General features: G+C 38.2%; 1 protein-coding gene across 1 annotated transcript; it reads right to left on the reverse strand.

The window, feature by feature from the left end:
* Window positions 1-1,094: 1,094 nt before the first annotated feature.
* Btc (betacellulin) lies at window positions 1,095-49,369 on the reverse strand. The gene is made up of 6 exons (XM_013020088.1): window positions 49,306-49,369; window positions 24,001-24,099; window positions 10,594-10,711; window positions 5,796-5,942; window positions 4,314-4,424; window positions 1,095-2,560 (listed from the first exon to the last, which is right to left on the reverse strand). The coding sequence occupies exons 1-5, from the start codon at window positions 49,367-49,369 to the stop codon at window positions 4,316-4,318; spliced, it is 537 nt and encodes a 178-aa protein (XP_012875542.1). The 3' UTR covers window positions 1,095-2,560; window positions 4,314-4,315.
* Between the last annotated feature and the right edge of the window lie 22,720 nt (window positions 49,370-72,089).

Consider the following 72,089-nt stretch of genomic DNA (forward strand, 5'->3'; position numbering starts at 1 on the left):
TACCACATTTTCTTGATCCATTCATCTACTGAGGGGCATCTGGGTTGGTTCCATATGTTAGCTATGGTAAATAATGCTGCAATAAACATAGTTGTGCTGGTAACTTTAGTATGGTCTTGTTGCCCAAATGCTTCAATAAGAGAGCTAAAAAAATAGGATGGAAGAAAGACAGCCTCTTCAGTAAATGGTGCTGGCAAAACTGGTTAGTCACATGTAGAAAACTAAAGCTAGATCCTTATATATCACCCTGCACCAGAATCAACTCCAGATGGATCAGAGACCTTGGAGTCAAAGCAGACACCCTGAAAACATTACAGGATGGAACAGGGGAAACCTTAGGTCTCCTTGGCACAGGCCGAAATTTTCTCAATAGAGACCCAGAAACACAACAAATCAAAGAAAGGTTGGACAAATGGGATTGCATGAAATTGCAGAGCTTCTGCATGGCCAAAGGACATAGCTAGCAAGATCAGTAGAAAGCCCATGGATTGGGAGAAAATCTTCACTAGTCATACAACGGACAAGGGTCTCATATCTAAAATATATTTGGAATTCAAAAAATTAAATCCCCCAACCACAAATCCTCAAAGAAACAGCTGCCCAATAAATAAGTGGGCTAAAGACTTGAAAAGAAACTTCTTTGAAGAGGAAATAAGAATGGCCAATAGACACATGAAGAAATGCTCAACCTCTCTAGCCATAAAAGGAATGCAAATCAAAACATCATTGAGATTCCACCTCACCCCAGTTAGAATGGCTATAATCAAGAACTCTAATAACAACAGATGCTGGAGGGGATGTGGCCAGAAGGGAACCCTACTGCACTGTTGGTGAGAGTGTTCAACCACTTTGGAAAGTAGTATGGAGTTTCCTCAAAAGACTCAACATAGAGCTCCCCTATGACCCGGCAGGAGAGATATTTATTGGCCAGCCAACTTCAATTCAGGAAAGAAGAAACAAGAATAGTATTATTTCATGTTTTTAAATAATCTAATGAACATTTTTCCCAAGAACTTTCAGTATCAAGGAAGACACAGAAAGTAGAGAATAGAAGAATGAGTTAAAGGACACTTGAAAATAAGGCATACACAGCATGAATAATTTATTTATAGTCTTGTTATACAGAGATCCTTAATAAATGAACATCAAGTCTGAAAAATTTTATTTGGAAAACTGTCAGATTTTTAACTTGTCTCTTAATTGACAGGTAAGCAAAATTTTTACTATTAGACACTTCCTCCCAACCCAGTTTCACTCGATATTACATATGCTAGAAGAAGCTACAACAATCTCATTTTCTGTCTGAATTTCCTATTTCAATGTGACTATGGACTCTTCATTGTAAAGAAGAATTTACAGATATTTTGAAAAAGAAGCTTCTTGGCTGGCAGACACGATGTGCAGTCACTTCGTTTTGTAAGTGAGTCTCGTAATTCAGGTTAAAAAATTCCATATTCTGTGAAATGTTGGCTAAATGTAGATTTTCAGTTTAATGCAGTCCTTACTAAACACACTGTATAGCTGATGGAGTAGTTGATAAAATGGTTCAAGTAACAGATAGGATGATCCTGAGTTTGCGGTACCAAAATCAACCTGAGAGAACCAGATCTGCTGCTGTTGCTTTAAGATCAAATGAATGAAGGTAAGGTCATAACCACTGCTTGCCTGAGGTCTACAGTGCTGTCACTGCCTTTCACAGCCTGTTCCCGGGCCATTATTTATATTTTATTGAGCATAAATACTTACTCAGGGTGTGAAGAATGTCAAGCATTTACTTTTCTGTCTTTGTTCATTAACCAAGCACTGGGGTAAAAATCTGTTTGTGCTAGTACTGTAAGATATTACTCATATCATTGAGACTTCAAGAGGGAACAAAGAAACAATAAAAGTCAACTCCATACAACACACGATATGATCAGCAAACCTGACAGGGTCTCTGTCTTCTGTGTTTCTGCAGAAAAATGTCCTGCACCTCTCAGAATCATAGCAAAACACAGTTCTGTAGAAAACCTCAGATTTTATTACTGAGCTAAGATCCACAAACAGAAGCTAATAAGAATGAGCACCATTTTTTAATTTGGGCAAATCTTGGCCCTACCAATTCCTAACTCACCAAATCCAGGTTAGAATGCCTAAATTCTTTGGATTCTTTCCTGTGTGGGAAACAGAGATTAAAGGAAATACTATATTTCAAGTTAAACATATAGTAAGTATGTGAACATGGTAGCTTTATTATTGATTCAATCCTTAAGCTCTAAATCCCTGCCCACTTTTTAAATTTTATATGTAATCCTGGTGATACAATTTCAGAGGAAATCTGTAGCAATGTCCCTTCTTATTACTGCTACCTACACATGTACTTTTTACTAGACTATAATAAAATTATTATTAAAAATAATAACAAACAACACAAACTAATATTACAAATAAAAATACAAAAGTAAAATACATATTTAAAGTTCATTTCAACTAGCTGTTTTCCTGAGGCATGTTCTGTCCATTTTCAAATGAGTAACTCACACTTTGTAACTCCCCGCCAGTCTGGAGGTACCTTAATAGTCTGAAAGAATGAAGGAAAGAAGAGAAATTTTAGAGCTCTGTACTGTGTAATAATCATAATCATAATCATCATAATCATAATCATCAGAAATCCAAAAGCAGTATTTCTGTTTTGGTTTATTGTTGTTGTCCTTACAATAAATTAGAAAACTATTATAATCAATTAATAGGCATTTACTACCTACTCCATTAGGGAATTACTGGGATGTTTGGCAAAGTAGAGAGTTTTGTAGTTTCTTGAGTTGTTTTTATTTCTTTGTTGGTTTGGAGCAGGGAGAAGGGTTTTGAAACAGTGTCTTGCTATGAAGCATAGGCTGGCTTTGAACTGATGATCCTTCTGTGTCAGACTTCTGCGTGCTGGGATTACAAGTGTATATTACCATGCTCAGCAAGGATAGACTGTACATAGAGAAAGCTATGGAAAGTCACTACTTTTTCATGGTGAATGTTAAGAAGGAAGTGTGTGGTCTGACCACAATGGCCTCCCTTCTGATCTAAAAGGATAAAACTACTTCTTTGAAAAGCAGGAAAGAAATAATCTGTTTCCTTTCTGTGTGAAATCTACCTTACCTCTCAACCACCATTCTTGTGAAGCAATATACCAACTTACTTTCAGCCAGTTCCAAGTTTTGTGTTCTTACAATCAACTCTATCCAGCCTGATTCTTTCAGGCCATTCTGTGTGCCCTGCTGTAGCCTTCCTGCAGGGATTCCCCCTAATTCCCATTCTAGGTACTCTATTGTCCACTTCTGGCTGGGTTTGGCTAGTAGAAAGCATGTACTGAAGTTGTGAAAGTAGGAAAAGATTGGTTTTGTTTGTGTTTTTCTCCACTATTTCTTCCCCCATCCTCATTTCAGTTCTAGAAGTAGCTATTTCCACACTACCCAATGTTGCCTGGTTACAGGTGCTTCTCCAGAGCTCTTCAAATGCTAAGGTAACACTTAATCCAGGCTGCCCAACATAGGAAGAGTAACAGCTCTCTACGCTTGTGTCAAGGAGCCATGACATTCTTTGTATGCGCCCTTAAACCTACCTTCACAGTCCTTTTTTCAAAATCTCTTCATTGGTTCACTCAAGATAATTTCCAGAATCCTACAGACTGCTGACTGAGAAAACATCTAAGGAGCTTAGAATATGGGAATTGTCCAATCAATGTACCTGCTACTACAATAGTATTTATAGCTTGTTATGTCTTCAGTGTAATGTGTCTTCATTAAAATACCTCTTCATTTGTTGGGCACTAGTGGCTCACACCTGTGATCCTAGCAACTCAGGAGGCTGAGATCTGAGGATCACAGTTCAAAGCCATCCCAGGCAGGAAATTAACCACCAAAAAGCCAGAAATGAAGCTGTGCCTGAAGTGGCAGAGCACTAGCCTTGAACAAAACCAGTCAAGGACAATGCCTATGTCCTGAGTTCAAGCCCCAGAACCAGCACCAAAAAAACACAACAACAACAATCCTTAAAACCAAAACTCTTCAGTATATCCAAACATAGAGAAGAAAAAAACACCACAAGCATAAAGGCTTCGAATGCCTATCTCTGTACTAACGTGCAGAAGAAAGTATTCTTTTAGGTCTTAGGTTTTATGAAAAAGTCAATTTATTTTAGATGTTTTATATGTACTTTAGATAATTATGCTAAGTTAAAATATAAGCAAATTCCAAGAAATTATTGTGAGACATAATTAAGCTTCTCCTTGTCCCTTAAGGTCACCCAAACAGTTTTCCATGTACCAAATTCATCACACTTACCATTAGGCAATATGTGTCTCTTGAATGTCTTCATTTGTAGGGGTTAAATGTTTGCCCAGCGTTTCCATTTCTTTTTCCTTCTTCCTTTTCCTATGATGCTTCTGAAGAGGACTTAGAAAGAAATTAACATGAGCCTGAACATTCATGAAAATCCAAAAATTATTCAATAAGCGAGCCTGTGATCTCATTTCTGGACCATTAAAAAGTTCGCTTTTTTTGGAATGATTTTTCCTTCTCTTTTAATCCAGCTCCTTTTGTAGACTCAAATGTGAGCTCTAACAGTCCACAAGGTTGGAAGTAGACAATAGTACTCTACATAGCAAGCATGTGCCTGCTGATTTTGATTAGAGGTTAGTGAGCTGGAGAAAATTTTCCAAGCAAAATTATTTCACAAACTAGAATCATTAACACTAGAAGAAGTTGGGGAAAGGATGATGATCACCTCTGGATATGTTAATTGAGTTTCTAGGCACATTAATGAAGAAATAGTTAGTTTTTCTAGACTACAGTCCAATTTCCTGAAAGTACAGTTCAAAATTAATGTAATAAAATGAGTCATTTCCCAGCTCTGCCTCAATCCTGGCATTATAAATATTCCTTTCTACCATAAAGTACTTAAACTCACAAACATTTTTCAATTTTACAGCTTGAAGGAATCCTACACATCATCTGGTTTAATACCTTTGTTTTACAGAAAATGCCATTGAAGTCTGAGGACTTTAAGAAATGTGTCCGAAGACTCTAAGTACAAAATGACAGAGCTGGGGCGCGGGGAGGGGTGGGGAGGGGGGAGGGGGGATCAAAGGCTATATATCTAGTGTTTTTCTCCCACCATTTTTTTGTATGTGAACCATAGCACAGAAATAGTTTAGAAAGCTGGTAGCTACTCAAGACAAAACAAGAAGACAACACTTGAACAAAATGCCTCTCAACCTACCATTAAAAAATGGTATGTTTCACAAGGAACTAACTTAATTAAGAATTGCCCTCAGCCCCATTTCAAAAAATAAGAAACTCTTTAATCCCTAAGTGTGGTATATAATTAAAATATAGGAAAAACAGTGTAATCATGATTTGCATATAAGATAAATTACTTGAATGTAATCAGCCAAAAAAAAAAGTCTTTGTTCCTGTATTTTAATTTTCTTGTGCCATTGCACAATTGGAGAAAAAGGAAATCTTATGTAACTACTAAAACAACACAAAATACACCAGCTTTTAGGACTGAACAATTGGCATTTCTAAATAGGTTTAGACAAAGTGTGTTCAAAGTTCTAATAATTATTTCCATTAAACCTGATTTTCTAAATCATGTATTGTGCTTCAATATCAATGATGGTAAATCTTCAAAGGTGAATTTCTTTAAATTGAAGCAAAAGAGAAAAGGAAAGGTAGGAAGTAGGGGAAAAGAATAAAATGAAAGCGTGAAGGGCAAGATACAACTTCTCGTGTTTATTTAAAATTAAGTTTAAAAATACTTACTGGCAGCATGTGCAGACACCAATGACCAAAATGATGAAAATAACCATAACTGCGATCAAACAAATCACCAGAATCTGCCCTCTGTCTCCTCTTAGATAAAACAGGTCCACACGTTCACACCTTGCTCCTGTGTAACCTCCATCACAGCTACCAAAACAAAACCAGATAAACGAAATCTCACTTCGGAAAGAGATTAAATTCATTTTCATTACTTGAAATTAATCAAGACCACAGTTCATCTACTTAGAAATGAAAAAAACCTGTCCTTGCTCTGTTCATAATAACTTCACTGTCTATTCTTGGCTGAAAAGTCAGCCATCCCCCAAGCTTATTGTTAACATGTCTAACGCCAATAAACAAGGATAATGACAACTTACTGAATTTTGTTTTAAAATTTTAATCTCCAAGTTGAAAAGGGGGGATGATAAAATTCACTATGCAGCATTCCCAGAGCTTAAATACCTCCATGGAAAGGAATTCAAAACTCTCTAGGATTTTTTTCCCTTTTACATAGGGCCATAGGAACAGTTTCAGTATACCAAAGCACTCTTATACATTGATTAAAAATTACATTGCTTCACAGAATCAAGAAGTAGTGTTGTGAAAGCTCCATAACTCAGTGATCAAATGTAGAATTTGTGTAATATTATTTCCACAGAGTCTCTCTGTTCCACCTCCTTCAATCTCCTTCCTCTCTCCCCTCCCCTCTTCCTCCCACCCCCCCCCATTTCTTTCCTCCTTTACATTCTACTCAGTATCTGACTCTTTCCCCCACCCACCCACGGCTGTCCTTTGGTTCTTGTTCTACTGTTTGGGAACTTATAAATGAGGTAATGTTCTTCTCCTATGAATCTTACATTCTCACCTTGCCAACAACGTCCCAACAAGTCCTGTCCTAGCCATTTTCTTTTTGGTTTCTGGAAGGCCACATTTCCAGAAGCGTTCATCATTCCTTCCACTTTCCTCTGAAGTGGCCACATCCCTTAGAGAGCCTCCAGCAGCTGTCTAAGTAGGGCTATTATTTCCCTCAGTATCTCAAATCGATAACAACATAATTTTAGGAGATACTTCAGCTCAGCAGATGCCCTAAATCTGCAGTCAGATCTACGAATCTGTTTAAGCTAGGACTTACCTGAGTCACACCAGCATAGTTAACTAACGGCTCAAGGTTTTGTAGACTACCCCCATAGAATTCTATGAATTGTGTCAGAAGCTTAAAAGGCACATAAAAATTTGCCTAAGGACATTTGAAGCAATATTACCTGTTGAAGCATCAGTACCTTTGCATTAATAAGTATTTTCCCTAATCTCAGCCACATTCAAACGCAAGGAGATGCCACCCAGACAGAATTATGTAAATGTCAAAAAAGATGAATTTTTCATCCCGGAAACATTTCTATATAACTTCATTTTTCTTGAAGAACTGATTTATTACTAGGCTGTTTTACAGCTTCTATTTGACCAGAAATCCAAGGCAGTTAATTCTCACAAAGCCTGTTTTTCTCAAGTAAGAAGATCCTTTAATACTAATATTGAGACATACATAATGCTTCAGAAAAACAAACAAAAAATAAGCTTAGAACTATCTCAATTGAGGGTGAGCTGCAATCCAAGCAAAGGAGAAAGCCATCTAATATCATTTATTGCAACAGGACCCCAGGATAAATGAGAGAGAATTGCTTCCTGCAAGATAGCTAGGCATCGTCATTTCAAGGTCAAAATTCAGGAATCGGGTTAAGAAATATCTTGAAATATCAAAAATGTGTTACACATACAATTGAAACTCTGGGGGGAATCATTTTTTAATTATATGCAAGAGGAAGATGTCTTTAATAGTTGTGTCAAGAAAGTAAATCTTATGAATATATATAGACTCTTCCAAATAGCTTATTTTTTCAGCAAATTTACTAAATATGGCATTTTAAAACAATTGATATATCCATAAAAACACATAGCCATTTGTGGTTGCTTTTTTTTAAAAAAAAAAGTGTTGTTTTTTTTTCATCAAAATTATGTGCTCTGGGTTCAGTGGCTAAGCCATGCTTTAATTACATTTCTCAGAAAGCAATCAATACATCCTACAAGTTGAAACCCAAATGTAGTCACAGTGGAAGGCCAACTCTTGACACATTTATAATGGCTTTCATATTAGTTTACATTTCCACAAATAATAGCATATCAGCAGCTTGGCAATTTTCAGTGAGTCTATCTTCCCTATGGGAGAAAAAGGGACAATGGGAGCGAAATCCTAGTCTGCTCAGTTTATTGAACAAACATCTTATAAAACAAAATTGAAATTAGTGTTTCAAGATTTAAGGACTCCAGAGGGAATGCTTGAGATCGCTGTTCTGAAATTATCACCAGACACCATTTTAAGAGACATGTAAGTACTGATTCTATCATAACCCTGTCTTACCCTTTGAAGCCAGCAATAATGTTAACTGTGTTTTTCAAGTGAAGGAAGAAAGGTTCTGCGAGTTAAGTAAGTAAGCCTAGGATTCAATCACAAGCAGTCTCACTCCCAAGTTCATCCACTAGCCAGCAAGTAGGTGAATTTTGATGCATAAATGTAAACTGTGTATCTAGAAACAAATTCTCCATGTGCTACGGAAAAAAAACCAAGAAAATTAATAAGGGATTTGAAATATTTGAAATGTACTTTGGTCTTGTGTGTAAAAGCAAGGGCCCATAAACTGAATTCAAAGAAAATGAGGCATTTATGGTATTTCAAGATTGTGATATCACTGGCTCAAGATGGTTTGGGTTGAATTCATGCCTCACCAAGTCACCTAATGGGTCAGTCCTAGGTTAATAATATTTGACACTCATCTTGGTGATACAATGAAAGGACATTTATTTGGAGCTAGGTGCCATCAGAAGTGATTCCTATTATTTTCCCTAAGCTTCAACATTTGAAAGGAAAACTTGACCAATGATTAACACTGCTTGTAATGTATGAAAATAAAATCTCACCTTAGGTCAGTCTGACTTTAAAATCTGCGCCCTCACTCCTGTTCTCTGCTGCATGCTATTGGTTCTGTGTCATTCCTCTACGAAGAAGGTATTTCTGATTCAAATTAAGGTTTTGGTTTTTCAGTCTCACGTGGCAATAGATAGACCATGACGAAAGCACATTTCGTTCATTTTTCAATCATTTCTTCACAGTTATTAGATTTTGGACTCTGTACTCACCACTGGAGTACAAAAGTGAGCAAGCCATGAAAACTGCCCCCCAGGAACTCACAGCCACAGGAGGGACAGGCAAAGAAATAGTCATGCTCTAGTGTTTATTAAGAACTTTCATTGGAGTGTGGCTAGGATTTGGAAAGGTAACATGCACCTCACACCTGTGTGTTTCTGGAGAGGAAGAAATGAAGGATGCTTCAGTTGTTCCATAATCCCTCAGTAGACATAAGCTCTTCAGGCTCCGAGAGGCATTTGCATAATAAACTATGAAAAGGACTATAAGGTTCTATAGGAATAGTTGGGAATATGGTGAAAGCTAGAAGCAGAGCCAGGTGAAAGCCAGGATCAGAGGTGCTAAGGAAGCCAGTGAAATGAGTTTTCACTTCAAAGTAAATGGGACAAGCTGTGTGTTAGTCTGAAGCAGGTAGATTACATGCTGTGGTTTTGATTTCAGCAGGCAGCAGTATTAAAGAACAATAAATCTGTGGCTAGAAGCCAGCTAGAAAGATGTGCTGGGTTAAAGGGCATTCATATGTTAAATTCAACACATGCTTCCATGTAAATACTTAATTTTTTAAAAATCAGCTTTATCCTACTTCACACAGAGACACACACATACATACACAAACACACACACAATTTCCTTTGCTTTTTTATACTAGTTATTCTTATCCTCTAAGCGTTATGCATGCATGTTCTCTTTTACACATTTTATTAGCATATAATAAATGTGCAAATCGGGAGCGGGGTTATTGTTATTCCCATATAGGTATTTTTTCTCTTTAAAGAATTTAATCCTACTTACATTTTGACAAGTTCTGAGACCTTCAAAGTTTCCACAAAGCAGTTTAGAAAAACTGTTCTGAAATCCTTAGAGAAAAACAAATGCATACTGCAGAAAAAACTGCAGAAGAGCATAAATGCTTTGTGAACTTCAAATCAAATAGTACCTAAAGAATACCTTTCTTCTCTTTATTAGGAAAGGTCCCCAAAAAGCACTGTACAGGGGCATTCCTTTAGACAAAAATGAATATTAAAAAAGATTCAAAAAAGTATAGTGCTCCTGAATAAAATTAAACATAGACTTATCATAGAGCAAGAAAGACAATTTTTCTCTGAGTTCCCTACTGTACTAAACCGGTTTTGTTCATCTAGTTATAAACAGAACTGACTTCCTTGCACTTAACTGATACCTGCAAAAAGTAGCTTTTAATTTGGCAGGAATTCCTTCATATTTATGTTAACCAGGAACCACCTCCCACATGCCAGAAGAAATGTGTTTCCATGTGAACCACCCAGGAGATGATTGAGCTGAAAAGCATTTTAGCACTGGACAGAATTCGTTTTGCTTGCGCAAGGCAACAGAGAACTCTGCCCAGCTTGGAAGTGGAGCTAGGCTGTCACACGCTCCTATTTCGGGAAGAAAATGTGCGTCAGTTTCTCCATAAGTAGCTGCTAAGCTGAGCGGGCCCTAAACAAGTGGCCTAGGGCAGCACCAAGAGCAACTGCATGGGGACAGATGGTATCGTTAACTCAGACTTTCCAGCTGTCAAGCTCCAGGCCGGCACAGTGCTGCACCCCTGGGCTCAGTGGCTCAGGGCGCTCCACTTACATGCAGGAGGGTGTCTGCTCTGCCACAACGAAACGACATCTCCCTTTGATGCAATAATGCTTGTATTGCTTGGGACAGCGAGAGAAGTGGCCTTTCCGCCTGGATTGTGTGGTGGTCGCTGGAAAAAGGAGGAAAAGTTCAGAGTCCATCAACTGCTTTAACTGCTTATGTGTAAATCAAATCACATTTCTTGTTTTACCACCAATTTTCCTGTAGACTATATTCCAATATACTTCAATCTCCCATGTCTCTTTCTTTCCATACTAGGGTCAGAGTTAGACTTTTGAGGGTCCTAGCACTAGAGAGAGAAAAAAATGATAGGACTGTCTCACATTACAGTTAGGATTTATGGACAAGCTACCTCTTAGAAATAAGTGTCATTTAGTGGGTAAAATATAAGAATATTGGGTCAGACACTGGTGGCTCATGCCTGTAATCCTAGCTACTCAGGAGACTGAGATCTGAGGATCATGGTTCAAAGCCAGCCTGGGCAGAAAAGTCCCTATTAGACTCTTATCTTTAATGAACCATTCCAAAGCCAGAAGTAGAGCTGTGGCTTAAAGTGGTAGAGTGCTAACCTTCAGCAAAAAGAACTCTGGAATAGCATCCATGCTCTGAGTTCAAGTCCCACGGCTGACAAAAATAATATAAGATGAAATAGAAAAATGGTGAAGGAGACTTTTTTCCATGAATGTGATCAGAACCATGCTAGAGAAAGCAGTTGATTGGGGGCTTGGGTTTTAATTTTGTTTTTGTTGCTATTGGGGTTATTTTTTCCACTCTTTTGCCTTTACATTTTTAATAAGCATCGATTAGTTGTATAGGGTGTTCCATGGACACACAATGTATCATGATGAGACTCATCTCCTAAATCATTCTCCCTCATTCCCTTACCCCCTTCCTACACCAGTCTCAACAGGCCTTGCTGGTCCATGTTCATGCATGTACATAAAGTATTTTGACCATATTCACCTTCTTCGCCCCCTCAGTTCTCCTGCCTCCCACTGCTAGTACCCACATCCCAGATATTCCTCATTCATTTTTTCTGAAGTGAGAAGATTATATAGCATTTTTGAGTGCAAGATACCAGTCTATTTACTTTTTTATTTTTGTATAAATTAATCGTACAAACCTTTTATTGTGATATGTTACAAAAGAGTTTATATACATGCATGGAATATACTTAGATCAAGTTCACGCTATTATTCTTTCTTTTTTGACTTTTCTGTTTTTCTTAATTGTTAAGATGTACAGAGGGGTTACAGTTACATGAGTAAGGCAATGAGTATATGACTTGTCGATCATGGTTACCCCTTCCCCTACTTGCTGTCCCACTATCCCTTCCCTCCCCCACTTCCCACACTCATACCTCCCTACCCCCTCGCCACCCAAACTTGTAAAGCCCATTTGCAAGATACTGTCCTGTGGGCATCATCGGTGCAGTGGGTCATCCTGTGTCCTTGTTTCAGCATTTTGTTATTCTCCTTATTTTTTCTTAACCCCATCTCCTACTGAAACAATTTTGGTGGATTTGATTGTGCTATTGTCGTACATATGTATAACATACTCTACTATATTCACCTCTATTTAGTGCTCATAATAAACCTGTGAGCTGAACACCATTAGAATTTCCAATTTACAGATGAGCAAAGCACAATACATAGAGATTAAGTCACCTTCCAAGATCACACAGCTAGATGTGACAGAGCTGGGGACTTAGACCTCTAGTTTTCCCCCAGAGCCCATGCTCTTGCTTATCACGCTCTGGCACCCTTTCAAGCCAGCTATTCAGCAGGTGTCTCCCATCTACTATCAGCCTGGTGCACCCAGAAGTCAGGCTTTCCCCCATTGTGAGCTGGGGCCTCTCAGTGCCTGGGGATGCTTCCTCTTCCTCTGAAGGAGAAGGAAAACACTGGAAGGGTTGTGCCCTAGATCTCAATCCTGAACTGAATTCCTTGTCTTACCCTTTCAAATTTTTGATTGCCTTCCTTTTCAACTACAGATAGTAATATGTAACAATTTCCCCATCAGTCACAAATAAAAATTGAATAATGACAATTAGCTAAGCAGCTATCTCATTCGTTGATTCACAACTGATAGATATCTACACCAGAGAAAACAATTAATACACAGCTCCAACCAATGGTTAAAACGTCCACATTTGCAGTATAATCAACAGCTTGTAAGACTCAGACATCTGTGGAGCCAGACAGCCCAGACAATACTCACTTCAGAAGAATATTTTACACGGGTTTGATATGACACCTAACATCCTAATGACAGTAAATGATCCTTATATTAATAGAAATGATTGCTAAAGTTTTAAGTCTATGAAATGGGGACATAAAATTGCATAGAGAGACCAGAGAGAGGCATTCAAAAAATAATCATACGTTGCTTTCATAAATTAATAATACACTGCAAATTTCTGTGATGTTAGTATAGTCATCCTTCAGTTTTCAAAGCAAATCACTTCCAGGATCCCTTGAAAATACCAACATCCAAGTGTGCTCAAGTTTCATATAAAATGGTGTAATAGTTACATATCAAAGTATGCATCCTTTCATGTGCTTTAAAGAATCTCTAGATTACTCGTAAGACCTAGTACAATGTGAATACTATGTAAACATTATGTTATCCTGTATTGTTAAAAAATAATGGTAAGAAATGACTTTATCATCAGTACAAATACATTTTGTGGAGTAGTTTTGACCCTCAGTTTGGATGAATCCATTGATACAACGCCATATACAGAGGGCTACTGTGTGAGTTTCAGGACATGGAAGAATGCTGCTGAGAAACTGGCTGGCCTGGTTTTGGTTGGTGACTTGCTCTCCTCCCAGGCTGACTGCTTGTGCACAAATGCCAGATATTTGCTCCCAGGCTGCCAGTAAGTAGGACTCATCAAAAGCTCTGAAATTTCTCCTAGAAATAACTGCACAGTGTATCAAAGTATATTTTGACAAATGATCTGATTAATCAACTTCCAATTGGTTGTGTGTTTTCTTACCCTTTAAGAGACACAGACCAGATATAAGAGATTTGCTAACCTTTTAAGACATCAGAAAGGAGTGACTATATCTGGGGTAGTATGACCATAGACTGAAATGCATCAAATAAATAAAGGGTAAATAAATCAAATAATAATCAAACAGATAAAAGATACTCTACCCAACTATTTTAATTGGTGCAGCAGAACAAATTATACACAATAAAAATGATACACAATAACAATAATCAACCAGTCAAAACATCCACAATACACTGGAAAGTGGAAAGAACACTGAGTTAGAAGGAAGGAAATTACTATTTAATTTTTACTTCTGCTCTTCACTAGCTGAGTGAGACTGAACAAGCTTAACTGAGTTCAATGAGCCTCAGTTTCCTCATCTGTAAATTGAAGAGGATAATACCTCCCTAAAAGGGTTGTTTGGAGATACAAATTGAAAATTAAAGTTGGAAGTACCTAGCAGAATCACTGAGTAAAGTCCTCAGAAAGTGTTCTTGGGGGCTGGGAAGATGGCTCAATGGTAGAGCGCTTGCCTTGCAGGCATAAGGCCCTTGGCTCGATTCCTCAGCACCACATAAGCAGGAAAAAAAGCCGGAAGTGGCGCTGTGGCTCAAGTGGTAGAGTGCTAACCTTGAGCTGAAGAGCTGAGGGACAGCACCCAGGCCCAGAGTTCAGGTCCACGATTGGACCCAAAAAATAAATAAGTAAATAAATAAGTAAAAGATTTCAAAAAAAAAAAGTGTTTTGGTCTAGAAGCATGAAAGTCTGCACATCTGAAAGTGCCTATGTAGGCAAAGAAAAATTCTTTGGAAAATGTAGATTTTAGGGGCAATAAGCAAATTCTTTAATGATGGAGAATTCCAGGAGCAAAGCATAATCAGGACTATAAAGGATTAATGCAAAAAGGCGGGGGGAGGGAGGGCAGATGTAACTGAAATGGGAGAGTAATGAAGGGTAGCTACTAATGATGGCTGTGCTCAGAGTAAGCAAGCACAAATGTGAGAAGGCTGAAGTAACCTAAGAGAACAAAAGAGACCTGAAGATGGCTCTAACCAATGAAATTAAATGATGCAAAATGCTTTGAACTGCAAAATAGCCTGTCAGTGCATTAAATAGAATAGTGCAGACTGGCTTGCAGAAGAAAGTTGCTAGGCACAAGGCAAAACCAGGGAGATCTGAGGTTGAACATTAGTAAGATTTGGCCCTGGACTAGGGAATGGAAGACAAAGAGATGAATTCAAGAAGCAGCAAGAGTTAATGGCAAATCTAGAATGGCACAGAAAGTCTTTCTTGCTTTGCAATCCTTACTTCACTCTAAATATTATCCATTTGGCTCTGCATCCTAAACATCGCTAATTCCCCTCTAAATTCACCCACACTTTGAACAAACACCACAGAGAGGGTAATTCCCAAAGGCAAATTAACCAGCAGCTGCTGGGTGCAATGATTTGATCAGCTCTGGCCCATCCAAGCAAAGTATATTTATGCCAGCAAAATGGCTGCCAGATCCTGTTTTGATCTCTAAAAGAGATCGCTTTGCCAAAGAAATATGTTCTTAAATATTCCCAGCATTATTTGGACTTAAAAACATTTTCATGCCGCCAGGCAGAAAATAGCCAGTGATTTCTCTCCGGAACTTTCAAATGCAAAAGAAAAATAAATCACACATACTGACATCTGAAACAAAACAGCCAGATGGGGTCATTCCTTCTCTTTACTAGACATGAGAAAACTCAAGCATTCTCCCTTGCAAACTGCACATAAAATTCAAGTTGTTTCCCACCCAGCATCTGTTGAAATTATATTTTCTCAAAACTGAACTAGTGTGAGGCTAAATATTTTCTACATATCCTGAGAGTTTATGAGAGAGGACAGAAGATGGCAAAAACTCCTCTCCTATTCCAAATAGATTTATTGAGAGAAAGAAAAGTTAATCACGTATTACTCCCAACCACTGTTTTCTCTTGAAAAGTGAAAGGCATGGTCTTGAATTTCTAAATATCAAAGAAAACAATTACCAAAATTAAGAGACAATCCACAGAAGGAGAAAAAACATTCCAGAGTTGCACAAGGGAAGGAGGATTAATATTCAAAATATTCAGAGCTCAAAGAACTACACAGTAAAAGAACCAATAATCCAATTAGGAAATAGGTAAATAATCTGAACAGATTGTTCTCAAAAGTACAAATGGCTAATGAGTATAAGAAAAAAGGTCCAATATCGTTAGCCATCAAGGAAATGAAATCAGTCATCTCACCTCAGTCAGAATGGCAATAATCCAAAAAACAAGCAACAAAATGGAACAAGGATCCAGAAGAGAAAAGGACTCCTCAGACATTGCACAAATGTAAACTACTGCAGTCACTATGGACAAAAGTATGGAGTTTCCTCAGGACACTAAGAGTAGAATGACCATATGATCTGTTATACCATTCATAGGCACATACCAAAAGGAATTTAAATCAAGAGAGATACCTGTACTATTTATAATAGAGTGGTTGGAAATCAGCCTAGTTACCCAACAACCAATTGCTGGATAAGAAAATATCATGTGGACAGATAGATGTAGATATATATATAGATATAGATACAGTAGATTATTATTCAGCCATAAAAGAGAATGAAAACATGTCATATGCAAGAAAATGGAAGTAATGAGATTATCATAGTGAGATAAGCCAATCTCTGAAAGAAATCTTTTCACTCAAATTCATGTGTGGAATCTAAATATAATAATAATAATAATATGCCATTACTACAAAAGAGGGACTCTAAGAAGCAGTTAATGGAGGAGTGAGAAAGAGGCTAAGGAGGGGTGACTAATAGAGAAGTATTATATATATTATATATACTATTTCTTAACTTTCTCTCTTCTTTAGTTTTATTATATGATATATATTACGTATATATAACTATTACAACATAACTATCACAATCAAATACCTTTAGACAGTTAATGTGTGTTCATAAATCATGAATGGTATCAAAAATGTAATAAACAGTAAAATTCCCACAATCCTGGGGAGAGATAAAAGTTAATTGCTCTTTTTTTCCTCATCTTTTATTCTTTCAAATGGGAAAGAATTCTACAAATTCTACAATTATACATTTTAAAGGAATTCCCTGGGAATGAGAAAAGCAGAAAAAAAAAATCCTAGGAAAATGACATCTACCAGTTGGCCAGGACAAAATACAAACTCCAAGGTGGATGGGTGTTACAGATAATACATTTTTTAATTGGGCACTGCAGTCTAAAATAAAATGTTTTTTTTTCTTGTCGTGGGTCTTATACTGGGCCTAGGCACTGTCCCTGAGCTTTTCAGATCAAGGCAAGTGCTCTACCACTTGGGCCACAGCACCACTTCCAGTTTTCTGGTGGTTAATTTAAGAAAAGAGTCTCATAGACTTTCCTTCAGGGGCTGGCTTTGAATTGCAATCTTCAGATCCCAGCTTTCTGAGTAGCTAGGATCATAGGCGTGAGCCACTAGCACCCAGCTAAAACATTTTTTAAGATAAAAAAGAAAACTGTTAAGGTGATTACATGCTAGTGTACATAAAAACTGACACTAAAAAATTGTAGAAGGTATTAGTAGTTCATTGCAGATGGAGACTCACAGACTTTCCTACCTCGGTTGGCTTTGGACTGAGATCCTCTGGGTCTCAGCCTCCTGAGTAGCTAGTATTACAGGTATATGCCATCAAAACTTGGCTAAGACTACCTTGGTCTTTGTACCTTGGGCAATTAAAAAGTAGTCTGTCACCTTCCTTGTGTCATATGAAGAGTTAGAGGAGATATAACAGATTGTCTTGGTTAAGCCAAGGTTAGAACAGAGAAGATCTGAGTTTCAGCACAGTTTTCCAAATCCAATGGATGTGTTGATTGATAATGGCACAATTCCTCTTTGTGTCTATAGTTCTAAATCTTAAGAAGAGAGGAGTTCCGGGAAGATGGCGGAGGAGAAGGTGGAATCTGAACAAGCTCTCGCATAGAAAGCAGTTTTAGAGTTCCAGTGAACAGTCCTAAGCCAGAGAATCACACCAAGTGTGCCATCACAGGACAGAGAGTTAGACAAGAGAGGGAAAGCCAAGACAACGAGACACATCGGAGGGCTTGCCCGCTGCGGAGACCGCAGCTGGGGCCATACCTGAGCGCTCACACAGAGTCCAGGATGAAGGAGCCAGACGCAGCGGGCGAGCGGATTCTACTCAACACCAGCAAGAACCGACAAGGAGCGGACATCTTCATCCTGCAGTTTGCAGACCAGAGACGACCCAGGATCCAAGACTCGGCGTGAGTAGAAGCCCCGACATCCTCACTCCTTCTCAGGGAGCAGAGGAGGGAAGGCCACCCCTCCCCCCCCAGCACCGGTGATCTCCATCTTGGATACTGACAAAGCTCGGAGGAGCTGCCAGCGCCAACCCAGGCCTTGGAATAAAAAGATTCATTTAGCAGATCACAAGAACATAACGGTGAAGTGACCTGCCAGACTCTGCTCTACCCAGGGAAAAGTCACCCAGCTCAGGCGCCAGCCATTGGAGTGGCTTTCCTCACTGGGTAACCAGAGCCAGAGGCTGCCCCTCCCTCTAGCAGCCTCCACAATCAATTGAAAAACAGAAACCCTGAGAATGGCTCCAGGCTGGGCTCTGTGAGTTTTTTCACAAAATAGCCCCAGGGAAAAGCTACTGATTGTTGAAAGGCCTCACCTCTACCCAGAATCTAGCCTCACCACAGCATCCCCCTCTTTTGTGTTTCTCAAAGTAGATCACCCTCCCATTAAACTAATCTGGGAAGGGGATCTCAAAATCTTGGGTAAAGCAGAGCATTTTTCTGCCTGTTCCAACAAACTGACTTAAGAAACCAATCAAGCCACAGGACCTCAAGCTGACCAGAGACTCCAACAAGAGGCTGGTTACAGACAAAAGGGAGATACAGGATTCTTCCCACCCCTCCCAAAAAAATAAAAAAAAAATCAAAGAACTTTTTTTTTCTTCTTCTTCTTCTTCTTCTTTTCTTTTTTTTTGGTACCTTATATATATAAAAATTTTTTGTTCCTTTTCTAAAAATTTTATTAATCTAAATCTTAAGAAGTAAAAGACTATGATTCCCTTGTGACCAAAACTCTTCAGAATAGTTATCTTCATTCACTATATTTTTTCATAAAATTCTCATTATTCCAATGATGCCTATTAAAAATACATTTAATGATTTTTAAATGATGTCAGTATTAGCAACTCAATTATGAAGATACTCTAAGAGCAATGTGTATTTCAATTTATATTACAATACTTTTGTAGTACTTATTAAAATGACTATTAGCTCATAGTGTACCTCTAGCATGTTCATGGCAGAGTTAACACTGTGAAATAGAATTAAACGGAATACTGCATTTTGAAGAAGTCCCACCATTGTTAGAGGACGAAAGGAAATTACTACAAATTCATCTCCTCACACATATATCTAACAAGAACAGAAATAACACAATACATGGAAATAAAGAAGTGTGCAGAAAAGAGCCCAAGTAGAGTCAAATTTGGAGAAGTTTGTGCCTAAGGTATGAAGTAGAGTTAAAGACTTTAATATACTGGCTTCATATATCTTCCCAGTAGGGATTTCTTCATTTTAGAACTTTTTAAGTCAAAAGGAAAAGATGAAAGCTTTCCAAATTTTAAGTTATCTTGTTATCTTTCCAACTATCTCCTTGAGACAGGAGAACATAAATTCATATTGCCTTTAAAGACATATAAAATTTAGAACTTATACATTAGTCTTATACATGACAATAATTTCCTAGAGAAAAGCAAGCTGAACAAATTAAAGACTGCACAATAGACACAAAGCATTCCAAGATCATGGACTGAAATACTTATTATTGCTAAAATGCCCATACTGGCCTAAGTGTTCTATAGATTCAATACAATATTGCTCAAAATTCAAATTCTTGAAGAAATGGAAAGACAAGTCTCAAACTGATAAGGTACCACCAAGATGACAACCAAAACAGTCTTGAGCAAGAACAAAACTGGAAGCATCAATACATCTTAATTTAAAATTTTTACATTACAAGGCTCTACTAAAACAATTTGGTACTGCTATAAAGACTATCTCACATCACAGACACATAAATATATGCATATATTGACAGATATTGATAGAGATATACATAGATAGAAAATAAATGAACAGAATAGGAAACTCAGAAATATATAGTAAATTCATCTTCAGCAAAGGTACTAAGTACAAAATGAAGAAAAAGATAGTCTCCTCAAAAAGTGATGCTTTAACTGTGTACATTAGCATGTGAAAGAAATTGTTTTTCTTTCTTGCTATTGTTTCTAACACATTTACAAGATTATTTCTTTTTTGCTTTGTATGTCCCTTCCCCACGGTATAACCCCTGCTTTCACTGTATTTGATGTTGGTATAATTTGTGGAGGGGAAGGGAAAAAACAAATTGTTGAAATAGGGATACAGGTGGACCCATTGCAACAATGAGATGTACTAGACGTTATGTCAAAAAACAAACTTTACAACTTTGATGAGGGGGGTGGAGGGGGGGGGGGAAATGGGAGGGCAGGGTTGGTAAGGGAAAGCAAAGGAGAGGAGGAGACAACAATGCTTGATAAGAAATGTACTCATTACCTTGCTCATGTAATTGTAACCTCTCTGTATGGTATTTTCACAATTAAAAAACTTATTAATAAAAAAGAATAAAACTAGACATTTCTCACATTATAAACAAAGGCAACTCAAAGCTGGTCAGATGGACACTTAAATGTAAGAACTGAAACTTTAAAATTGCTGTAAGTAAATAGAAGGGAAAACTTGACATTGGTCTTAGTAGCGATTTATGGTGAATGACACCAAAAGCACTGGCAACTAAAGCCAAATTCAACAAGTAGGATGACATCAAACTAAGTTTCTGCAAGGAAAGACAACAATTAGCAGACTGAAAAGGCAACTTATGAAGGTAAGAAATCATTTTCAAATTAGATATACAAGAACGGATTCATATTGAAAATATATAAGAAACTCTTATGACTCAACAGCTAGAGGTAATACAATTTTAAAAATGGGACTAAGGAATTGAACAAATAACTTCCTAAAGAATGACTGATAGGTATACAAAAGATTCTCAATATTATAACTTCTCAGTGGAAGGGAAAGCAAAATGACAGAGATCAACTTAAAGAGAATAGTAGAAGGAATGAATATGATTGAAGTACATTATATGTAAGTACAGAGATGGCCAAGGGAAATTCCTTAGTTCAATAAATGTACATTAATTTTAAAAAACAAGTCACCTAATACAAATCAGGATTACTGTGAGAGTCAAACAATGGAATGAAAAGAGTATGTGAAGAAATTGCAACCCCTGTGTACTGTTAGCATTAAAATAAGAAGCTTATACTAGCACATCTATGTTTATCGCAGCATTATTTATCATAGCTTAGATATGGAACCAACCCAGTTGCCCCTCCGTAGATGAATGGATCAAGAAAATTCTATGCCTCCATCAGAAAGAATGGCATCACCCTATTTGTTAGGAAATGGCAAGACTTGGAAAAAATTATATTAAGTGAAGTAAGCCAGGCCCAAAGAAACATAGGTCCCACAGTTTCCCTTATTTACAATAACTAATATATGTATAGGACAAACAGAAAAGGTCAAAAGCTATGTACATTTGACTATATGAGATGATGTTAAGTAAAATGAGCCCCAAGACAGAGACACAAAAGGTTTTATCTTTGTCACTGTTCTTCTTAATGTACTTATAATGTACTATGTGATTTTTTTTCCATTTGTATGTTCCTCCCCCATGGTATAACTTGTTTACATTGTATTTGATTCCAGTGCCCTGCATCTTGTATATACTTGTATATACACTTTTCTCATTTGGGGAAGGGAAGGGAAAATTCAAAATGCTTAAATAGGGATACAGGTTGACCCATTGTAACAATGAGATGTACAAGACACTATGTTGAAAACGAACTTTACAACTTTGGCAGCAGGGGGAGGGGGGAAATAGTTGGAGTTGGGGAGGTAGGGAAGGAAGGGATGGTAGGGGAAAAACAAAGGAGGAAGCAACAGTGCTCAATAGGAAATGTACTCATTACTTTACTCATGTAACTGTAACACCTCTGTACAGTATTTTTATAATAAAAATGTATAAAAATAAGGAACTTATAGATATTTACACATGTAAATGTATATTCCATATACACTGTAGTATTACTCATTAGAATCAAAAGGAAAAGTAGATGTAACCCAAGTGTCCATTGACACATGAATGGAAACTAAATTGATAAATAAAATGTAGGCTGCACAAATAATGAAATAATATTCGGATTTGTAACTAAAGAAAACTCTGAAATACATGACAAGTTGAATGAGCTTTAATGGACATTACACCAAGTAGAATAAGTCAGTCACAAAAGGAAAAATATTGCGTGATCTGGTTAGAGGAACTACAAAAAAAAAAAAAACCAGCAAAATTCACAGAAGCAGAGAGTAGAATGGGCTGTGAGGGGCTTTGAAATGGAGAAACTTGGGAACTGCTATTCAACAGATATAATAGTTATACAAAATAAATTAATTCAAGAATTTTGTCCTAGCCAGGGCTGAGCACAAGTGGCTCATCCCTGTAAACCTAGCTACTCAGGATGCTGAGGTCTGAGGATCATGGTTCAAAACCAACCCCAAGCAGGAAAATCAGTGAGGATCTTACTTCCATTTAATAGCAGAAAGCTGGAGGTAGAGTTGTGGCTCAAGTAATAGAGTGCTAGCCTTAAGCAAAAAAGCTAAGGGACAGCTAAATTCAAGCCCCAGAACTGACTCCTACACTACACACACACACACACACACACACACACACTCACACGAAATGTGTTCTACAATATCATACCTATAGCAAAACTAGATTGTCCACCTTAAAAATAGTTTGAAAGGTAGATTTTTTGAATGTTCACAGCATAACAAAAAAATAGAAAACATAGTTAGGCTGAGCATGGTGATGTACACATAACCTCCCAGCTATGAGGACAGTGGAAATAGGAAGATTGCAGTTTGAGATCAGCCAGTGAGTGGGGAGTTCTCAAAAAATCTATTACAAAAAGAGTAATGCAGAAATAGTGGCAAATGTTTGTAATCTCAGCTACACAAGTCATGATGGTGGAGAATCATAGTCTGAAACCAGACCTGGCAAAAGCATGAGACCTTACATGCAGAATAAGCTACTACATACAGGGGCTGGAGGCATGGCTCAAGTTGTAGAGTGTTTGTCTAGCAAGTACAGAAGCCCTGAGTTCAAACTCCAATACTGAAAACAAATGAAATAAAAATTAGGATGATGACAAGGAAGATTTTCAAACCCTGTCAATCATCGGGCTAGTTATTCATCAGGTTGTAGAATAATTTCCCAAGGGAAACGTGGAAAATCTCATCATTTAAAACATGTGAAACCAGACTGAAGAAAAACACACAATCATAAAAAGTGGTCTTATTCTCTTGACATGGGTGACAAGGCTGGAACCCCATAAACATGACCTAAGACACCAGCATTCCCAGGCTGTGCACAGCCAGCAGCTCACCCACTGCTGAGAGGAGGAAGGAGGAAGACTGGGCTGGAGCTGATGAATCACATCAGGAGAGTTGTTCACCATGTTCCTGGCTGGGTGACAGTGTTCCCAGGGGACTAGGGAAGGAGTGAGCATGCTCTTCCCAGCCCACAGACGTTGTAAGGGAATGTAGCCGATACTTCTCCATTACATCATACATTTGACATTGGCCTACATATTTTTGGGGGGAGGGTCTTTTTCTAAAATCCAAAACAACCCTGGCAGAAGACTAGATAACCAAATCTAACTAAAACAAACAGTATTTTAGACCAAGAATCTGAAAATGGAGGCCCATTCAGTCCCACAGTAACTTTTTATTGAAACCTCTGCCATAAATGAATAACTTTGAAAACATGAATTCAAGGAAAAAGATGTTAAACTTCTTTTCTAAAGGCATAAAGAGAACAAGAGGGGAAATGGACCAACTTTCTATGAACACAGATCAACATACCACTCATCAGAGTTTCAGCATATATCTCTGACACTAGTCTAGTGATTACGGTGTAGCCACTGGAATTAGAAAGACTTGAATTTGAATCTCAGATTTATTTAGTTATGTGACATTAGACAAGTTATTTAATCTTTCTAAGTTTTGTCTTGAAGTAAAATTTAACGATACCATCTTATTCAGAGGACTTTTATGATGAATGAATGATTTATTGCATGTCAAGCGCTTCTACATCAGTATGCACTCAGAGAACTACCAAGCATTATAAATAGTTACCAAAAATCATGCCTTAGGAAGAACTTTCTGAGGTTGAAAATGACACGTAAGATTTACCTGCACAGTTTTCCCCAAGATCTCCACAAAAGGGACCATTTGTTCCTGGACTTCTAGTTGAATTTTCATCTGCCACCACACAATGGAGGATGATTAGACCTTCAAGTTCAAAACAGAACCAAAAGTGAAAATTAGAACTTAAAATATGCTCAGCTTAAATATCCACTCAAAGTCCTGACCCACTTAGGAAAATAGCAAGCTATTTGCTTCTATTCCCAAGGATGTAGGATCCAGTTTGTGTTGTGCTTCCTGCTAGAGGACAATATTTCAGTGCTAAGCAGAGAATTTCAAACCAGCACCCGTTAATAACTATTTCTCTTGAGAAAGGAGACATTAGACAGGTGCGGTTGGCTCCCACCTTTTATCCTATCTACTCAGGAGGCTAAGATCTGAGTATCATGGTTCAAAGCCAGCCCAGACAAGAAAGTCTGTGAGACTCTTAATTTCCAATTAACTATGAAAAATCTGAAAGTGGAGCTGTGGCTCAAGTGGTAGAGAATTGATCTTAAGCAAAATGCTCAAGGATTTCTTAGGTCTGAAGTTTAAGCCCCAAGACCAGCACAAGAAGGAAGGAAGGGAGGCAGGGAGGAGGGAAGAAAAAGAGGGAAGGAGGGAGAGAGGGAGCAAAGGAGGAGAGAGAGAGGAAGAAGAAAGGAAGGAAGGAAGGAAGGAAGGAAGGAAGGAAGGAAGGAAGGAAGGAAGGGAGGGAGGGAGGGAAGGATGTAGGTAGGGAGGGAGGGAGGGAGGGGGGAGGAAAACAAGGGAGGGAAGATGGAAGGCAGGTAGGAAGGGAAGGATGGAAGCTGACATTGCTATATCTTGTGATAGAGTCATCACAGAAGCAGAGCAGAAAAGGGACTGGATCTCAGTGCTTCTCAGTGGTTCACTATAAAGTGAACATCCTTCCTGTGAGATATGAAATAGATATTCAAACTGTGGAGATTCTTTGAGAATTTTAGACTTCTCCACTTAAGAATCTCTGTCTCAGAGAAATCGTCTTCAAATCTTCTAGAGGAGAAAGGACTTTTGTGGTTAGAATAATTCAAAACACAACAAGTGATTCATGTAGATTCTGATTCTTATGAATCATACATAAATAGTCATTGTGAGATCATTAGGAAAATATGGCACTGATTAGACATAGGATATCATAAAAATCAGTATACTTTTAAAGTATAATAATGACATTTTGGTCTTCAGTAAACAAGTCCATGATGCATCTATCTATCTATCTATCTATCTATCTATCTATCTATCTATCTAAACAGTATATCTGATAATAGCTTTATATTTATTATTTGTAGTGGTAATAGGTACACAGAGAACTATTATCTACTAACATAATTAATAAATAGAATAATAGAACTAATAAGTTAATTGATAGTTAATACTAGAACCAGTAATTTATTATAATTTGCAATGCTACGGATCCAACACAAGGCCTGTGTATGCAGGGCAAGGCACTACTATTGAACTACATCTCCCTACACCACCCTGCCTACTCCTGCCCTGAGACACGCTTTAAAATAATCCATCATAGGAATGAAGATTCCAAGTGATGAAGAGAAGTCATAAATGAAAGAAGATAGACCACATGTTAATAACTGTTGAAGATAAATGTTGGCTATATCAAGGTAGATTATTCTGTCTTCTCTAGTTAGTGTATATTAAAATGTTAACAGTGAAGAGAGAAAATAGGAGAGGAGAGGAGCTGGGAGGAAAAGAAAACAATTACTTGACAATTGGCTAGTCCTGAGTTCAATGACAGTTTTTGTCAATGGTAAGCTCAGAATGTATTAAGGATGCAGAGCATTAAAAATGGTGCTGGCATATAACCAATGCTCAATACAAATCATTCGTTATTGTGCAACTGACAGGAATAACAATCTCCCACTGAGTGTATTGAAAATTGTACATCTGGGCAAGAGATTCTAAGCAACATATGTCTTCCAATTCAATTCAGTGCAAGAAGGAGTTGTGAGCATCCAAGACCATACAAGCAAATAGGACATACTTGACTCTCAGGCTGCTCTGAAGCTATGAAGGCAGATAATTAGCCAACCAAGGAACTATGATACAAAGTACCAGTACTGTTAAAAAAAAAACTAGCTAGGTCTTTATACAAGAGAAGACTTTTTCATTTATCAATCATAGAAGGTGTTTTTTTTAAAAGAAGGAAAAGGTATCAAATGTTCGAAAGTATGAAGAATGAAACTCAGGATGGGTAAACTCAGGATGGGTAAAATTTCCCCATTTTTCTGAAAGGCAGCTTAACACAATACAGAACATAAAAGCAAAAGTAACTTAAAGGTATACTAAGCTTTATTTCTAACAATTATATTGCATGTAATTTTTCCTAAGGAAATAAGTCGATAGTCAAAAAGATTTAGTAACAAAGCTCTCTATGTGGCATCAATTATTACAAAGCTAGGAAATACTTTCATATTTAACAGCAGGATTGACTAAATACATTTAGCTTACTTTCATGCAATAAAATACTACTCAGTTATAAAGGGATGTTCAAATAGTAACAGAACATTTCAACATATTTCTAAGGAAAAAAGTATAGATCGGTAATTTAGTGTGATAAGTATGTATTTATGTATTTATATGTGTAAAGTACATTTCCATTGTTAATATATAATATAGGTAATTTATTTTCTTCCCTCTACAACTGACAAGAAACATTTCATGTCTGTCTCGTCATACACCGAATGATTTCCAGGGTTTTATATGGCTTACAGGCCTGGAAGTTCCCCTCCAAAATACAGTCAAAAGGTTTGTAAGCAAATCACAGAATTGTTCACCCTGGTTAGGAAGAGATTATTCATTTAATTTTTCTTATTTGTACTTTATTTTTTATTTTTATTGCAAAGGTGTTATACAGAAGGATTAAGTTACATAAGTCAGGTAAGTACATTTCTTTTCCAACAGTGTCACCTCTTCCCTAGTTTTCTCCCAGTTCTTTCCCTCCTGATCCCCTCCCATCCCACAAGTTATTTAATTCATTTTCATTTCTTTTTTTAATTTAAATTTATTGTAAAGATGATGTACAGAGGGGTTACAGCTACTTAAGTCAGGTAATGAATACATTTCTTTTTGAACAGTGTTGCCCCTTCCCTCATTTTCTCTCACTTTTTCCCCTCCCCACCTTCCTCCCTCTCCTAAGTTGTAAAGTTCATTTCCAATGTAGTGTCCAGTGCGTATCACTGTTGAATTGGTTCACACATTGTCCCACCATCTCTGTGATTCCCCTTCTCTTCCCCAAATCAGATAAGCTTATATACAAGACAAAGGGTACAGGAATAAAAAACAGTGGCAACAGGGAATAAGCCAGATGGGAACAAACAGAAAGAAAAAAGAAAGAACTGAAAACAGTACAATAAAAAAACTTCATTTCCATTCCTTGGAGTCCCTTTCAATAGTCATCATTTTATATGGCCATATGCACATAGCAATTAAGCCATTGTGATCCTCCCCTAAGGATATCTTCCTTTATTCTCACTGTGTGAATGCTTAGAGTGTTGTTTACTCGATCGTGAGCTTTCCCATGACCCAGCAATCTCACTCCTGGACATTTACCCAAATGACCACAGACTAGCCTGCACTAAAGCCACCAGCATAACCATGCTCATTGCAGCATTGTTTACCCTGGCTTAGATATAGAATCAACACAGGTGCCTCTCAGCGGATGAATGGATCAAGAAAATGTGGTATATATACACAATGGAATTCTATACTTCCATCAGAAAGAATGGCATTGCCCCATTTGTTAGGAAATGTAAAGACAGAAAAAATTATATTAAGCTAAGTAAGTCAGACCCAAAGAAGCAAATACTGCATGGTTTCCCTGATTTGTAATAGCTAGAATATGTCTATAAATCTACAAGTTAATCCAATGGATAGTAAAAAAACAAATAATTATACTTGGACATGATTAAAAGCACTTTGAGTATACTTCAACAGTGTCTAGGGAATATTACTGCTGCATTACTTTACCCTTTTCCCACTATTCTGTGCTCCTCCTTAGCTCTCCCAAACAGATAAACACATACAAGACAAAAGTACTGAAGTAAAAAAAAATGACCAAGGAGAAAAAACACAAAAAGTAAAATAACAAAAAACCCTCTTGTTTCCATTTCTTGGAGTTCATTTTGATAAAAATCACTATATATGATCTTATGCAGCAAACAGAAGCAAACAATGATTTAGAGCTTTCTTGAACATAGGAGTTGTATACTACTCATCTTTTAAATCCCAGTGCCCAATACAAATCATAATAGGTAAAGACTAAATCTATAAGCTGATAAGAACATCAAATCCAAAAATTCCAGTGGCAATTTTAGTGGAAAATGAAAAAAAACCAACTCATTCATTTCTAAAACTATATATACAGGCTTTCTTCATGGGTAAAAAGAACAAATCCTCAGATGTAAGGTTAATCTTCTCTGAAAGTAGAACTAAAAGAAAAGGAAATGTTAAATCTCAAAGATGCAACATATACCAACTGGGAGGTGGAACTATCTCCTCAGAAATATGAAAATATGTTGTATAAGAAAAAGCACATGGCTTGACACATTCTATTTAATATTGTCTTTAGTTGCATTGTCTCCTACTGTAGCTTGTAATTTAACTCATTATTTTCCATTTCTACTTGAAAATACAGAAACCCTATCTAGTTCCCAAAACATTCTGACAGGCGACAAGATTGGCTTATGGCCTGGGTGACTTCTGCTAAGCTTCCTTCCACATGCTGGTATCCATTTTCTAAAGGACGCTACTGTACTCAGAGGTGGAGGCATCTTCAAATCAAAGCAGCAGACAAATGAAGTAAGGGCACTGGAGCCACACCCACTAATGCCTACCTGAACATATTCAGGTGAGTATATATCAGATCTAGTCTGAAAAACCATTTTCTTGATCTGAACAGATTTTTTAAAAACTCAATGAAGGCAATTCAGGCCAAACTTTCATTTTTCTGCTTCTATTGCAATAGAAAGTTTAGTAACTTATGTTTTCTTCACAACAATTGACAATTAAAAAAACACAGATGATCTTTTAAATACCACAACACCATGATGCTTGTTGTACTCATTTACCTGCTGGGACCCTCACAGGCATTTCAGTTTGTAGTCTGCCAGAAGTGACTCTTAAATGAGAGATCTGTTCACAAAGCCAGCTACCAAATACTAAAAGGTACTTTGTAGAGAAAGAGCCCTCCTGTTCCAGCTATAACTCAACAAATACATATTAAGCACTATATGTTTGGCAGTGGTACAAGACCTTGAAGGCTAGGTGATTAAGATAGCATCACCAACATCAAGGAGCTCACATTCTGGTAAGATACACACCCAGATCTTCAAGATACCATGTAATTCGAATTCACTGAGTGCAGGAGCATTAAATGTAGAATCAACTCTGCTTAGTGTTGAAGGCTTCACAGAGAAGTTGAAGGATGATGAGTTTTTGATGGATAATAAATGATTTTAAAGCATCAATTAAAAACTTGGAAAAATGTGCAAGCAAGATAATTACAGTGTATTATTTGTATCAAAAATGAATGATATTTATATGATTATGCTAATCTTAATAATGATAATTTAACAAAAGCATAATATTAAAATTAGGGTTAGTAATTAGCCCACATACACTGTCTGGGGAAATTGGTAGTGATTCATCAAAGTCTGTGTTATGACATTTCTTACATAATTTGAGTATCAGTCTTGTAAGTGACTACTGGAATTATGATCTTACCTCAGTAGGTAAGATCTGAACTTGATATGTCAAGAAGTAGCATTATAAGCAAATTATTTAACAACAGAGTGGTGATAAATGACAGAAGGAATACCTAAAAGACTCAAACATTGTTTCTCTAGGGAAATTGTTTATTTTTCAAAATCTCTGTATGTTTACTTCTTTGCTATGAATAGAGCTAACTTTAAAAATAATGTAGTGCCACTAGAGCATTGTAAACAAATGCTCCAGCTTGTAAGTAAACTTGGCATGAAACTGCATGCTGTATGGGATGATTGGAAGGGGAATAATAATGAAAGGGAAGGCAGGCAGCAAGTCAGTACCAAAAAAAATTATTCCACCTGGAATGTTAGTGTGGATTTTGTGATGCAGCTAAAATGGGTCAGTGGAAAGTTTTAAGTAAGACACAACATAATCATCCTTTTCTATTTTGGAAAGATGATGCTGACATCAGAATGGATGCTTTGGGTACACCTAAATCAAGATAGCAGCAGTAGATAAGGAGAAGAAATGAATATGAGAGATTCTCAAGGTAAAAGGTAAACAACTTGGTAGAAAGTGATGATGAGGAGGATCTTAGAGTTTGGAGATTAGATAACTAGCTATATCATGACCAGTCCCAGGGATAGTAGGTCTACAGGAAGATAATACAGGTTGGATGTAGAGAGAAAAATTTAGTATGGGATATTGAATTTGAGATGTCAATGACACACAGGATAGCGGTTGGATATGTAGATTCAGAACTCTAGAGAAAGAAGTCAAAGATACCTATTCTATAATTGAGGGTTATAGGAAATAAGCTGGCATTTAATTCCATGGGAACAGACTGCTCAGAAAAAAAAGTGAAAAGAAGAAAATTGATCAAAATGGAATCCTGAAGCATACTAATAAGACAGAATGGAAGAAAGAGAAGAGCTCGGCTGGGAAGGTGGCTTAGTGGTAGAATGCTTGCCTAGCATGCATGAAGCCCTGGGTTCTATTCCTCAGTACCACATACACAGAAAATGCCAGAAGTGGTGCTGTGACTCAAGTAGTAGTGTGCTAGCTTTGAGCAAAAGAAGCTCAGGGACAGTGCCCAAGCCCTGAGTTCAAGCCCCAGGACTGGCAAAAAAAAAGAAAAAGGAAGGAAGAAAGAGAAGAGTTCTGCAGAGACGGAGGACAGCAGCCACAAAACCTAAAGAAGTATGGCTTTTCAAAAGAAACTGAATACAATGTAATTGACAGACAAAGATAAGAAGTAAAGGGGCTGGGAAGGTGGCTCAGTGGTAGGGCCCTTGCCTTGCATGCATGAGGCCCTGGGTTCCATTCCTCAATACCACATAAACAGGAAAAAAAAAGCCAGAAGTGGCGCTGTGGCTCAGGTGGTAGAGCACTAGCCTTGAGCTGAAGCGTTGAGGGACAGTGCCCAGGCTTAGAGTTCAGGCCCATGACCGGACCCAAAAATAATAATAATAATAAAAAAAGATAAGAAGTAAAATGTGGTGTTCCCTTTTGGTCACATCCTCACCAGCATCTATTATTTGTTTTCTTGATAATGGTCATTCTAACTGAGGTGGGGTGGAATTTCAATGTAGTTTTGACTTGCATTTCTTTTTTTTTATTTTTATTTTTTGGCAGTAGTGGGTCTTGAACTCTGGGCCTGGGCACTGTCCCTGAGCTCCTCAGCTCAAGGCAAGTGTGCTATCACTTGAGCCACAGCACCACTTCCAGTTTTCTGGTGGTTAGTTGGAGGTAAGAGTCTCATGGATGTTCCTGCCCAGGCTGGCTTTGAACCATGATCCTCAGATCTCAGCCTCCTGAGTAGTTAGGATTACAGGTGTGAACCACCAGCACCCAGCTGATTTGCATTTCTTTTATGGCCAGAGATGTCAAACATTTCTTCATGTGTCTATTGGATATTCTCATTTCCTCTCCAGAGAAGTCTCTTTTTAATTCTGTAACCCATTTATTAATGGGGTGGTTGTTTCTTTGCAGATTTGCTAATGGGGGTTTTAATTTTTTGATCTCTAGGTATATTTTTGACATGAGGCCCTTGCCTGTTGTGTAGCTAGGGAAGATCTTCTCCCAACCTGTGAGCTTTCTATTTATCTTGCAAGCTATGTCCTTTGCTATGCAGAAAATATACAGTTTAATGGAATCCCATTTATCCAACCTTTCTTGGATTTGTTGTATTTCTGGATCTTTATTTAAGAAGTTTCGACCTGTGCCAAGGAGACCTAATGTATCCCTTATCCCTTTCTGTAATATTTTCAGGGTATCTGCTCTTACCTTAAGGTCTGTTGGTAGGAAGGTAAACTGGTTCAGCCACACTGGAAAGCAGTATGGAGATTCCTCAAAAGACTAAACATAGAGCTCCCGTATAATCCAGAAATCGCATTCCTGGGTTTTTACCCAAATGATTACAAACAAGGCCATGCTAAAGCTACCAGCACAACTATGTTCATTGCAGCATTATTTTCCATAGCTAAGATATGGAACCACCCCAGATGCCCCTCAGTAAATGAATGAATCAAGAAAATGTGGTATATATACACAAATGGAATTCTATGCTTCCATCAGAAAGGATGGCATTGCCCCATTCATCACAAAATGGAAAGATTTAGGGAAAATCATATTAAGTGAAGTAATACAGACCCAAAGAAACATAGGTCCCATGGTTTCCCTTATTTGTAATAATTAGTGTGTGTCTGGGATAGTCCTAGCAGAGGATCACAATAGCTCAATAACTGTGCTTATGACCATATAAAATGATGCTAATCAAAATGAACTCCAAGCCATGGAAACAAAAGGTTGTTTAGGATTGTTTTTTTATATGCTCTGTGAAGTTATTTTTTTACTTTTTCCCCTTTGAATTATCCCTGTTATGACTGTTTTTGATTTTGGTATCTTGTGTCTTACATATATGCTTATCTGATTTGAGGAAGGGAAAGGGAATAACCAAGTGATGAGACAAGGGACAAAGTGTGAACCAATGCAACAGCGGTACTCACAAGACATTATGTTGAAAATGGACTTTACAACATAGGAAGGAGGGGAGGGAGGGGGAGGTAAACTGGGAGAAAACAAGGGAGGAGGAGGTAACACTGTTCGACAAGAAATGTCCTCATTGCTTATATAACTGTAATCCCTCTGTACATCGCCTTTAAAATATAATAAAATATTACTAAACAGAAGTGAAATGTGGGCATTGGATTTGCATTTGTGATATGTTTCTAGAGAAATCACAGTGACAGCCAGGCTCTGTGGTGCGCATCTGTAATCCCAGCTACTTGGAAGGTGAAGCCCCGGAGGATCGCTTGAGTCCAGGAGTTCTGGGCTGCAGTGCACCATGCCCATTGTGTGTCCACACTAAATTTGGCATCAATATGGTGACCTCCCGGGAGCCGGGAACACCAGGTTGACTATGGAGGGGTGAACTGGCCCAGGTCGGAAACAGAGCAGATCAAAACTCCTGTGCTGATCAGAAATCACAGTGGCAAAATAATATGAAAATAATTGTAGATTACTCTTTCAAGATATTGGACCAAAAAAAGGGAAATTAGTTAATATATACTGAGAGAGGAGGGGATCTTATTTTTAAGAGAGAAAAGCCAATGTTACTGGAGAGATGAATAGGAACCAAAATTTTCATCCAAAAGGGCTTCTTGTGCAATGCATAATCATTTACTGTCAGAAGTAGTTATTGTGGAAAATATAGTTATTTTGAGAAAATGGAAAATTAGTGTTTAAACCTATTTTATATTTTATACATCTCACTTCCATTATTCCAGAAAATCTAAGACCTGGTTTAAAATGAATGGAAGCATCTAAAACCTTTTTCAGTCTTCTCACTACTAACACTCTGAGCTGGATTCATCTTTTGTACAATATAGGATTATTAGCAGCATCTTTGGCTTTTAACCTCGCACATACTAATAGCACCCTCTACTCCTCTGCCAACCAATCACAGTAGAAAATGGCCGGGCATTGTCAAGTAACCTTAGATGTTAGGAGGATTGCCCACAGTTAGAACCAATGTTATTTTCTGTATCTTATTTTTTTACATATTTTTAATCTAAAAGGTACCTTTCACTTAGAATATGTCTTTAATCTGAAGTCTCTAGGCAACCTTCTGAAGGGTCAAATTGTGACTCTTCAAAAATCACTTTTAGGAAAAGTACCACTATCTCATGAAAAGATGAACAGATTTGCCCTTTAATGCATTACATGGCTTATAGCGAAATAACAAATGTTTCTGACCTTTTTTCTCAAGAGTACTTAAGCTCCAATTGGTTTCCTCCCATCCCATTACCGAGCTCATAAAAATCAAGGAAAAAATATACAAATTCTAAAGCATATACCATTAAAATAATCATTATCTTTATCAGAAGAAAAATGAATTGTATTTATGGAAAATATGGTACTTATTTGTGGAAGACAAAAGATTTCTGTTCAAAAGAGTCACTAATTATATTAAATCAGAAATATTAAGAATGCTAGAGGTTTTTTAATAGCCTAACAAACCACCTTTCAACTCCTGAGACATTATCTCTTAGAAGAGTTCATCAAACTCACACTTAGAATTGCAGTAAAAAGACTAGTCTCCTCCAAGATATGCCATCTCAAGAATACCATCCATTCTTTCTACCACAGGCATTCATTTGTTCATTTATTCATTCAAAGAATATATTTAACACCTATTTCTAAATCTTTGTAAATGCTTCATTTTGTTGAGTTGATTTTCCCTGTTACTTTTCTGTTCTTTGAAGTCAACTAAAATAAGCATAATCTCTCTCCTCCTTAAAAGATTCTCAAATATTTGAAGTCAGACAGGTACTAAATTTCTCTGAAATGCTATTTCTTCTCCAGCTAAATATCTTGGTTCCTTTAACAATATGTCTAAATTCAAGGCTGAAGTAAAATGTCATCCCATGTGGACTGGCTTAGAAGAGTGGGGCTCAACCGCCATATTTCTAGTAATGAGGCCCCCTGGCATACAAGCCTTTTCTAGTTGTCACATTAAACACTGAGGTTTTACCCTAACTACCACAAGCTGAAGCTTCTAAAGGTCTCATACTGCTGGGAAATAATGCATAGATAGGTTTGTTTTTACCCTCTGCTATCATTCTGTTTTCTTTCCATTCTTATTTTTTACTTAAGCAGATGTTTTTTTTTAACACTTTTTCCTTCTTAGAAGTCACTCCAATATTTCACAATTTTGTTAATTCCTGATTCCTTCATTTAACCTATCATCCATCTTTCCCCACTTTGCACAATCTATAATATGTCTCAGATGCAAAGACAGAATACAGCCAAAGGATTTTCTTAGCTTCACTTGCTAACTAACTAGAACTTGAATCCTTATTTTTAATGTTAGTTTCTACACATCAACTTCACTCATAAAACTCAAGAAAAAAAAAGGTGGGGAACAAAATCCAATTCTACTCCAGTGAGTCAAAATTCTATTTACTTTTATGCACTTGAGATTCTCAAGTTAATAATTACAGAATGTATTAAAGTATTATCCCTGTCAGTTAGCATGGGGGATGAAGTCAGAGTGAACAATACAAGCATTCAAAGAGAAGTAGCCTGACCAGGCTCATGACAAGCCATCACCCCGTCACTACTAGTGCTGAGGTAAGAGCTACACCAGCTGGGTCAACTATTTAAAAAAATCAGATGTGACCAACTTAAACAGCCACGTACGTTGTATTTGCCTCATCTCTGAGCTGAATTTTCCATGTTTAAAGCCAAGTTCATTTTGCATTTTAAGAATAAATATAACATTATCACAAAATGTCCATTTGTCACCATTCTAATGATTTAGGACATCTTAAATATATTGCAAACTGCTACTTGTATAAACTACATTCAATAATTTCCTGCTCTCTCATTCCCAGTTTAAGATCTGAACCACACTGTGTGGCCGATTGGAAAACCCACTTGTAGAACAAAGGAGAGTTGATCAATTCATGAACACAAACAGAAATTGGAAGGATTGTTAACTAGAGTATAAGGGGAAAGAACTGCTTTGTAGTCAACTAGAGCTGGGTATGAATCGTGAATCTGAATTTTAATTACAAGATAGGAGATTCTGATTCTTCTTCAATCACTGAGCTGTAGAATTCATGTTGTAAACGGAGGCTACAAGAGCAAACTCACCTGTCTGTGTAAAGATTTATCTGTGTCCCAAAAGAAAGAGGGGCAAAAAAATATGCAGTTTTAGTGGTAATGTTCTGTATGGGGCCAGTACTCAAAAACAAAACAAACAAACAAAAACAGAAACTATATGATACAATTATACTCATCCTGATTCAAACAAAATGGGATATTGACAAATTTCTGTATTTAGAGTGAAGTTTCACTTGAGAATAAAAGAGACTTGTAACATAGACTACAAACCATAAATATATGTGCATACCCATACATATCATATTTCTGCAGTGTGATCTGCAGTGTAGTCATGCACATTGCCAGTGTGTTGGTTCTCTCTACCAGACTGAACGAGACATGAGTCTAATCTGCCTCCACTGGTTAGGAGAACTATGACAACCACACATCTGTGGTTTCTTTGTCCACTCAGTACAGTGATTCAGCTCACCATTAATGCCCATTGGGATTACTGATTCGATTGGTTGGTTCTGTGAGTCAATGGTATAAATATAGTTAGAAAGGCAGATCTGAGACCACACTATCTAACAACTAAATGGAATATAAAGTATACCACTGTATTTTTCAGAAAGTCAGAGGGAAAAAAGTAACAGGGTCTTCAGTATGAATGTTTCCTTCCTCCACCAAGAAACTCTATTCCAAATGGAAGAAACAAACTCTTTGTCTTTAATGTAGGCTAAGAATGATAGCTATTTTTAACTGATAGAATTGCTCTACAAGTTTATATTTTTAAAGCTCAGAGAGAAGCAATTTAACAACTTGTCAAATACAAAATAACTCATATATCTGAGAACTGTCAACACCACAACAATCCCTTTGCCAGTAAATCAACCTCCTTTTTAAAGTTTTACTGTTGCCATTATTAAAAGAGTGAGGAGAATGACTAAATTGAATGGGAACCCCACAATAATGTAGTTTGTTAGCTCATCAGTTGTCAAAACTTGACTTTTTGAATGCTATTTCTTTTTGATAAGACCAAAGCTGTCAGACTGTGTAAGATTTTTAATAAAAAAAAATCTCTGAGTTCCCTGAATTTTCATATTTCAGAGAACAGGAAAAGGAAGCAGGAAAGAAGACAATTTGTTTTCAAGGAGGATTATCCAAGTGTAAAGTGAGACAGCATTATGGAGTTGGCCTCTGAATCCAGCGATAACATAGCTCCTGACCCGTAAGAAAACAATCATCAGACTTTAATAATGGGAAAGTAAAGAAGACAGATCTCAAGGTAGATGTTTACCCAACCTGAAAAAGCTCCAGAATTTAGGTCTTGTAAAGGACTTAAGGTAAGCCAACCCAATTTGGCATTAGCCCATTATTATCTTTAGCAATATAACCATTTCCAGAGACCAAAATATAAAGAAAGAAAAATGTTACACAGGATATTGGAAGTGTCAGGTACTATAGAAAACAAATTTATTGGAATTGCCAAGAGAAGAAATGTATTAAGCCAAAGAAACAATCAAGTTTCATCAAGAAGTCAGGAGCTGAGCTAGAGCCTAAACAATGACAAAGAAATGAACGTGGTGTGTTTGGAAGAAAATGAATACAGCTGTCCAGCTGAAGTGAAGAATTAGTCAAAAAAATGTTAAGAATCAAGGGCCTTCTTGATGTGTATAGAGTAACTGTGAAATGATTCCATTGATTTTCTTCTGTGACCTATGAAAATAAAACTCATTAAGAAACAGTCACAGTACCAGTTGACACTCTGCAATGCCTGCTTACAACATCCTCGAAGCACATTCCCAATGGTGACTTCAATTAGTCTAGAGAATTGTTCAATAAGAACTTTATGATGTTGTCTGCTACTGGGTAGATATCAAAGAAAGAACAAGAGGCATGTTTTATGTTAGATTTCTGCGAAGACAGGTGGGACATGGTACATTGATCTAGTTTCATCCTAGATCCAAATCAAGCTTACAATCCTCTTCTTACCTTCTATTGCAGGTTATAATTCACTCTCATAATATGGCATTGTTACTAATATGGGTCTCGTGGCATAACAATATTTGGAATGTTTATTGCAGCATTATTCCTGAAAGCCAAGGTACAGACAGAACATAAATGCCCATCAGCATACAAATGTATAAAGACAATGAAGTATATAAAATGGAATAAATATCATTCATTCCTCAAAAAGGAAATGCTGCTGTTTCAATATCATACACTTCTTTGAAAGCAAGTTACTAAATCTAGCCTACACTAAAAAGGAGTAAAGAATTAAACTCCACCTCTCAGAGAGAACATTGTCTAAATAATATATTTAAATTATTCCACAATAAAATGTTGGCTCTTCTCCTAGGAATTCTTTCAGAAAAGATTTTAGTATGTCTGGGAAGAGGCGTGATATTGTGTACTTTTGACATGCCTTGGGAGAAGAGCTATATTTGGGTTCCACTGTTCTAATTTCACATCTACCTCTACAGTTCTATGCTGTAGCATAAAATCCTTTTCTCTCAGATTATCAGTCTTGGAGACAGCTTTAATTTTTATTTCCTTTTCCTTATACATGATTTGCATTATATTCAATAAATTCTTGGTTTGAAATAGTAACTGCATTTTCTCCCTTCTATCATTCCAGATTTGCTAAAATCAACGTTAAAATTGCTAAAATCATTTTCACTGGATTACTATTCTATTTTAAAAAACATCAAAATAGTCACTCATTACTCATTATTGGTGCTTTCAACAGAGGTCTCTGACAGGAGGTAGAAGCAGTATTCATATCGTTATATTTGGACAATGGAGCTTCCGTGGGATAGGGCAAAGTTTGAGGGGTGTAGCATGAAGCTCATTCCAGTATTCTTTCCCTTTTCTACATAATATGGGGTCACAGGCCCATTTTATTAAATTTGTCATTAAATTTAAATCATTTTAATTTCCGATGTTAACATATTCTCTTTTAACAAGTGCTTTTGGTACTGTAAGCTACATTCTCATGATAAACCACCTTCAATCTCACGAATCCTAGCAATGTGTGGTTAAGCACACGAAAAGTTGGGAATAGGGGTACCCATCTGTATTCTCAGGACTCAGGAGTTGGAGACAGAGAATTTTAAGTTTGTATCCAGTATGAGCTACATAATCAGACAGACAAGACAATCAGACAGACAGATGATAAATAGAGTCATGAAACTGACTGGCCACTTAGACCTTGGGCAAATGTGAGACTAGCTCATCATTAATCTATAGAGACCATTGAACTAAACCCATAAACAAATCTCTCAGGTAAGAGGTCATATAATATTGTCAAATAAACTTGTCTTTGCTATGAAAGCATGCATTTATCACGATTATAAAAATCATTAGGCTTTAATTCTTAGGGAATCCTCCAGACATGACATCACGTCAAGAATTCAGGATCCTGACTATTGAAAATATCCCTTAATTCAATCAACATTCCCCCTAGTACTATACAAAACTAACTTTTTGTTGTGCATACCAGGGATCTGCACTTTCTGCTACATAGAAATTCTTCAATTCTTCCCCCATTTTTTTCCTCTACTACCTATAATGGAAGAATTAAGTCACTATTCATTCATGGAATTTTCCCATCATTCCAGTCCATAATAAGTTCCTCTTATCTAAATTCATTATTTAATCTATACTATGCAATTTATAGCAAGCAATTCCTTAAATCATGAACCAATCATTTTTCAATGTTTCATATGTAATGAATATTTATATGCCATAAATTCTTTAAAGGAGGACAATTATTTGTCATTCAAAAATTTTTATTAATCATTGATGTTTAACAGCTTTAGACATACTTCAAAATAGTACAAGAACACTTTGAAATACCAAAATTTTTAATAATTAAAAATCTTAGATTTGGGGGTTGGGAAGGTGGCTCAGTAGTAGAGCGCTTGCCTTGCATGCATGAGGCCCTGGGTTCGATTCCCCAGCACCACATAAGCAAAAAGAAAAAAGCCAGAAGTGGAGCTATGGCTCAAGTGGTAGAGTGCTAGCCTTGAGCTGAAGAGCTGAGGGACAGTGCCCAGGCCCAGAGTTCAGGCCCCACAACCGGACCCAAAAAAAATATCTTAGATTTTTCTCATTATTATATGATTTAGAGATAATGAAAGCTTTCCACCAAGACAACCAGTACTGTACCATGAGCAAGAGAGACCCACTTTAGATAAGTTAGTCTTTTTTCATTGCAAAACCATTTTTTTTCTTAAAATGCTGCTTCAAATTTGAATTGCAATTTGTTTCAGGCACAAAAAGCAAAATAGCACATAAGACTGAAACTAATTTGTGCACTAAAGAAACAATTTTAACACATGTACATAAGGAGGCTATATAATTTATGTTTTTAAGCTAGTAAGATTGTTTTCAAGCAAAACCCTCCTAACTCCTTCTGTAAAAGTTTGCGAGGAGCTGGACTTAATACATTCAATTCATTACATCTTTGAGCTGTTGTTCTGGGAGGGTCTCAGAGTATGAACAGGGCTTTGAGTAGTGACTGTAGAAACATTCCTTATAGAAACCACCAATGGCATTAGCATCTTGCTGATGATGGTAGAAACTTACATTTCATCAGCCAATCTCATACCATACCAGCCTACTTTGTAGACCAGGTTCAGCTGCCATGTATCAGTCAAGAGCTGTCTACCAAACAATAAGCTATTGTTAGCAAATATGAAGACATGAAAGATGGAATATAAGGAGTTGTGAGATAAAATGAAGGGGTTTTTAAGGCTCTGGTTGTCAAAGATGTGTGTGTGTGTGTGTGTGCGCGCGCGCACGCGCGCGCACGCACTGCACCACTACAGAAAGGGACTATTATTTCAGACACAGAATATAATTGTGAACAGGAAAGACAAATCCTTGGCCATCTAGAGAAACTGTCCAAAATAATTTTGAAAGCAAGGTCATGGTTGTGGAGACACATGCGTACTCTCCCACCCCCTTCCCTCCTTACCCCCACCACCACCCTGTGTTTGCCTCTAGGGGTGAATAATGTGCCAATTTCCTTTGATCAAAACACAGCCTCCAAAACTTATTTGGTTTAGTCAACATAGTGATTCTAACTCTCTTTATTAGATCATAGCTAGGAAGTAATTTTAAAGTTATCTACAAGTTCACGAAGTTGAGATTAGTAGTATTATACCAAATATGTACTTTCCAATTAGTCTAATAAAATCTTTTCCTATGTTATTTCAATTTGTCCTCAACATCTCCCTTGGTCCCTTGATGACATTTATTGTCATTATTATCATATAGATAAAAGAATGCAAAATGCGATCTAGAGAGGTTCAGTAATTATTTCAATGTTACAATGAATTATTGTGGAACAATTTATGCAGGACCATTCACTTTTAGAAATGTGAAAAAAGTGGTTTGTGTCCTAAAATAAAATCAATTTAGTTTCCATTTTTCTCATATTTAGAAACTAATTTTAACATTGCATCCTCATCCATTCTTCCAAAATGATAGTTCCATTTCTTTTTAATTACGTTAATTGTTTACATAATTCAAATAAATGAGACAATGAAATTTTGGGGAGATTAACTCAAATATTAAAATCATCTCTTAAATATTTTATTTTATGCTGAAACTGCAGGCTGACTTTTATGTCTAATATCAATGTCAAGCAAGTGCTCCAAGCTCTTCATCGCAGAAAATTAGGATTGAAATTGACATAAATCACACAATCCATTTTTGCTTCATATCCTTCTCTCTAAATGGGAATAATAAGGATTTCTAACTCTTAGATGACAGATGAAGCAGCTTGTAGACAGATGAAATAAGCTTGTGTTTGCATTTGTATGTGTGCATGTGTGTGTGTGTGTGTGAGAGAGAGAGAGAGAGAGAGCACTAGTCGAGGGCTTGAACTTAGAGCTTGGGCACTGTCCCTGAGCTTTTGTGCTCAAGGTTAGGGCTCTACCACCTGAGCCATAGCTCCACTTCAGGCTTCCTGGATTGATTGGAAATAAAGATCTCTGGAACTTTCTTGTCTGAGCTGGCTTCAAACTGTGATCCTCAGATCTCAGCTTCCTGAGTAACCAGAACTAGAAGCTACAGGTGTCCAGCTTTGAAATGAACTTTTAACATCTTTGTACAGTGCCTAACACCACACTGCACAACTGTTCTTTTCTTATTTTTATTGTGAATATAAATTAGATACTAGATGTAAAAATAATGTAGGTCAAGCAGGTATCTAAGTACCTAGCAACATTGTGTCTGTCACCTTGGGAGACAAAACCAATCAGGTGCCAAATTCCAGATGACATTTCAGTAGGAAGGCACTCATGGGTAAGTTGAGTCCAAGTGCCCTAATACTGCTTCACTCCACTCTGAAGACAACATCCTGGCCTTGTAACTTGATTTTCTGTACTACACAGCAGAGGCCACTGGTCTGCCCTAATCCAGAGAAGTCTCCATCATGCAGCTCACTCCAAAGATAGAGAACAGGGGCTGGGAAGTTGGCTCAGAGGTAGAGTGCTTAACCTCACATGCATGAAGCCCTGGGTTCGATTCCTCAGTACCACGTAAGCAGAAAAAAGCTAGAAGTAGCATGGTGGCTCAAGTGGTAGAGTGCTAGCCTTGAGCTGAAGAGTTGAGGGACAGCACCCAGGCCCAGAGTTCAGCCCCACAACTGATAAAAACAAAAAAGCAACAACAACAAAAAAAACAAAGATGGAGAACAGGGAGCTATGTGTCAAGGGTTTACATTTAATCATTAAGAACCCAGATAAACATATATACAAGACCCAGGTTACTGAAATCAAAAACAGTGACAACAGAGGTTAAACCAAAGGAAAAAAACTTAAGAAAAAAGAAATAACTTTACACAGTAAATTAAAACAAAAACAAAGTAAAACAACAACAAAAAAAAAAACTCTTGTTTCCACATCTTGGAGCTTGTTTCAATTAGCATCATTTTATCTGGTTTGGGGAAGGGAAGAGGAATAACAAAATGGTGAGACAAAGGACAAAGGCTGAACCAATGCAACAGCGATACTCACAAGACACTATGTTGGAAATGAACTTGGGGAGGGGACTGAAGGGAAAGGAAATGGGAGAAAATGATGGAGACTAAACAATGTTCGAAAAGAAATGTACTTAATACCTTACTTTTGTGTTACCATAACCCTTCCATACATCACCCTTACAATAAAATAAACTTTAAATTAAAGAAAAAAGAATCCAGAAAACTGATAGCTATCATACAGCCTCCAAGGAAAATCAATTTCAGTGTCTATAAGATACATCAAAAGCTTGTTTCTATGTAATACTAAACAGAAACCCATAGATATAACAAATTATTTTCTCACCACCAGTTAAAAAACATTATGTTTAAAAAAGTTCTAATCAATGCCTATAATACTAGCTACCCAGATGGCTGAAATCTAAGGATTGTAGTTTGAAGCCATCCTAGGCAGGAAAGTGTGAGCCTCTTATTCTACAATTATCCACCAAAAAGCTAGAGGTGGAGTTGTGACTCAAGTGGTAGAGTGCTATCCATGAGCACAAAAGCTTGGGCAGAGCAGCTAGTCACTGAGTTCAAGCCCCAAGATTGGCACCAAAACCTAGAGAGAAAATCATCTGACAGCTCATAGAGCATTTTTTAATGAACCATTGGAGAATACCTTGCTTCTATATCCTTCCTTCCCCCACTTAAACCAAAAAAGGAAAGTTCTTTGGTGAAAAGATTTCTCATGCTGTCAGCATCACGGTCCATGCAACAGAGATGAAACATTTCCTTCCACAACCTCTTGGAAACATAGGCCATTGTTTTGCCAACATACTGCCTTTTTAGTGGCCAGATATGTTCACAAACAGTCACATTCATTCGTTCATTCATTCATTCATTCATGTAACTAGCATGTCATAAGCTCCTATTATGTGCCAGACCTTCTATGCAATCTTTCAAAGTAAAGGGCCAAACAAATTAATAAACTCTTAATTTTTTGGGGGGGGGGGTTCCGGTCATGGGGCCTGAACTCTGGGCCTGGGCAGTGCTGTCCCTCAGCTCTTCAGCTCAAGGCTAGTACTCTACCACTTGAGCCACAGCACCACTTCCGGCTTTTTTCTTTTTGCTTATGTGGTGCTGAGGAATCGAACCCAGAGCCTCATGCATGCAAGGCAAGTACTCTACCACTGAGCCACCTTCCCAGCCCCTAAACTCTTAATTTTGCCAAGAAGAAAATATTTAACAATAAGTCCTTCTTTTATACAACTGACTCTGTACTTCAAAAGGAGAAGCCATCCTATTTAATAATTAATACCTCTAGTCTACAGGTCAGTAAATAATTATTGCATATCCTAGAAAAATGTGAAGAATGAATGAAAAATACTTCATGGTTACTTGACTTGACCTTGCTGATCAAGTAGCATTGCTTAAATTGATATGAATGAAGATTAAATAGTCCATGGTTCACCAACCATTATACAACATAACTCCTTATTTCTTCAAATTCTCACCATTAGAGATTTACTTGAGCTACTAAAATTCTTTTTTTAAAAAACTGGGCACCCATGGCTCACATCTGTAATCCAGCCTCTTAGGAGGCTGAGATTTGAGGATTGCAGTTCAAAGCCAGCCCAGGTAGGAAAGTACATGAGACTCTTATCTCCAATTAACTACCAGAAAACTGAAAGTGGTGCTGTGGCTCAAGTGGTAGAGTGCTTGCCTTGAGCTGAAGAGCTCAGGCACAGTGCCCAAACCCAGAGTTCATGCCCCATGACTGACAAAAAAAAATTCTTTTTTTAAGGTACATGTATGCCTGGAAAGGCTAGTCATTAGCCATATAAAGCTATACCATTTTAATCAAATTGCTTTTGTCTTAAATTTGACTTGAGAGCATTCCTAACCATCTGATCTATAGACTATGTATCCAGTATCAGGGTACTAGCATAAAATCCATTAATAACAACAAATGAAGCCTGAAGGTAGGATAGTATAGCATTGAAAACAATGCTCAGAGGACTTCAGACAGGAGTCTGAATCCCAGCAATGTAAATCTGCTTTAGTGATTTACTCAGTCTCTCAAGGTGTTAGTTTCTATATCTGCAAAATTGGGTCATTCAAAGTAGCATTTGCCTCCTGGAAATGTATCAAGGGTTAAAGATTAGTTCCCTAGCCGGGAGCTGGTGGCTCACGCCTGTAATCCTAGCTACTCAAGAGGCTGAGATCTGAGGATCGTGGTTCAAAGCCAGCCCAGGCAGGAAAGTCTATGAAACTCTAATCTCCAATAAACCACCAGAAAACCAGAAGTAGCGCTGTAGCTCAAGTGGTAGAGCACTAGCCTTGAGCTGAAGAGCTGAGGGACAGCGCTCAGACCCAGAGTTCAAGCCCCATGACCGACAAAAAAAAAGATTCTCCCTAAAGGAGAACTAACTTTTAATGTTCTAAAGCATACTCAGCATCTAGTAAAGTGTTTCCTATATGTCTACAATAGAACTGGCTATATAACTAATCTTGGATCATGAAGAAAGACTCACCAAATTAGTTGAAAAACCCCTTTGGAACCTACATTGAGAGAAGACCAGTGGCATCTGCTATGTGGTGAATTTTAAACATATAGTTGTTAAGTTAAGCACAAAGCAAGTTTAGCTGTAAGAACAGAATCAGAGAACTTAGAAATCAACTTGCTGCATGACAACAAAAGCACTGTATAGCTTTAGTAGCTCCACAGAAATGAAGGAAATCTCTCATTCCAAATGAGTGCTAAGTACTACTTCATTTTAAGTGGTTTGAACTTGCTAGAGTAGATGTCTTATGAGATTTTTTTAAGCTTGTATAAATGGTAATATCAAATACTTGCCAGATCTGATAACATCTGACTTATAAACCTTACAGGAATACGTCAGAACCTACACTGATTTTGTCTCCTGTCCAATAAATACCTGTATTGAAAGGTGCCTTCTGCCACGCAGATCTATTCAAGCTTCATCATCCAAAAAATTAATAGATATTCAATAAATATCTATGGAATGAGGAGAATGCACTAGCAACATTACCTCACTCACACCTCCAAAGTCTTTGGTGATGAGAAGAAGCCCACTATTGTGAGAGTATAGCAGTGAAATCAAACACATTCTCTGCTAACTTTCCTTATAGACCTCAACATAAAACTATTACTATTTTATCCTCTTATTACATTGCATATTCAAAAGGCTTTTGGGAACTAACCAGAAAACATAGCCCCAGTCCTTGATCAAACAGGATTTTTGTATGTGTTATAAATTCAAACTATCCAACATCAACCTTTACTATCAGAAAATAAATCAGAAGGAAATGAGAAACTACCATCAGTAAATTTAACAAGATATTCAGTTACTGGGACGTGGCTTAGGATTTCATGGTATGCCATTTAAAAAGCAAGCAAATGAAAATATGGCTCAGAATGAAATCACTACAGGGTGTTCCCTTCTTTTGGCAGAGAAGAAGTTATGGATTAGCATCTTTGTCATTTAAAGAATATAAGTAAGGATGGGAAGGAGAAACTGGGAGAAAGTGAAGGAAGAGGTGATGTTCAAAAAGAACTGCACTCTTACCTGAAGAAGAATTAAATCTACATCCCAGTCTGGGGGCATGACTCTAGGGGTAGAACCTACATAGCAAGTGGAAGGCCCTGAATGCAATCTCCACTACTAAAGGCCGTCACCCATAATGCTCAGAGAGGGATATAATAATATTAATGGGTTTATTTCTCATGCATAACAAAGCTGAAAACATAACAACCAGGAATCTCTACTTCAGTGGTTCTCTATCAGATACTGGGGTCAATTTCTATTAATAACTAGATTAATAAGCAAATAAGAGAATACAGTGGAGACATGCAAGCTCTCTTTGGAAAGTCCTGTTTTGGGGGAAAAAGTATTTCTTCTTGAAAATTTCTTTAAATAAAAAGTTCCAATGCAATAACACTAAATAAATATATATAATGAACATATATAAATGCATATCTTTGCATATATAAGTATAATGTAAACATATGGATCGCATCTATGTTAAATTTGTGTGTATTACATAAACTTAATCTTCAACTACTATACATCTTTGTGCTGATATTTAAGCCCAATTTTCCCTTCAGAAAATTTCCCACAGGGAGTAGTGCATAATTTGCATATATTTGAATAAAAATTAGCCTGTATAGACCTATCTAAAATAAATGCTAGGTATGTTTAAAGAGCATCTATGTTAATAACAAACACATGCCATTCCTAACATGTCATATGTCATTTGTTTACTTTTTGAAAAGACTATGACTGAGGACGCAATCATTTATTAAAATTTTTTCATTTTACAAATAAGGAAGACAGTACCCAAAGAGTTGTAACTTACAGGTAGGTCAGATTCTCTAAACAGAAGAGCAGGAACGAGGTTTCATGTCTACCCAATGCCAGTTTTCAGGGCATTTTTCATAGTCAAACGCATGTACACACACACACACACAACACACGCACACACAACACACACACACCTGCACTGATCACATTCTTTTCAAAAGTAAATAAAATAACGTGTGGCTTACATTAATTAAAGGTAAAGCTCATATGATAGAAATAAGAGCACCTAATGAAAACCATGATGCCAGCAAATGATGCCTGTTGGCATTTTGCAAGAAATAAGAGCCTTTCAGAGGACTTCAGACAGACCTGAGTCTCCCAAGCCAATCATTCCACAAGGTTGTTCTACATTTAGTGTAGGCTGAATATGAATTGCACTGGATTCCAGTTTTGTTTTATTTCCTCAAGTCTGTTTCTTGACAAGTTTTGAAGAGAAACAGAATAAAGTCTGTGAGATAAAGGGGTCAAAATGTCCATCAATTTTGAATAATCATTTCTTTCCTACCACCTTCTGCTGGCCCAGCACCCTAATTGGCCCCTATTTAACACATGCCTGAAGAATACTGAGGAGACAGTCAGGTCCTTTGACCCATAATTCTCTCCCTTCTTCCCACATTTCTCCCCATTACCAGACTCATGCACTTTAACTCATTGTTTGCATCATTTCTCCCTATTCAAGCCTTCTGATGGTATGTTTATTGATTGATTATACTGATTGATTGATTTTTGCCACAAAATTTTCATCTAGATTGTTGTGTGTTCTTCATAATTTATCTACATTCTATAGATTCCTCTTTCTGGTAGGCCAGAAATCTCCATCCCACTACTAAATGTGTTCCCCCTGTCTGTCACCCTTCCCTTCCATTTCCAGTCTTGCCATGCAGGAGTGGTATACCCACTCAGGTTTTTTCTACCTTCTCTAGTTTCATGAGCTTGCCTGGCTGTTTCTTATTGTCAGTCTTACATTCCCAAATGTGATGTAAGTTCTTTCAGGGCAAGAATCACATCTTAGGAATCTCTTGGATCCTCTCCCCATCCCCATTCCTACATACTTCACCATCTTGCTGACTGTAGCGATTCTGGGTGAGTACCTCCACTGCTGGCCAAATCAGACAAGACAGAGGAGGCGAGTGCCAGCTGCATCCGAGGGATGCTGACAAAAGTTTTAGCACTGCTTCCAAGCATGGATCTCTTGGTGGATCGTTCTTCATTTTCCACATCTCTTTATCACTATGTGGATACTGAATTCTTCTCCACAAGAATAATGAATCAGTCCTCTCTCTCTAACCTTGGACCTAACTCTGATCTATCTACAACCAAGTTCACAACAGGTTCTCACTCCAAAGACTAATGAAAACTGGCATTTAGATGCCACCTCTTTTTCCTCGGTAGGGGCAGTCCCATTTTTTCCCCACGTGTGGTGGTCCCTAGAAGCAGGAGATATCATCGTATCATCGTAGCTCAGGCTGGGTAACCTACTTCCCTTATCTTTGCTAGAGAATCAGGTGGCCCAAGTGGAGTCTATTGCCTCTCAGGTCCTCCCGACTGCTCCAGGGGAGGAGGTGGGGCGGAATCACATGGAATAGGTCACCATAGAATAAGTCACTCCTAAGCTATGGCTGGTCTCTTCGGCGGCAGCGTCTCCCCAGTCTGTTGCACAGATCGCTTTCTCCTGACTCTGCACACACCCCACACCCCACCCCCGCCAAGATCTTCCACCGAGTTGGTTTCCTCTAGATCCCGCGCATATCCCCAGTCTAGATTCCCAGGCGCCTTCTCTAGCGGGCTTCCTTCCCAGCGCTGCTCACTCCCCTGCACGGCGGCCCCAGAGCCCCGAGCGCACCCCGGCGGGCGCTGAGCCACCTGAGCGCAGCCCCAGCAGCTGGGCCCGGGCTCCCTTCCGCCCTAGGCCTCCCTCGCTTGCCAACAACCTCCAACAGGTGCAGCCCAGGTGCACCTTCGCTCTCTCTCAGCCATCAAAGCTGTCTGCCCGGCGCGGCTAGCCCAAGCGTGCCCTCTTATCCACGTGCCAGCATGGATCAAGGCTCTCCAGCCCGCGTCCTTCCTGCTGCGCTCTCCAGTGCCCAGCGCGCGGTCACTTACCCAGGGCCAGGGCCAGGAGCAGTGGCAAGGAGCTGGTACTGCTGCCCGGGGTCACCGGGTCCATCAACCCGGCTCTGCGGGGGGCCCAGACAGCCCCTAGAGGACAAGACACCCTGCTCCTCCTCCTCCTTTGCCTCCTTCCCGGGCCCTGGGCACCCGCGAGGGTGCCTAGAAACGAACCCTGGAGCCAGGAGGAAGCGAAACTACTACTGCCCGTGCTGGCACCCTGGCTACCAGGCAGGGAAACACCCAGGCAGGCGGACAGCCAGAGGGCTTGGACCGAGAGGAGGGAGGCTCCTATTTATCCTCGATCCCTCGGCACACACCCCAGCAAAGAGGCACAAGACTCAGAGGGGGTGACCTCCTGCTGTTCCCACCCCAACTGCCCCACACCCATCCCCACACCCCGGGATATACTTGGGAGGCCCTGGGGCCCGGCTCACCCACTCCCCCTGCTGGGTCGCACCGCACAGTTCATTTCCCGCCCCCCCTCCCCGCCCCCGGGTAAAAGCCAGGTAGACTTGAGGTACCTGCAGGGCTTTAAGATGGGCCTGATGGGCTTGTATTCGGCCTGGAGTCTTCTCAGATCCCTCCCTCCGAGGGAGAATCAGAGAGTCAACTGCATTCCACAACTCTCACATCTTCATTTCAGCTGATCCAGTGGACAGACAGAGCCAACATTTACTAGCAACAACCCTCAGGCACCTGGCACTTTACCAGCCTATCTGCTACACAGGCAGATAATTCAAGAGTTCTTGTTGTCTTTTCTTTTTCACTTTCATTTTGTTTTAGTTGGAGCTATAAAAACAAGAAGGGCCTTTTTGCTGCTTAGCCACACCTCCGTGTTATGGAAAGGTGAAATCTAGGGGTTGTGCACCAAGCAATTTTTAGAACACAAAGACACATGTACACTCTCAAAGAAGCACCCAATTTTACCATATGTTATTAATATATTTGCTTCCTTGGAAAACAAAAGGCGCCAGTGTTTTTGTGCAGATCTGTCATCCTAGCTACTCAGGAGGCTGAGATCTGAGGATCATAGTTAAAATCCAGGCAGGAAAGTCCATGAGACTCTGGTCTCCAATCCACCTGTAAAAATCTGAAAGCAAAGCTGCGGCTCAAGTGGTAAAGGGCAACCCTTGAGCTAAAAAGCTAAAGGATAGCGCCCAGACAGATACAGAGAAACATAAATGTAAGTATGTGTAGGTATCCTCCTGCAAGTAGAAGTCATGTTTTTATCCTATCTAAAAGTCCCATGGACTTTATTTCACATATAAAATGCAGAGCAGGTGTTTGCCTCTTTCTGTCCATCCCATCGTTTAAAACAGACAAATTGTCATGGACTTTTCTTCCACAAGTGATATTGCATTTTAAAACTAATTCAAGTTATTTTACTGTCCCAGACAACCAAAATATCTAGAAGAATAAAACTAAGTTCTTGATTTTCCAACCCCATTCCATCCTTCCAGAATAGCTCAGAAAGTATTGCTGGAGCAGGAACACATGGAAGTTTGAGAAATTTGAGGTTAAGAGGTAGAAAGTCACTGTGCCCCAGATAAAAAGGGCATAAGCATATGTCTCTTTTTCAGGACTTCTGTTCTGTTTCCTTTCTGATGTTCTTTCTCTCTGTCTCTGTCTCTGTCTGTCTGTCTGTCTCTCTCTCTCTGTCTCTCTGTCTCTGTCTGTCTCTCTGTCTCTCTGTCTCTGTCTCTCTCTCTCTCTCTCTCTCTCTCTCTCTCTCTCTCTCTTTCTGCCTCCCAGTGTCAAGGCTCTTTGTCAAAATATGTCTTACTATGAGATGACATCTTAGTCAATAATGGTCCTGTTACCCCAACACTCAATTCTGCTTTCCTTTCCCTAGATACCAATAAGAAATAAAACACACCTAAGCAAAACTATTAAATATATGTTGAATATCGTAAAGTGCCAAGATTTCGTGTAAGTATTCATCATTCACACCATTCAGATGGCAAATTAACTTTTTCAGGCCACCAGAGTATGAAATAGTGTAATTTAATATACTGAATAAGCCAGATAAATTAAAATCTTCCCTGAGGGGTTTATTTACTGCCAGAAATAAAATAAGTGGTCACAAAAGTATGCATTCTGAGAGTTTCCTGGCACCAAAGAAAGATCCAATCCCTTCAAGATTGAATTTCTTCTTTTTCCTTTTCTTTCTTTCTCTCTCTCTTCCCTTCCTTTTTCTTCCTGCCTTTCTTTTTCCTTTCTTTCTCTTGCTCTTTACCTTTTATACTTCTATCCTCCTTTTATCCCTTTTTTCTCCTTTTCTTCCTTCATTTCTTCCCTTTCCTCTCCTCTCCTCTCTTTCCTTCCTTTCTTCCCTTATCTCCTCCTCCACTTCCTTTTCCCTCCCTCCTTTTTCCATCCCTCCCCTACTCTCCACTTGCTTATGAAAGAAGGTAAATCCACCAAGTTTGAAAGTAGAAAATGAAGTTTCCAAGTAGGAAATGATCTTCCCATGTCCTTATTCATATAACTGAGATGCATTTTAATGCTTTAGATTAAGAAAGGAACAAATCAGACTTACAGTGGAGTTCTACAGTAGAACTTCTACGCTCAGTATCTCCAAACAAAGATTGCCTCAGTAGTATATTTGCCGTGTCAGCATTAGGCAGGTATAACCAGCCCTTCCAAATCTGGTATGAAGCTCAAGTGGATTCCTTTGAAGGGCCTTTAAGCATCAGCCTTTTTCTCTTCCCACACAAAGGCAGCTTCCAGGTGGGTCATTCCTTCCTCTCCTCCAGTCAGGACAAAATAAGCTTGTAGTTATTTGTGAGGCACAACATACATAAACAGATACACATGTGATTATGTAAACCAAAACTATAGATGCATTCGTTCTAGGTCAACACATTCTCCAAATTATCACTTCAAGCTATAAGATCAGTAGTTTAGGAAAATTACCCAGTGGCCATTGACATGACTTAATTCAATAGGAGTGAGTGAATGAAAGTAATGAAAAACTTTTAAGAACATATTGCATTTTATAGTGATGATAGAAATTATGCATTATAGATTAATAAAATTAATAGTGTGTGATATATACAGAGAATTTTTTAAACATTCTACTTGAAATTATCCAAGTAGTCTCTAAGGAAATACCAATAAAAAAATCACAGCTCAAAATCTGTATTTACTTGGCTCTATTTTTATTTATTTATTTATTTTTTGTAGGTCATGGGGCCTGAACTCTGGGCCTCGGTGCTGTCCCTAAGTTCTTCAGCTCAAGGCTAGCACTCAACCATTTGAGCCACAGCACCACTTCCAGCTTTTTCTGCTTATGTGGTGCTGAGGAATCGAACCCAGGACTTGCAAAGCAAGCACTCTACCACTGAGCCACCTTCCCAGCCCTTGGCTCTATTTTTAAACCTAATTTTCTATGGGAAAGAGGCTATTATTGTTCTTGTTTTCTTTATTTGTTGTTAATTTAATTTTATTGTCAAGGTAATGTACAGAGGTGCTACAGTTACATACATAAGGTAGTGAGTACATTTCTTGTGGAACTTATTACCCTTCCCTCTCTTTTCTCCTTCCCCCTCAATCCCCCTCCAAGTTGTACAGTTCATTTCCAATATATTGTCTTATGAGTATCGCTGTTGCATTGATTCACCCTTGTCCTCTGTCCTTTGTTGTTCTCCTTCCCTTCACTAATTCAGATAAATATATATACAAAATCCAGGGTACCAAAATCAAATACAATGACAAGAAGGGATGAGACATAGGGAAAAAAAATAAAAGAAAAAAATCACAACAACAACAAAGAAAAACCTCGTGTTTCCATGCCTTGGAGTTCATTTCGCTTAGCACCATCTCATATGGCCATATGTACATTGCTATTTAGCGATTCTGCTCATCTGCTAGGACTATCCTAGACATAAAAGACCTCAAATAACACAAACAATACTTAGCAGAAAGAACAGTGCTGGAGGAATGAATATCAATACCAAACTTCAAACTCCATTACAAAGCTATTGTAATAAAAACAGCTTGGTACTGGGACAAGAACAGGCCTGAGGACCAATGGAATGAAACTGAAGAAGCAGAAATGAACCCACAGACCTATGGCCACCTAATCTTCAATTACGGAGCCAAAAAAAGATGGAAGAAATATAGTCTCTTCAACAAACAGTGATGGCAAAATTGGATAAACACCTGTAGAAAACTAAAGCTAGATCCTTATATATCACCCTACACCAGAATCAATTCCAAATGGATGAAAGACATCAAGGTAAAAGCCGATACCCTGATAGCAATACAGGATGGAATAAGAGAAACTCTAGGACTCCTTGGCACAGGCCAAAATTTTCTTAACAAAGACCCAGAAACACAACAAATAAAAAAAAAGTTTGCTTTCTTTTCTTGCCATTGTATGATATTTTTCTATTTAGTGTTTGGGGGAATCTAATGGTTTGTATGTCTGGGTCAATCTGTTTGACCTGCTACCTTGTTTAAACGACAGCTCAAAACAAATTTAATAAATCTCAAAGATAATCATTTGTGGGATATTAAATATGATAGTTTCAATGATAGTTTCACTTTACTGTTATGATTATTTTTACCATACTCATACATACACAAACATTCTTCAAACCCAACTACTGGTTAAAGATGGCCCAAGTTTAAGCAAGAAACAAAATGGCACAACTTTAACTCTGTAAAATGGTAAAGTCCTAAACATCTTTTTGTAATACACTTTCTACAGTGGTTCCACCCCTTCCTCTGTGTCCCAGATTCCCATCAGTGGGACAACAGAGAAGGAGCATCATGTTTGTTTAGGAATCTGTTCAGTTCATTCAAACTGGAGCTGTGTCACCCACCAAATGTCTGAATCACAAATTCCTCACTTCTTGAGTCTCAAGTTTCCTCATCTATAATATAGGATGGTGATGACATGCACACTTTGTGCTAATCACAGTGATACATATCTGCAAAGAAAAAATAATCTGGTTCATTAGAAATTATTCAGTCCATAAATTAATCTTTATATTGTTAAATTTTACAAGATACATAGAACACTAGAAGAGAATGGCTTTCCTACTAACCTTCTCCTACTAGTATGGAAAATGGGAGGAAGGAAATAACACAGATCAAGGGTCACCTGAGAAAGTAACACTGGGCTAAAATTCCACAGATGTTTTATTGCTGTGCTACCTCAAATTTCCTTAGCCACCCTCCCTCCCTGCTCTCCCATTCTTTCGATTTCTCCTCTCTCCTTGAACTCTAAAGACCAAGATGGCATAGAACCCAGGATATAAGATGTTATTGAGGAATGTGTTAGATTTTTCTGTTGCTTACAGTTGAATGCCATAGACTAGATAACTTATACAGAATAAATTTGTATTTATCTCATTACTCTGAAGGCTGAAAGTCCATGGGGCTTGAGAGGAGCATGTAATGAAGGCTTTCTTTCCTATGGTAGAAAATGTCACATAACAATGCAACGCTAGCCGAGTCCCTTTCCTTCTTATAAAGCTGTAAACACAATCATGGGGACCCTATTCTTGACCTCATCTAGTCCTAACAACCCCCAAAGACTTTACCTTCAACTATCATTAATGTAAAGTTGAGGATTCATTTTTTTAACACATGAACACATAGATGTTTTTGCTAGAAACATTCAAACCATAGAATCTGACAACTGTCCACAAAATCCATGCTCCTCTCCCATACAAAGCACATTCATTTTATCTTAATATTTTATCTTAATGAAGTCTGCAGCTCAGATTGACACAACTCAAAACTCCAAAGTCCAGAATCTCATTTAAATCAGATATGAGACAATAAGTTGCATGAAATCAACCCAGTCTACCTACTTCCAAAAGACAATGGGGAATAAGAGAAGGGGGACAGCTGAGCAGACATTGTAAACATATCCTTAGTCCAAGAGAGAGAAAGAGTGAGAGAGAGACAGACAGACAGACAGACAGAGAGAAGTATCAAGGGAGAGAGAAATAAGAAAGGGAAAAGGAATAACAGACAGCAAGTAAGTTTAAAAGTCAACAGAGAAATTAACAGTCTTAATATTTTGAGAATAACTTCCTTTGACTTTTCACATCTCACATATCTGTGCAATGGCTGGGCCTCAAAACCATAGACAGGCCTGATGCTGTACACCTCTGGGGCAGCTCATGCTTGAGCCTTGTGACTTGGTTTAGAATCTCTTTATCTGCAGTTACCCTGGGTAGCTTTACAATATAGCTGGTCTCAGATGCCATCTCACTCCTGTGGGTCTACAGGGCATCACCCTAGTCAGGGCTCTCTATGAGGATCCCTTGTTAACTTTGTTACAAGTTTCTACCTGGGCCTCCAGGCCATGAACAGTGTCCTTTAAAATCCAGGTGGAGGAAGGTGTGTCTCACGGCTCTGGTATTCTTCAGACCTCCATAATTAACACCACTGGTACGTGCCAAGGTTTAAAGCTTGTGCCTTCCAGGGCAATGGGTGGGTGGCAACTCACCAGAGGTGACTAGACCACAGAGCGGCCAAACAACACTGTCCCAGAATTTAGATAGCAGAGACGTGAGCAGTGAGTCCATGGGAGGTACCACAGGCTGACCCTCTTAAATCATTCTGCCCACCTAGTGCTTTGGGCCTCTGATGGGAGGGGTGACCTTGAAGATCTCTGAAATGCCTTACACATTCTCTCATTGTGTTGATGATCCCATCTAAAGATATTAATTCTCTTCTATCCACTCTGAGTTCCTTAGCAAATGGATGCTCTGACACACCCATGCTTTTCTCTCCTCAAAAATCTTCATTCTCTACCAAATAGCCAGGATAAGAATTTACCCACTCTTTCTGCTTTCTGGCCCTTTAAATGATCAATTTTGTCTTTGCATCATTTCTTAGCCTTCTCATTTTATTATCAGCCACTAAAAGTAGTCATACAGTAGCCTCAACACTTGACTACTTAAATTTTTCTTCCATCAGGTTTCCTATTTTCTCTCTCTTAAATAGCATGGAATCAATGTAGCCAAACTCTTTGCCATTTGATAACAAGGTTGCTCTTTGGTCTAGTTTCTGATACTGTGATTCTTAGCTCCATTTGAGATCTAATTTGAAAATAGCATTTATTGCCCATGTTTCTACCAGCATTCTGGCCATGACACTAAGGATAGAACTGAGACCATTCTTATTCTTCCTCCTTTTTCCTTGGTAATCTCCCTTATTGCTCTGTTCACGACAATATAGTCTTTTTCTAGCACTCACTTCAAAATTATCCCAACTTCTAAACATCACCCAAAGCTACAGATACATCTTTAGGTTTTCCAAGGATCAAAGAAATAAATTTATCTTTTCAGTCAAAGAAAAACATGTGCAATGATCTTACAACAAAGTAAGCAGAATATGTACAGAAGATTTTTAGATGACCATTCTTTCTCCTTCCTCCAACTTTTTTAGGAAAGAGAAGGTTAGAAGCAGGAAAGTAGGAGAGAGGCTTGAATTAGATATGATCCTTAAAATAGTATCTTTCCTACAACAGAATGACATACATGAATGGGAAGAAAGGAGATCTATTTCCCCTTTGAGCCATCTCAGTAGAATCTTAGTATAATTCAGTGGCCACTATATCTTCCCGAATGACTTTGGTCTTTGGGGATTTTTGATTTAAACTTTCCCCATAGATGAAGAAACACAGCGTGTTCCTTTAATAATACCTTTAAAGAGATTTAATATTCCTCATAAAGTAATTTTTTTCTGAAATGTGTTTAGCCCTGCCATCTTTTTGGAGACAATATTTTAAAATATTTAAAATGATTCAGAAACGATTTAGCATTAAAGATATGTCTGTAGAAATTTCTGCTATCATTATCTCTGGCTCTCAGGTACATTAAAAGTATCCATGTCATGTACTGGTGGCTTATGCTTGTAATCTTAGCTTCTCTGGACACTGAGACCTGGAGGATCAAGGTTCAAAGATAGCTGAGGCAGAAATGCCTTTGAGATTTTTATCTCTAATTAACTAGCAAACTGCTTGGCTGAATGCATGATTCAAGTGATAGAACACCAGCCATGAGCCAGAAAATGAACAAGAGCAAGAGTTCAAGACTGCTTGGTACTGGCACATTTATGTGCACATACACACGTGTGCACACACACACACACACACACACACACAAATTGTTCTAGTGATGGTCTTACTAATGACTGCAAGAGAGTTGAATAACTGTCCTTAGTATTATCACATGATTATGATCTACATCTATAGATCTATTTTTTACTCTCAAGATAAACTTCCTTTCTGTCTTAGATTCTAGCAGATCTGCAGAATTTCATTGAAAATACATATCTATGTGACATAATAGTGGACAGGGGACTGAATGTAGAACCTAGGAAGAGTGATCTCTGCATTTCTTCTCTGCCTGTGTTCAGGTAGCCAAAATCTGATTAAAATGAGCAGTGCCACCATGAGTAAGTCACTAATTGTACAAAGTCCCTCTGGGAAAATATTATACAATGAATCCATTTCTATATTTTTCTCATTTAATTTTTGGTTTAGCCCTTTGAATTATTATTTGCTCCCATCTTAAAAATGAAAAAAACTAAGGCTAGAGTCATTTAGATCACATAGACAATACACTATATGGCCAGACCTTGAGATTCAATGACAGAGAACACTAGGCTCTGTGGAGGTAAAGTACAATGGATGACTGCATCCTCTAAAGTAATGACCAAGCTGTGCTGACCTCCTGTGTCCAGAAGGGCAGTAACACATATCCTAATATTGGAACTCTCAAGGCCCTGAAAACACTTTATTCTTCCCCATTTGAGTCAGAAAATAGGAGGTTTTACATCCCTATTGTGGCATTTACCAAGGCAACAACTAGAGAACAAGATTTAACTCCCTCTGATGTCTTAGACTGGCTTTATAGGCTAAAGCATGAAAGAGAGGAATCAGAAAAACTAGATGGATTTCTAAATCTAGATCACTAAAATTTAAAACTATCATAGGAAAAATCACCACAACCAACCTCCTCCTCCAGTTAAAACCATATTTTCTGGAAAATCACGTAAGAAAAATTTAGGAAGTTTATTATACCGTCAGCTACTAGATACCTTCTCAAGACCAAGAAATGTACTTGAAATGTTTAAATAGGGAAACAAAAGAGACAGAACCATGTCAATAAGCTCCTGCTCAATGGAGTTGTTAATAGTCATCAGTCCATCATTTGATTACCCGGGAAACTTTTCCTGGTTTATACAAGAGGCCAAGGAGAATGACACTACAGAGGGCCATGGCTATCTCCCTACCTTTCCTCTTCGTCCTATTCTCAGTCTGTCCCCTACACTTATAGGACAGATTTCAGGAGGTGATAAGGAGGCCAACTCCAAGGACAAGAGAGCTATTTTACCTAGACAGGGGCAAAACTGGCCTGACCTGCCTGCCTCCCCCACCCTGTGTCTCCTCCTGGTGCTAGGTTATCTGGAAGTTCTCCAAAGGAGTGTACAGCAGCACTGTGAAGCAAACAGGCCCACTGACCTCTGTGTTTCTCCATATAAAAGCCACCTCCTAGCTGTGACCCACTTCCATCGGGCCATTTTATCAGAATGTGTAAGTACCACCTATAGATTAGTGTTAGTGACCAGTGGATCTTTAAGAATTATAATGAAACCCATGAGTAAATTAATTATGAAGAGTTTTTAGTTTTATATGTGTGAATGTCACAAATAAGGAAAGCATATAGGCAACAAAGCTCCATAGGAAATGTACTCATTACCTTGCTCCTCTAACCCCTTTCTACAGTGTTTTTACAATAAAAAACGCACAAAAAAGAAAAGCATATTACAAAGCAAATAAAGGAGGACAGCATTCAATTGTCTTGAAATTTATCTAGTTATTTGGTGGCAATGGAATTTGAACTCAGAGTCTTGCACTTAGGATACAAATGTTCTGCCATTTGAGCCATACCCCACAGAACTTCTTGCTTTGGTTATATTATTCACATAGGACCTTCATGAGGTTTTTCCCCCCCTGGGGCCAACCTTAGATAGAGATCCCTCCTATGTATACCTCCCACCTACCTGGAAGTCCAGGTGTGAAACAGCACATTTTGTCTTGTTTATGCAGAGGACCTCTCATTTTGCCCAGGCTTGACTTGAACTGCAATCCTCCCTATCTCTACCTCCCAAGTAACTAAAATTACAGGCATGAGCCATTATTGTTGGCTAGTCTTAAAACTTAAATATTGAATAAGATCATAGTGCTGTTATTCAACTTCAATAAAACTTGTTGATCCTTGTGAGGTTTAGAAGGAAGATATAAAGGTATATATCACATTGTATTAGTTTTCAGTCTTTATGATGTTGAGGATAGCCTCAAAGACATCCCAAGATTTAATGAAACTGTGGCATTCATTAGAACATGATAGTACACAAAAGCAGGCCTGCCACCAAGAGCCTGTGGCTCATGCCTATAATCCTAGCTGGTCATGAGGCTGACTTTTACGGTTCAGGATTCAAAGCCAGTCCAGGCAGGAAATTCTGTGAGGATGGGCATTTAAAAGGAGAACAAAAAACAGACTTGTTAGCAAAGACCAACTATTAGGTTCAGAAAACAAATTGTAGGAAGGCTGGTATAATATGCTAGGGTCAAAACAACAGAAGAGACAGAGAAATAGAAGTAGTGTTAAGTTTGGGAATATCTTGCTTATTGACCAATAAGAGATATTTTCTGACCATACACTGAGAAGGAATTGTCAACAAAAGGGAGATTTGGGAGTTTGTTTTTCTGTTCTTCATGTCCTTGCTCATAAATTCCAGATCACTTCATGTATAATTGACTTTGTCTTCAAGTCTAATATTAGAAAATTCTATTCAAATATGGCATCTTTCATTCAACTATAGACATATTAATTCTGGATGAAGTAACTGTGCAGAGGGGAGGCATTTCTTCAGTTAAGGACATGAATGTTCTAGTTACCTCTCCAATGCTACAATGAAATACCAGAGGCAGTTAATTTATTAAGAGATAAAAGGCTCATTTGGGCTCCCAGTTCTGGAGCTTGCAGTTCAAGACTGAGTGGTCCTGTCACTTTGGGTGTCTGGTGATGGAGTATGTTGGGGAACAAACCGCTCACCTCAGGACCAAGGAAGAAGGCAAAGAGTCCAGGATCCTACAATCCTCTCAAGGACATGCTCCCAATAACCTAATGACTTTCCATTAGGCTCTACCTCCTTAAGTTAGGTTCCACCACTTTCTGGATGCACCACTGTGGGAAACAAACTTTGAATGCAGTGGCCTTTAGAGACATCCATTCAAACTACAGTAATGACTTTCTCACTGTTAGACAATGATAATGAATACTCAGTGACTATGGTGTAGCAAGAACTATTCTAAACATATATATATGCTTTTAAATGCACACCTACTATATATTTTTAGTATAACAATACTATAGTATTATGTGTACTATACGTACTATATGTACTAGTTATTCTTATTTTACAACTGAGACTACCAAACCACAAAAGATGCACAATGTCACATGGATAGCAAATGGCAGAGCCCTGTGGTCCATAGCTTCTGAACCCTGGTACATGTGGCATAGCCAAACACCTACGCAGGAAAATCATTGATTCTCATTTTGAGGAGCTCAATTAATAATGGGGACAGGGAGATAGGTCAGCTGTTTTTACTATGGATTTTTTTGCCAAGGAGGACTAAAGGAGAAAGAAAAGTGTCTGAAGAGGTATGAAAACCCAAGATAGGTATAGAGATTTTAAGAGAATTCCCAATGTCCAATGAATTCAACCATTTTACTTTCATTGAAATTGCACTGAATTGCCATGGAGACAGGGAAACTCTCAGTAACCTATGTGAAATTAGTTCTAACTACCAAAGATGAGGAGGCATAATTTTTGGGGGTCTTCAAAGCAGAGAAGATGTACTTTGTGAATGATAAGTTGCTAAATCTACACAGACTTTAGAGAGTGCTTTTCTTTATTCACAAGTAAGAGTGCTTCCTGAATTGTTTAGTCTTAAGCAGAGAAGACCAGGCAAGGAGAGAGAATGGAAGGTGACATGACAAATGTTTTGAATATTTGAACATTTGTCACATGGAAAATGAGTTACAGTCATAGCCCTCCATCCCTATGGCTGCAATAAGAACCTAAAGATTAAAAGCAGGTGAACTTTGACTGAGCACTTAAAAGGAAGCTCTGTCCAAATACTAATGAGAGACTAGAATTTGATTCCTTCAGGAAGTGATAGATTGCCTGGCAATGGAGCTACACATGCTGTATATTGTAAAGGAAATTGAAATAATTGTAACTTCCTTCTCATCTAAAGACTCCCAGATTCCAAGACTAGATGGTGGTAAATGGCCTTCTTCAGCCCCCAAATGCTAAATATAGCAGATCAAACTTTCTTCTTTCTATGTAGTTTTAAAGTGACCAGATGGTCACCAAGAACTCATTTCCACTTAAATATGCCATAAAATCAGACATTAAAAAATAATTTAAAAGAACTAATTAACTTACAAATAAATGGCTAAGAATTCCCATCCTCAAATTGCAACTTGTTTAATACTAGCACTTTTACTTTATGGCCCATAATATTTACAGGCTCACATATTCCCATAGAAATAAAAAAATGCTGAAGTGGATTTATTATGCTTTACTTATTACAAATCAAGCTCCACTGGTCTCATAAATGACACAACTTAAGTACATTCCATCTTCTATCAACAAATACAAAGTAATGTCAATTACCAAATCATTTAAATGTGAATTACATAAGGTTACATTTTGTCACCGCTCAAATAAATACCTTTAAGCTATCTAGAATGTATATATTTATATGCATGCCTGAGGGTATAAAATGGAGATTAGACATGATGATATAAAGATTGGAGTGTATCTATGTAAATATTCCCAGAGAAAAGTACTCTTCTGGAAGGATTCTTTTCTACTACAGGATGCCTTAGGATCATGAAAAGAGATCAGAAATATAGTCTGTTGTTGAATGAAACTTCTAGCTAAAATGACAAGTGATATTTATAAATTTTAAAAACCTTTAAGTATTCTACTCCTTTTAGTGGACAAACCATCAAAATGGGAATTTCAATAGATGATCCCCTACCCCAAAGGCTATTTAATAACGCCTTTATTAAATAGCCTTTAAATGTCTATCAACAGAGATTTTAGTTTTCTTCTTTTCTCATTTTGCTTCTTCATTCTCAAAAAGTGCTGGAAATATTCACTCTTATTGTTATCTATTGTGTTTGTTTTGTAACTAAGGCTTAAGTAAGTTTTCTAGTCTGAGCCTCAATATATTTCATTCTAATTCCATTCCAAGTCACCACGGTCTAGAGGGAAGGAAGCCCTTAGTAATCTCTATGAAACCAGTTCTAAACCACTGAAGATGAGGAGATATATCTCTGAGTGTAATACATAATCTACTGTTCTATATTCTTCAACATCTTAATACCGATAACTTCATTACTAAAATCATTTGGGCACTCCAAAGTGAGAAATTCTTATTGTATCATCTCAGTCATAAGAAAGAAACTACTCTTTTCTTTAAAAAGTTACTTCGCTTGATGAAAAAGGTGACATCAATCAAGATGTATTATAGTCATAAACTGATTTGTTGAATAGTAACTCCTTTGAACAATAACTTAAAGAGAATAAAAATAGTTTTAAAAAAGAAATTTACTTAGCAGAAGATAATAAGGTAAAGAAATTAAAATATTTATTATAAACACAACCCTCTCAATTTTTACACTTTTACTAACCTCTTTCAATTAAGGATATGTTTACACTGCTGTTATTATGAACTATTTCCTTTATTAGCATTTAAACACAAGGAAAGCTCAGTCAACAATGAATATCTTTCTAAACTTTACAGAGAAAATATATCCAAATGCCCTTCAGGCCAAGGAATAAGTTCAAGCTATGTGCACCATCTCATAGGTATTTGTAAATTCTCTGCTCCAAAAGCTAAAAGAAATCAAATAACTAAAAAGGGAAAACATTGTCTTGCCCCATTTACCCCTTCACAGACTGATTTCCAGCTCCATTGCCAATGCTACTGTAGTAACTTCAATCCTTAACACATCAGGCCAGGAACAGACCTCTGACTGCCTCTCCTGGACTCAGTCTTACTTCTACTTCAATCAGTTCACATGCAAAACAAAGAATTATAATAACACCACCTCTCCTGGGCAATTATGATAAATAAACCAGTAAACACATAGAAGGTGTGCAATGACATCATAAATGCTAACGACTTTCCAAATTTTACCTACAATGTTTTGATCCCAAGGCTACAGATACAGTGTAAGTCTGGATATATTTAGAATCTACCAATTCCCATCTCTTCTGCTGCTACCATTCTGGCTCAAGCCACTATCATGCCCTGCCCAGATGGTTGCAATAACTGATCTCCCATTTCTGTTCCTGCCCCTGTAGATTGTGACTGAAGTTCACCAGCATCCAACTAATCCTTCTGAATTCTATACTGCATGATGTCATTCCTCCATATTCTTTCTCATCTTCTGCCTTCTTTTCTCTTCCCTGCCCCTCCTCCCTGCTCATCCCCACTTCTTCCCTTTCCCTCTCTTTCTTTCCTCTTCATCTTGTTGTAGGCACACCGCAGATTTCTCCCAATGGTCTACAATATAAAGCCCTCTGCAGCTCATGCCCCATTTCCCTAACCTCACCTCCACCACACACCTTCTGTTTATTTACTTTCAGCCCCAACACCTCTTCAGAAGCCTTCACACCCGCCTCCACCTTAGGGCTTTTGCACCAGTGGGGCCTTCTTCTAGTGGTATCTTCTCCCTTCTCCACAATCTGTCTTCTTTACTCCATTTCCTTCACATCTTTCCTCCTTAGCACCTGCATTTTGTCCTCTACCCCAGTGTTGCTGATCTTCTTTATCCTGCTATATGTGACTCTAAAGTTTGCACATGGCCATTTAATGTACATTGATCATATATATTGTCCCCACCAGCAGCAAATAAATGCCACAGGGATGGAGAGTCTTACCTGTAGTTTTCCACATGCTTCTGCTGTCTAGAATGCCTGGCATGTAATGTGTTCAACATACATTTAGACTATAAGACGTCAAAAGAATAAATAAATAAACCTGTTGTCATCATGCTAAATATTGTCACTATCCCCACTGGAAGTCATCTCCCTCGGTGACTCCAAGTACACACACTGGCTCTGGAGGTCCTTCAGCCCTGATCCCTACACTACAACCAGCTCCCACTTATGCCACTTCCATGCACATTGAATTTTTTGAACTGTTTGTACTTTCCTAGCCATAGAGTTAAATATAGCTAACGAGCCAATCCCAGTACTCTCTTACCTGCCTAGTAAATACCTCTCCACTTTCATGATGACATCTCAAATGTGAAGGTTTCCTTGCATTTCTAATTTCTAGTCAAAAGTACAACTCTCTTCTTTGTTGTCCTGGCTATATTTTGAAGAGCTCCCTAGCTCATTAGTAAAATAGCTGTCTTGAGTCCATTTGTTTCCATGCCCAACTCTCTAAAACCAGAAAGGCAGAGAACATGGTAGGAGAGGAGGAAGAAGAAGAAGGATGAGGAAGAAGGAAGGAGGGACAGGAACAGGGAGAAAGGAGAAGGAAGATGGGCGAAGGGAGAAAGGAGATAGGTTTTTTTTCCTCTACCGGAACTGTCCTTGAAATACTCTGGCTGGCTGTCAATAACTAACACTTCTGCCCATGTTCTTGCTATGGGCCAGCCCCTGAATAATGTTCCCATTCCATGCCTTTTTCTATCCTTGCCCTTTTAGCATGGATTTCAAGAATCCTCCCTCTCCTGCTGATCCTGAACCCTCTTGTCAGTTCAAGCATTTCCCCCTTGTTTTGTTATCTTTCCTCAGGCCAGGGTCACACAACACGCTGACTAAGGTTAATTGCTTCATTAATTCGCCACTTTACCAATGCTCAGCATCACTTTTATCACCTTCTGTTCAAAGATGAGTTGAATTCATTACTAGGATTTTCTGCATGAAGGTCAGTTTAACTTCAAACCATGTGGCAAGAGATGAAAAAGAAAAAGGAAATCCCACTGTACCACCGCTGAAAGATTTCTCAAAAAATGTGGTCCAGTTTATCTCACTGAACATATTGCAACTTTCCTTGGACACAGCTCTGCTGCCTCCATCCTGCCTCTTCCATCAAAATGCACATCTGCTCTGAGCAGATACAAGCACAGAAAAACACCCACTGTGTGTCAGGGGCATAACAAGGCTATGGGTATATCAATTAATTAAAACCAATCTCCACTCTCAGAATGTTCAGTGTAATAGAAGGCAGAAAAACAAATCAAAGCTTTTGGTAAATATGATAGAATGATAGTAATGTGTACAAGAATAACAAAAGTAGCTTAAATTCTTAGTATGTGCAGCCAAAGTACTTTGAATTAACTCAAACTCTGACTTGAACCCAAACAATCTTAATACATACATTGAGATAATCAAATCAAATTGAATGACCCAAAATCCCATTCCTTAACTATCCCTAGATTAATTTATCTACCTGGCACTCCATGCTTCTGACTTGTTGGTAGACATTCCTGGGGCACACACTGAGTACACTGTAATATGCCTAGTGCCCACAGACCCCCACTTTAAACGGTATAGAATGCCAAAAGACAAAGTTGAGACATAACCAGAGACCATATCATGTAGTTGTGTAAAGCTTAATAAGACTAAATTTTCTATAGAGTTTGAAAGAAATCCATCAGAGGCAGGAAATGATCATTTGTGCTGACTACAGAATGCTCACAAAAAGACAAAGGTAGAACCGTGATGACATGGTAAAGTGATCACATAAACCAGGTCAGTAAATAGAAAGTTTAAAACATTTATGTTGGGAAGTAAAGGTTTTGGAATACATTTTAAAAGGAGAACCTGGCAGGACTTGCTGATGGTTTTGGATGATGGAGAGGGGTCCTAAAGAGCCCTTGAGATTTCAGGCTTATCAAACTGAATTACTTAGTAGTTCCAGAGTTTTAGTTTGATAAACCATATAAAAAGAATAACACTGACAATGAAGAGCTTGCTCAAATCACTCACATACATTCTAGATCTACACTAGCCAAATATAACTAATATACAAGCAAGAGTCCTGCATAGATATAATTACAAAGCAACTTTATTTTGTCTCTTACTGTCCTTGGTCACTTTGTTTATATTTTTCTTGCTTCTGGAATAAAAATCATTGTTAAATAACTTTAAATAATTTGAAATTCAATGATTTCTATAATTGCAAAGTCTCAACTCAAAAGTAGGATATCTGCCAGATGCCACTGGCATCCCTGTAATCCTAGTTATTCAAGAGGCTGAGATCTGAGGATCTTGGTTCAAAGAAAGCCAGGGGAAGAAAAGTCTAAGAGACTTTTATCTCCAATTAACCAGCTGTGTCTCAAGTGGTAAAGTGTTAACCTTGAATAGAAAGAAAAAAAATGCTCAGGGACAACATCCAAATCCTGAATTCAAGCTCCAAGACCAACACTCACACACACACACACACACACACACACACACACACACACACACACACACACACACACACACTTAGAGAGAGTTCCCATGTGCTGACTTCAAGCTTCAGGACTGGCACCAAGAGAGAAAGACAGAGAGAGAGACAGAGACCTCTCCCTTATCTTTCAGCAGAGTCCCACTGTCAGGGGTGAGGCCAAGCTGGTTGACTTCTATCCTTATTCCCTTTCTCCTTTCATAGCCAGTTGCTGATTCTGATGTTTCTGGAGTCATAGATAATCAATGGAGTCGGAGTGGCGGGAAGAAATGAAAGGGAAGAAGCAAACCTCTCCCCCTGACTGGCCCTGCCATAGCTAGTTTAGAATTTTCAGAGCCTGGTAGATCATTAGAATAGGCTTCCTCTCTCCATCTGGTGGACATATTCACCAAATGCTAGAATATTCATCCATTACTAAGGCAGTAGCCCTGAAATTCCCTTGATTTTGAAGGGATGTATCTCTATGCCAAGTAATCATCTAGATCATCCTAAACTTCTTTATAGGCTTCTTTGGCCAACCAGGAGTTCTTCTAGACCTAAGACAAGCCTCGTTCAACTTTGTCCACAGTGGGCCCTGGACAAGGAGAACTCACAGTTATAAATAACTGCCAGCAACAGCATGATACAGATCCACACCAGTGTCACTCATTTGACACAGGGGAGCTGTTTTTCACTCTGTCTTCAGAGTGACAGTTGCTCAGAACATGGCAAACTGCAAGCAACTCACAACAATCTCAATAAACTCTCAATGTTCTTCTCTGAGCATTTGTCTTGATCTGCCATTGCTGCGATACCAAAACATCATGGATTCAGTAATTTACAAACAACAGAAATGTATTATTCCTACTTCTAAGGGTTAGACAGTCCAAGAGTGTGAGGCACCAACAGATTTCATGTCTGGTGAGGCCTGCATTCGTACATTTTCTATTGTAAAAATGCTGTACAGAGGGGTTACAGTTACATGAGCAAGGCAATAAGCACATTTCCTATTGATCATTGTTGCCTCCTCCTTTCTTTTCCCCTACCATCCCTTCCCTCCCACCTCCACAACTTAACCCCCCCACCCACCAAAGTTGTACAGTTCATTTTCAACATAGTGTTTTATACATCTCATTGTTACAATGGGTCAACCTGTATCCCTATTTAAGCATTTTGTTTTTTCCCTTCCCCTCCCCAAGCTAGAGAAGTGTATATACAAGATGCAGGGCACTGACATCAAATACAGTGAAAATGGGGGTTATACCATGGGGGAGGAACATACAAAGCAACAAAAAAAATCACATGGTGCATTATAAATACGTTAGAAAAAATAACAAGAAAGAAAAAAGATATTTGTGTGCCTATCTTGGGGTTCATTTCACTTAACAACATCTTATATGGTCATATGGCTTTGGGTTTTTTCTGCTTGTCCTACACATGTACTAGTTATTAGGAAATAAGGGAAACCATGGGAACTATGGTTTGGGGAGCCTGGCTTACTTCACTTAATATAATTTTTTCCAAGTCTTTCCATTTCCTAGCAAATGGGGCAATGTCGTTCTTTCCGAAGTAGGCATATTATACACTCTAGCTTCCCATGGTGAAAGGCCATAAGGGCATTTTCATAAGGGCATTATGAGGGCTCCACTCTCATAACCCAATTACTATCCAAAGGCTCCATCTCCTAATGCCATTGCCGTGGGGGTTAGAACCTCAACACATAAATATTCAACATATAAATGAGTTCCTTATACACCTCTGTTTTCATTACAGCAAAGACAAAGACTTTATTCCTCTCCCTTTGTATACTAATAGGATTCACAATGCATAAACAATTCTCTTCAATATGTCTTTCACCCCTGCATTCTCTTTACTGAAGTTCTAAGCCAATTACTTCTTAGCAATCTATATTTTTCAAATTCAAATCAACATTCTCTCATAACTTAGTTATCTGATGTTCCTGTTTTAATACCCTGTTATGCAACCATTAGTCAACAGGCTCAGCATTAATGAATAGCTGTGCTGACTTTGGTCTTAATGAGTAGATAAAATGACTGCAGTTACTTGATCATCACAGATTCAGATCCGATAATGGCATTTGTACAAACCATTTTATAATACCTTACTTATTTCCACTCCTCCTTCGTGTTTATGAGCTTAACCAATCCCTGTAACTGGTGATTCTCCACATTAGATAATTTGATCTTCATGGAGATGCTCAACCAGCCTCTACACTGTCAGCTGGCTCATTCCCTAGACACACCTGAGGAACACTCATTTTAGTTTCAGAATTTCTGAATTCATTCTGGAATCTTTCTGTGTTAATTTCATTTCTCACTAGTCACCACACAAGTTTGGAGAATGGGTAAGTAAAAGTATGTTCTTAGTTAAAATTGAAGCTGATAAGTATCAAGCTTCACTGTACACACACAGCTGCTGGGGACTGTATCTACACTGCACATTCTCAAGCCCCTACCTCAGAGCTGCAGCTTCAGTAGGTCTTGGGTGGAGTCCAAGACTCAGGTGTGAGGAGTAACCAGTGATGCAGAAACAGGGATGATACCAAGACAGAAGACCCAGACTCCGCTTCCCTTTCCTAGATAGGAAGTCCAGAGTATCTCTGAAGCACACACATCCTGTTACACTTAGCCCAGGTCCTTTACCTTAAAAAGGTGTCCACCCTAGTTTTCCTATCATTCTCTTTTTAGAGACACAACCACTGGAGTGAAAACACAATGAAGATTCTACAGTCTTGTATTTTTTGCTCTTGTTTCTATTGTCCCCCCTGGATAATTTCCCGAAGCCTTCCTTTGTGACTTCTCATTCTTTCTGCTCAGGATACAGACAGCCATGACTAGAGCCGTTAAAAAGAATGTATAAGGATATCCTTTCATGAATAACTGCCTTAGTTCCTACTGAGGCTTTTCTGAAGACCAGAGCCATTGTCCACTCCTCTCTGCTACCTTGTTATTATCAAAGGTCTTTTGAAAGGACATTTGAACTCATGAGTCCATAGTTATTCTGGTCAATTGATTTAGAGGGTTCCACCTCATTGGGAAATTGAGCTCAGAATAAGGCAGGAGAGAAAACCAAAGGGAGTGAAGGTTTCATAGAGTAGTTACACTCTTAATGAACCAACTCAGCTTTGGCTAAAAAAGAAAGTCTCGACTTATACATTAAAATTAATTGGCTCACGTTTGCCCTTTCAGTAGGGGAAATCCTGACTTTGAAAACCTGCAGTTCTCAAAGTGAGCTTCCTATAACTGCTGATGTATAAATTGCTGCTGCTGCCTCTTTTATTATTATCCTCTGGGTTAGCCGTTTACTGTCATTTTAACAAAACATCTAAACACCACCTGAGGGAGGGAAGAGGGGGGATAGAGGGAGGGAGGGAAGAACTGGGAATCCAATGTCCTCTTTAAGGCTCTGTGGGGAGTAACCCATCTTTTTCCAACAAATCCCTATCTCTTAAAGGTTCCAGTACCTTCCAATAGTGCCACAGACTAGAAGCCAAACTTCAACATATTGTTTTAAGGATCATTCAGTATCCAATATCACACTCTCAGAACCTACTGCCTATTGGGTTCTGTAATGCCCTCTACTTTTATTTGCTAGGACCTTCCCTGATTTCATTAAAAAAGTAGAATTGAGTTAGGCAGTGAAGTCATCAACTCCTGCCCAGCAGGCTCATCGTGGTCCATGGACTGCAATTGAATTATTCATGAGAGGCTCATACTAATCGTCCCATTCCAAAGTCTGAGGAGCTGTGTGCAAATACCTTAGGATGAGAACAGACAAACTAGAAAGCTCAGAGTCCATGCTCTCTGCAGGCTTCTCCCCAGTGCCCCTGTGAATTCTGTGTGCCCAGTGGAAAGTGCAAAGTTTAGGGTGTCAGATGCTCTGTCAGAGGAAAGATTGAATGTTTATGTTTCAAAAATGCTTAGGCTGAATACTCTATCCTCAATATGATAGTATTTGGAGATTAACCCTGACAGATAGTGGGGGTCAAATAAAGACATGAGAGTGAAGCTTTCATGACAATATTAGCTACACAATAAAAGGAAACAGGGCAGATTTGTTTCTCCCCCCCTCTCTCTCTCGGGCGCTCTCTCCCTCGCTCTCTCTCACTCACTCTCGCTCTCTCGCTCTTTCTCTCTCTCACCAAGAAATAGCCATGGAAGAAGATGTTAATATGCAAGCCAAGAAGACAGCTGTTACTAAACATTGACCCTGTTGGATATTGTATAGACCTGGTCACTCTAACTCCAGACATGTAAGAAAATAAATTTCTGTTATTTAAAATCACTATTTGGCCTCTGGTATTTTGCCATGGCAGTCTCAGATAACTAAAATAATGACTAGTTATATATTAACATGCTAATTTCATTGGTGTGATGAATCATTCTATATGAAAATCACTAATGATAATGAAATAACAGAAAGAGGATGTATGACCACCATAACACATTAACACAGGGTTTCTGAGCATATATACAACCTCTTTCTATTAAAAAATGTGATTATTTAAAGTAATAATTTTGGGGTATTATTTATGCTCCATACATGGCAAACTTTATTTGGAGTGTTAGAGGCAATTTTTGAACAACATGGTTACAGTAAGTTCAAATTTCCTGTAAGAGCACATGAACTCAGAAGCTATGTGCCTTCAGCGTCCACCTCTTTCCAGTGGTGTTTAGGTAACCTTTACATAAGCAAAGCTCTGACCTGAATTGCATGTTATCAGAAAGTGACTATCAATCTAATTATCTTAATAAATCTTACCTATGTAAAGGAAAATCTAAAATCAGGCTAGCACTATGATTGGTCAAGATAAAGAAGCACTGATTTCAGGGGGAGAAGGATAACGAAATCCAGTAGGCTTACTGTTTAGAAAGGAAAGTCAGTTTTGAATCTCTGGGTCGTAGACATGGAAAGCAGTTTACTGGAAGGCTGCAGGTAGGACCGTGCATTTGATGGTCAAAGAGGGAAGTGGCAGGATTGGTAGAAACAGGTTGGGGCCCTTAGAGCTTCAGACCACAGTGAAGTTGTGACAGGTCTCGGCTGTCCTAGAAACTCAGAACCATTGGCCCAAATACCAGCATTCTATAATGCCTCACTCTGCCTTCTGTCTAGGAGTTCTCCAGAAAGAGTTTAGCATCAGGGTAAATGTATTGAGTCCTGAGGGTTCTTCAGCTGGAGGCCATCAGCAAATTGCCTTCCTTGTACTCCCAAATCAAATTCTTTCATGAGAAAAATATCCAAATGGTTT

This window comes from Dipodomys ordii, unplaced genomic scaffold (assembly GCF_000151885.1).
Source record: "Dipodomys ordii isolate 6190 unplaced genomic scaffold, Dord_2.0 Scaffold49, whole genome shotgun sequence".
Lineage (NCBI taxonomy): Eukaryota > Metazoa > Chordata > Mammalia > Rodentia > Heteromyidae > Dipodomys > Dipodomys ordii.

Coding starts and splice junctions, on each gene's coding strand:
- Btc (XM_013020088.1), bottom strand. CDS start 49,369: ATGGACCCGGTGACCCCGGGCAGCAGTACCAGCTCCTTGCCACTGCTC. Junction 24,100..49,305: donor GCTCCTGGCCCTGGCCCTGG/GTAAGTGACCGC, acceptor TTGAACTTGAAG/GTCTAATCATCCTCCATTGT. Junction 5,943..10,593: donor GAGCAGACACCCTCCTGCAT/GTAAGTGGAGCG, acceptor TTGTTTTGGTAG/CTGTGATGGAGGTTACACAG.